Source organism: Protopterus annectens, chromosome 13.part0 (assembly GCF_019279795.1).
Source record: "Protopterus annectens isolate FY-2018-M chromosome 13.part0, PAN1.0, whole genome shotgun sequence".
Lineage (NCBI taxonomy): Eukaryota > Metazoa > Chordata > Ceratodontiformes > Protopteridae > Protopterus > Protopterus annectens.
The window spans coordinates 237,550,014-237,622,102 of NC_056747.1; positions in this window are offsets into that span (position 1 = coordinate 237,550,014).

Consider the following 72,089-nt stretch of genomic DNA (forward strand, 5'->3'; position numbering starts at 1 on the left):
CCAGTGTTGTGGAGATGACAGTTGGAAAGATGGGGTTTTATGATTATGAGTAATGAGGACCCATAAACTTTGTTACACAATAATTTACATGTGCATCACGTATGCCATCCGATTACCAGTACTGACTAGATAAAGCACTTAAACGTTCATTGAATTTCAGGAAATAAAATACTGGGACAAGGTATTGTTATAACAGCCATGCTCTACAATCAGTAGTCATGCAGCAAAATAATTTTCATTGTAATGGAATTCTACAAAAAGTGAGTAGCAAAAGCAGTGATAACCCAGTAAAAACAGTATTATGCACCCTACTTCTAAAGGAGGACATCCTTTCAAATATATGTGTGTGTTTTGATTTGTTTTAGGAGGGTAGGGTTTGTTTTATATAACTAGACTTTATGAATTACTTTGTTTAGCCTTTGTAACATTTATTGTCATGCATTTACCTTGTGATTTAGTTAAGCAGCACATGCCAAGTCCTTGTAACATTGAGTTTGTCTCTGTTCACACAGATCCCCACAGGACAGTCTGTAGAGACTGAATATAGAGAGAGGGTTGTCAGCCTGTCTTGAGAAGTAAGATTTTTAAGGCTCCTGATTTTTTAAGTTCTAAACTTCTAAGGTCTCTCAAGTTGAGCTATATGCCAAAAGGGATATTATATTTAATAATGGGTTAGATGAGACACAAGTAAAGAAGAATGAAGACTTGCGTGGATCAAGAGGAGATGCCTTTAGAAATCAAATGAACCAGATCAAACTGCGGTGACATGATAGTCAAAAGATAAAGATAAGGAATTATCAACAAAAAAGCCTAGATCTCTTATGACAGTGTCTGATTAGAGAAGTATGTCACTTATATGGTATGGGAAAAATTTTGTTTACCAAAATTTGAGACTACTGTCCTTGCACAAACTGTTAACATGGTCTAACCCATGCTGGAGCAATTGTTAGCCAGTGGAAGATCAAATAACAACTCTCAATTTACAGTCATCTGCATCCTTAGCTAACCATAGGTCAAGAGTACATGTCAAGTAGGACAGGATTCAACAATGAGACCTGCGGTAAACCACTGGTAACTTTTTTGCCTTCACAAGTGGCACCTACAATTCTAACCACATGGGTACTGTCAGACAAACAGTTAGCTATCCATCGTATAACATAAGAATTTATATTAAGATTTGCAAGTTTGTCAGTAATGCTTGTATGGGAATTAATGCCAAAGGTATTGGTCAGGTCTAGATTATTCTATAAAAGTAATGTCTTTCAGCTTTTCCCGGTTAGGGGTCGTCACAGCGGAACTCCGGTCTGCTCATGATAGGCAGTGGATTTTTACGGTGCCAAGTTGCCAGCCCAATGCCCACCCTTCAAAGAAGGCACACCCATTCATGCACGCACCTACCTGCATGTCTTTAAACGTCACTCAACCATATGGAGGACATGCAGACTCCACACAAAAGGCGCTCCAGCCGAGAATCGAACGGGAGAACCTTTTGCTATAAGGTGACAATGCTAACCGCTGCACCACAGCGGCAGAGGTCTAGATTATTCTGTATTTAGTATATAACCATTATCCAGTGCTTCAGCGACATTTTTAAAGAAACTGAGGTTAAAGAGGCAGGACTTTCTGCTGAAAAAGTATTCAAGAGTAACAAATTTTCAGTATCCAAATAAGTGAGGTCTGAGATAATATGTGCCATAACTTTACTTATTGAGACTAATGGAGTCTATACTTACCAGGGTCGGTCTTAACAAGCCTGCTATAACACATGGAGCTACCACCTGTGACAATAGTACCATAAGTTAAACTAGCAAGTCAGGTGCAAGACCTTTCATACTTGGACATTCAGTGACTTCTGCTCGCACATTTTCATTGGAGCATGTATGCAAGTTATTGCAGAAGCTGATACCTAGAACATCTGGACCTCTTTATGTATGCATTCATTTGATTTGTTTTTTTTTGTTAAATGGGTTAGTAGGCTGATCCTTAAAACAATTTTTAGGTATGAACTCGCAAGTACAAAATAGTAGTAAATAAATATATAAGAGTTGTACAAGAGCTAGTCAAAATTCCCATTTAGCAGGTTTAAGAAAATTAAATTTCTTCCTAATGAACAGAGTACAATACAGTAAAAGTAACATAAAAAGTCTAGTAACAGATATAAAAGATCAAAGTCATACCCAAATGTCAATTTATCCACACCCCTAACAACACTGCTCAGTCTCAGAAACACCCCTAACAACACTGTTCAATCTCAGCCTCCATGCAGTTTTTTTTAACAAACGAATGGAGAATAGCTACAGCCATTCCCCTGCATAAGGGAGAACCTTCCACAGATCCATACGTCTGACCAGCCTCATAATCAAAGCCATGGAAAGACTTATCATGGAATTAATCCATCATGACATAGGGAACCTCCAAACACAGGACTAGTCTCAGTTTGGATTTATCAGAGGTAGGTCATGCTTACTCAACCTGGTGGATTTGTTTAAAAGATCATCAAAGCAATGGATGAAGGAAAAATAGTACACATTGCATTGCATACCTGTACCTGGCAAAAGCTTTTGACACAATTTGCCACCTGGGCATAGTAGAAAAGCTAATTAAACTGGGAATAAACCCCTATGTCACCCTCTGGATAGCCAAATGGCTCACATATAGGATGCAGAGAAATCAAAATAGGGGAAGTTACCTCCACAAAAAGACCAGTCACTAATGGCCTCCCCTATGGGTTCTATGCTTCTCTCCTGTTTGGCGTCTACTTTTTTGAAGTAAAAGCTAACAGCATGAGGCTCTGGCTGACAAAGTCTGCAGCAAGGGTGGCTCGTGCTATAGGACTGCAGGATCGCAGCCCCCCCACCTGTAAAATGAATAATATAAATTCCCCATTCCCCCCACTGCAGAACATATAAAAATAAAATTAAAAATTTCCAGACTCTGCACATGCGTGCTTAGTTCCTGACTGCTGTGTTAGGCAGACCAGAACTCCACACATGCATGCGTGCTCATTCCTGAGCTCCAGACTGCTCTGTTAGGCAGTCCAGATAGGGAAGGCAGGAAACTGCCCTTCCAGCCCAGAGGTCTGTGCAGTGACGACCGCACAAACTGGAAGGTCACCGGACTGCATCGCCTACAGGCTGGAGGCTCCAGCCTCCTCACGTGTCATGGGGACCCAATAGCAGGAGGATCTAGCCTCCTCACCTCTCGCGGGAGACCCAACAGCATGTGCGGGCCATTCTGGAGGACAGAGACAGGTGATCGGGCTGCTGGATCACTACGGAGGACTTAGCTGGGCTGCTGCAGAGTACAGGATTGCATGGAGGACAGAGACAGGTAGGGTGTTTATGGAGGACAGAGTGTGTGTGTGTGTGTGTGTGTGTGTGTGTGTGTGTGTGTGTGTGTGTGTGTGTGTGTGTGTGTGTGTGTGATGCCCCAGGAGCTACATGACGGTGCATAGAGAATAAAGGCTTGAACCCTGTTCCTTGGACCCACGTGACAACAGCCTGAATTCCATACCCACCACCATTTCCAAAACATTTGCAGATTTTTGCCTCTGTGGTTTCTGTATTTTTGTTTCTTAGCACAGCCAGTAGTGCCATGGTAGCATTGTTGCCTGACAGCTACAGGTTGTCTGGTTTTATTCTTGGCTGGGGTGCCTCCTGTGTGGAGTCTGCATGTCCTCCCTGTGTTTATGTGGGTTTGCTCTGGTGTCCTCAATGGATATTTGTCCCTATTTTTTGGACTGTATTCCCCCATTATTGGCTTCATCCAGGTTTTTTGTGCCAAGGTTGAGAGCTATGGTGATAGCTGAACTCACTGAATATGATTGGGGGCTGTATACCCCCATTATTGGCTTTGTTCAGGTGTTTTGTGCTAAGATGTTGACAGCTATGGTGAGAACTGAATTCACTAAATGGTAGCCATTTAAATTTCAGTCTTCCATTCTTTCATAAAAATAGATGATTTGGCATAGTGGTATGTTGCTCTGACTGTTTTGCACAGGGTCCTGGGTTCAATACCTGGCAGTGAAATGTATGGTGGTAACACAGCATTTTATTCTAGCAACTTTAAAACATTATACAAGCAATGTTTAAAATGTGTCCCTGTTTTTTGGGCTTTTGCCCCCCCCCCCCCAAATAAATGTTAGCTTTTACCAGATTTCTTGTGCTGCAAAGTTCAGAGATATAGCTGAGTGTTGAGTAGATTTTACAAGGAGCTGAGAGCTGCAGGGGAACAAAAGTTTAGTGCTGCTTATGCCATGTCTGCTTGCATTGTTAATAGCACAGCAGGTAGTGTACTTGCTTTTGATGCAGAAGGCTGTGGGTTCTACTCCCACAGTAGGTAGATCCATTGCTGATACTGTACTCTGTTGTAAAGTGGATGGATGCTGCAGTCCTCTTTGGTGAAAATACCTAGTAACTGTGAACCTGTTATCAGTTTGCCATCCATTCCTTATTGTGATATTACTAGCTTATCATTTTTAATGCAACATAGGGAATTTATTCCTCAAGGGCAACACACACTTTATTTGCAGATGAAAAAATGACACATAAAGTTGTTTGCTAGCAGTAACCTCTTCATTAGTTAACAGATTTCTTTAATGTGGAATTATTTAGATGAATTTTACTGGTGGACTGTAGAAGTTTGAGTAGACTTTTATGATGGAAATGTTCTGAATTGGGCAGTTTTGTCATTACTGGTGCATGCATTTTGTTTCATTGTTTACTGGAAAAATGTTCAAAACAATAAATTTAAAATGCCCTCTAACAACTGTACTGTATTGTGCAAGGAATATAATTTAATACAGTCAGGAAGGTGTATCAAAGATCATGTGTATATTTCATGTTCAAGGGGCCTATGATTTGAAAACAGCCCAAAATTAATCTTTATCTGCCACAGGCAAAATGTATTTTCTTTGAATGTGGGTTTCAATGCTGTTTCAATGAATGTGAGTTTCAAGGGCAGAGAAGTTTTAATGCTAAGTCTGTTTTCATTGTGAGACTGCATTGCTTTGTTTAGCAGGTATCTATTAGGGTTTATGCTGTAAAATATAAAATAAAACTTTCAAATGAAATCCATATTATCACAGAAGTAAAGCAGTGTGCACATTACAGTGTTTATGGCAAAAGGGGCGAAATAACCAAGAAATGGGACATTGGAATGGCTGCAGGGGGGATGCTCCATTCAACCATGATTTTGTGAGGGGGCAGCAAACTCAGACAGCCCCGGCTAAACTATACCTCTCAACTGTCCAGAATTGTGCAGAATGAATAGATTTTTGCTTCTAATTTTTGGTTTGTTCCTCATAAAATTTGTGGTTTTCTGCCAAATCATTTAGGAATGGTCACTAAATAATGACAGACATTGAGTTTCAGACGTCATAACGTTCAGAAAAATGCATGCTAAAGCAAGACCTGTTATTCTATCAAGTGTCTTAAGTTTATACAAGAGCAATTTTTAGTACTATTTGTATGTTCCCCCAATATATTTGGCCTTGTCCAGATTTCCTGCATTAAGAGTTTGAGAGGTACGTGCAAATAAATCACTTTATAGAATTAGGAATATCCAAACCTCTCAACTGTCTCCAATTTAGGCTCAAAATGTTGCTCTCCCCCTAACAGTCCCTCTGCAAAATGGCAATTTTGGAAGAAAACGTGGAGGGTTTACAATTATAAATAACTGTAATGATCAGAGTTATAGATTACTTTTATTTCAGAAATGCATGTAGATGCTCTTATTTTGTCAGCTGCTCAAGTTAACTGTATTAATATTGTATTGTGTGGCAATTTTATATTTTTGCATAACATATTTGGTCTGTGTTTCATAAAATTGTGGTTTTCCAGCTAATTAGTAGCAAATCATTAAAGATTGAATTTAGAAAATAATGGCAGACATTTGAATTTCAGATATCATACCCTTCAAAAATTCATACTAATGTAAGACATACTACTATTCTATTATCTTTCTAACTTTATAAAAGCAATATTTAAACATTGTCTTTATTTTTGGGCCTGTGTCTCACTTATTTGTAAGGCTTTGTCCAGATTTCTTGCTCTAAGGTTGAGAGGTATGAGTGTCAGAGACATCACCGTCAGCCAGAGACATTTCAAACTGTGACCTACTTGTTGCACTCCACTCCCCATTGTAGTGGCTCTGGATGTGTCCAAGCAAGGCAAGGAGCAGTTATGCATTGTAAGTGTGCAGAGTATTCACCCATCCAAGGTAGACCACAAGTACGACCGTGGCTTTTCATCTGTCCTTGATTTTGCAGAATGTTCTGGTTTTCTGTCATATTTTTATACTGTTGATTTATGCTTCTTCTTATTCAGAAAATGCATGCTGTTGCAGTGCCCTGTTGCTTTGTGTTTAAATAGCAATGCTTTAATGACCATCAGGTAAGCTTGTCGGAGATTGTAAGATGCAAGTAAGCTTTAATAAGCATACTATTAAAGAATTACCAACATTGAAAGCCTATTCATTGTTGCCATGCAGAGAATATTTATATAACTAGATAACGTATAAGCCTTAGGTATTGAAATGCATATAACAGTATTTGTAATAAAGGACAGGATTACAGTATTTTCAGAAGCTCATTACATTTGTTGGAGACTTGCAGTTATCTTTGCAGACTTTACCCGTAAACTAAACAGAATGCCAATCTATCATGTGTGGTCCATAACTTATGCAGTAATCCTTTAAGCAATTTATCTTGAGCTTGTTTCTTGTTCGATGTTCATTTTTTACTTTGATCATGTGTTCTCCATGAAACAAGTAGATAGTTGTCAGGCAGCAGGTCTTTTTTGGATAAGAAACATTTTTACAAGTGGGGGTATCACAGAGATTGCTACTTTCAGCATGTTACTTTGTAATTTTATGAAGCTGAATATAAATTATAATTAGAACTGCAGTGCAAGGAGAAGTGGTTTGAGCTGAGTGCTGCTGTTTTTTTTTTTATACTTGATTTTGACTGGCATTCCAGTAATGTATTTAAAAAGCAATTTATTTTTTCATGCCTCACAACCTTTGTGTTTCCATCTAGATATTAAGTAAGTTGTCATGTAGCCAATGCATTGAAATATTTTTTTCTTCTACACTTCATTTTGTCTTGACTGGACTCTCGTAATGATGGTTTGGCACCCAGGGCAGAGTATTTAATTAAAGTCCCAGTTGTTGTGGTTTTGAGCATAGCTCTCACCCCTTTCTAGTTGGTCACACCCCTTCCCATTGGCCCCACCCATTCAGCTGTCTCCTGCAGCCCCCCTTTAATTTGAAGTCACCAGCCACCACTGGTCTGCAGATGACTGCAAGCTAGGAGTAGTCACTGAATCACCAAATGATTTAGTCATCCTGCAGGAAGGTTTGTCTCAAATAAATAGCTGGTGCCAAAATCATGGACTGAAGCTGAATACCAAAAAGAAATCATTTTTGCATCCTTTGGGAAGTCATTTACCACAGGGAACTACCACATTAACAGATCAACAACCAGGGCTAAATAGTGTCATTCCTTTGAAACCTGTTTTGAAGATGAGGAGACCTATTATCAATTAACATAGAGATGCATTTGAAGAAAGACAACTAAACTATTTGTGCTAGTGTAAAGTCAATACAGAAGTCTCATCTCCATCATTTAATGACACCCAATTTGCCTTCTTATGATTTACCATCATCATCACATACAGACACACCTTTATAAATGGCACCTATCAATCGTAAGGACTCACAGCCTTTGGGATAGTGTACGTATGCAATGAAGCCTAGTTGTTATTTACATATGGAAGATGGAAACCTTAATGATGAGCTGCTATATAAAGGAATGAGAGATTAATTCAGGGCGGCAATTGCTTTTTTATTGGACATCAATTTGACGTTGCCTGATGCTGATGTCAGGCCAGATTAACATCTGCTGTGGGGATTCAGCACAGATAACATGTGGACTAGTATGTAAAGCATATGAAATGTGCCCTGAAATTATGACAAGAATGCATATAAATTTATCCTTCCTGAGATCATTTCTTTGGAAACAAGTGCGTAATTCTGTATCAGTATTGATTATGAGCTAAATCTGGAATCCTGTCAGAGGCTGCATAAACTTAGACCTGATTGGACACTATTATCATGTACTGGTGGAACAACTCAGTCTTTACATGGGAACTTCTATGAAGTTATATGCGTGATTCAGGATTTGCTACAGCATATGTAAAGAATCCTATCAAAAGCCGTGTAGCCTCAGTTGAAGATTGGACATTCACACCAAGCGTCAAGTATGCATCACGCATTAATAGAACAACTCATCCTATATCTGGGAACTCCATCAAAGTCATATTCATAGCTTAGGATTGGCTACATAACAGTAAAGGTATCCTATCAGAAGCTATATAGTCTTAGATGAAGATTGGACAATTGTACTAATCATAAACTTAGACGTGATTGGATATTGTTATCACGTACTAGTGAAACAACTCAGTCTATACATGGGAACTTCTATGAAGTTACATGCGTGATTCAGGATTTGCCACAGCATATGTAAAGAATTCTATCAAAAGCCACTTAGCCTTAGTTGAAGAATGGATATTCGCACCAAGCATCAAGTAAGCATTACGCATTAATGGAACAACTCATCCTATACCTGGGAACTCCCTTGAAGTTATGTCCGTAGCTTAGGATTGGCTACATAACAGGGAAGGTATCCTATTAGAAGCTGTATAGTCTTAGATGAAGATTGAACAATTGTGCTAAGCGCCAAGAAAATAGGCTTACCATTCGCTGACGTTTCCAGTTCATCTGAATAGCATAAGTCAGGATGACGTTCTAATAATTGTTTCTGAATTTCAGGAACAAGCGAAATACTGAGCTTCAATTAAATTAAAATGTAGATTCTGTGGAGAATAATGAGAAGGAGCTAACTTATAAGGAGAATGCAGATAACATATAAATCTAAACATGACTCTCTTTTTGAAAATTATGTAAGCAGCAGAGATCTGCTTGCGATCTACTCTGGGGATGTATGTGAACTGATGCAAAGGGCTAGTATGATCATGACTTAAGTAATAAAAACTGGAGTCAATATATGATAATTTTTTTAAAACATTATTTGGATGATGCAAATGATTTAGTACTGACTAAAACTCAAACCATATGCTCCAACGGAGATTGGACTTTTAAACTAAGATTAGGAATTTCATTTGTTACTGCTTTCTCCTAATTTGAATAAAGTAATTCACTGTAATGAATTAATATTCTGTTCCCAGAAAGAATTAAAATTTTTAAAATAACAGTATTTGCGATGACACATCCTTGCTATAAGCATACAGTGTATTGGACCTTTCATTTGCTAATAAAATCCAGCACAAGTTTAGGTAATGAATTCAGACTTCTATGGAGGCGTGTCATAAACAGATGACTTAAAGATATTCTGATCACTCTCAAACTGGATGAAAGAGAATTGATTGGACATACCGAGGTTGCCAAGACTCTCATTGGTCAATTTATTGGAAAAGTTCTTTATTTAAAGTAAATTAAGCGTCCCACTTTTTAACGATCTGAAGAAAATTTTTTCGAAAGCGCTTATCGTCTGTTAATGAATAAGGGACTTTTATTCATACTTTTTAATCGTGGAAACATTAAAGTTCATTTCTTAAAGGATTTTTTGCATTGTTTGTTATGGACAGCGTCATTTAACTTTCTACCAACAATTGCTTGCAGCATTGACCTAGGTGTGCTTCCTGTCATTGTTTTTGCTGCTACCACATTAACAGTACACCCCTAAGGGTTGACCCTGTTGTTTGGGATTTGGGAACTTATGTGGACAGAGATCTAACTTTTGACCAACATGTGTCTGTTGTTGTAAGAATGTCCTTCTATATTGTACAGCTTATAAACAAAGGGATTGTTTCTAGATCTAGGGATGTCACTGTCCCCCTTTACTCAGCTGTCATTAGGCCAGTCGTTGACTATAATGCCCCTTTTGGTATGTATCTGTCCCGACACATGTGACAACTGGACTTATCACAGAGATACCTTAATAAAAGTGAAGTGGCTGAACAGGTAGCACACTCATATTTGGTGCAGAAGGCTGTGGGTTCTATTCCTACACCAGTGCCATCCTTTGGATGAGAAGCTAAACTGAGACTCCATCTGCTTGAGATGGTGGTAGCTCAGGTGGATGTAAAAGATTTCAAGGCATCAAAAGAATAGGGGAAATTCCCTGGCCAAATTCCTCCTAGTAGTTTAAATACCATCTCAGGCTTCCCCCTGAAAAGAGACTACTAGTCCAGTGGGACTAACCCAGTCAACAAAGGATAAATGAATAAAAAGGATACAAGGCCTAAACAACATGTCCTACATGGACTGACTCAGAGCCTTGTCACTACACTCGGTATCCCACAGACTGCTAAGAGGTGACCTGTATCTGGCATACAAGGCATCCTCTGACCTTTTACTGATGGATAAACTGGACATCAGCAAGTCAAATGGCATCAGAAATACTCAGTCTAGTGATCTAAACCTCTTTTCCAACATCAACACAATGGTTTGGAGGGGAGAGGTATATGTCCCAGAGGATACCACTGTTGTGGAACAGACTCCCCATCTGCATAAAACAAAGTTCACCCTGCCCATATTTAAGTACAACCTAGATCTATGGATGGAAAACAGAGAAGTTACCCCAGTACTGCCCCCCTGTGCTACTAATGGACAGAGGCAGCTTCTAAATCCTTTATCCCATGCATGGGTCCCCTCAAATTATCCATGATATGAGCCCAGTTATTCTAATTAGGGGTAAAATCGAATTCTCAATCACGGTATGGGTAAAGCCAATCTGTAACCAAATGGGATAGTTTATTTTGAGTGCAAAAAGTGAAACTGGCTAGATTTAAAATGGTCCACAATGGCAGGTAGCCTAGTACTGACCTATGAACCTTAGCCATATACAGAGAGAGAGAGAGAGTACAGTCTGAAGTTTAATATCATGACCAACTAATATATACTATAATACACTCCTGCTCCTATCAAAGGTAAGTTCTGCTTTAAAAGGGATAGAAAAAGATGGAGTGTATTATAGTATATATAAGTTGGTCATGATATTAAACATCAGACTGTACTCTCTCTCTCTCTCTGTATATGACTAAGGTTCATAGGTAAGTACTAGGCTATCTGCCATTGTGGACCATTTTAAATCTAGCCAGTTTCACTTTTTTTTACTCAAAATAAACTATCCCATTTGGTTATAGATTGTCTTTACCCATCCTGTGATTGAGAATTAGATTTTACCCCTAATTAGAATAACTGGGTTCATTTTTGACTGGGTTAGTCCCACTGGACTAGTGCTGGAGGGATAGTTTCCTGTCCCAGAGACTTGCCATGCTCTGGAACAAGATTCCAGTCTACATTAGGCAGAGCTCCTCGCTAACCCTCTTCAAGAGAAACCTTGACGAGTGGATGGGAAACAGAAAGTTTACCCCGGGGACCACTTCAATGGCTCTGCTGGACAGAGGCACAGGGAACTAATCTAAGGGTGTGGCGAAAGCCAACACATTCTGGCTAGGCTTATAAATGCCTTTGGGCAGATAGCCTAGTACTTAACTATGAACCTGTGACCCTAAAATGTAGTGTCAGGAATACTATAAGACAGATGGCTAATTGAAAAATAAGGCCTGTAAAAGTGATGTCTTAAGAACTAGCTGTGTGAATAAAAATGCTAACTAAAATGAATTATAAAACAAAATAAATAAATAAAATTACATGAATAAATAAGTAATAAAGCAGACATCATTTTCCTGACACTAAAGAGGGGAATGTCCATATAGAGGAATATATACATAGTAAGAGCTCACAGGAGGAATTTCATTATATTTGTCAACGGAATGCTGTAGTTGAAAAACAAAGGGAATGGACAGCAATACACAAATGGCTGAATTGTTTAAACATCAACCACATAGATAAAACCAAACAAAGGGCGACATCAACGTAAACTAATGTAAGTAAATTAAGAGTTTCAGGGAAAAAATGCTGACGCCAAGGCAGGAAAAGTTAGAGAGAGAGGTGTAATACTCAGTCACGGTCAAACTGGCATTTGGCTGCAGAAGTGAAATGCTCACTACTATTGTTAAATTCAGAGTACAATCTAGTATTTCTAAGAGAGAGTGGTAAAGCATCCCTGAGTTTAGCAGCAGTATGTTTGAGACATGACAACCAAGATACCTGGAAAGCGTAACGTTACCATCTCATTGATATTAAATCAAATGCAGGTGCTCACAGGGTCATAAACTGGAAGTAAAAGTTGGGCAATGCACTAAATTTACAACACATTGGTGATAGTGAGAATATTGCAGCGGTTAAATGTAGTAGATAAGGTAAGAAAGCAGCAGATTTTACTTAATTCTTATTATCTTTTACAATTTAAAAACAAGTAAGGGTGAAAAGTGAAAAAGGTATATTATATTTGCTTTGATACATATAGTCAGTTTTACAAGTTTTATAGGTATTTATTGATTGTTATACTTGTCTGATTTTAGCTGTGTTTCAATAAATATGGTTTGACTTCATTTATGGATAATATACTTTTCTTGACAGACAACTATGATGATTCTGGTATGAGCAAACCAGCGACTTTACAGGCAGCCTTGAACTGCAAAGAATTTTTTGAATCACTTTGGTAAGTGAGTATTGAAAAAGGGCTCCCTATTGAAATGTCTGTACTCAGTTTGCCAAGTCCTAAAACACAGAAAAAAGGACTGAAAATACAGAAGATGAGCGAATATCACGCATCAGTCTTTTCCTTTACACTTCTGTTTTTGCAGCGGGGCAAGCCTCTATATACGAGAGACAAATCAACGAAAAAGAAATTCCATGAACCTCATAGCATCAACCATTTTTGATCAAAAGAAAAAAACTGAACCTCATAGCATCAACCATTTTTGATCAAAAGAAAAAACAGAAAAAAGAAAAAAAAAACTGTACCCAACAAGTGCGTCATACACCCCCATACTACTTTTATATATATATATATATATATATATATATATATATATATATATATATATATATATACCAACTCTAATATCACACTTCAGTGGGGAAAGAGAAAATTCCAACTTTCTGCTATACCTCCCCCAAAGTAATGCCTGCATTCTGCAGTCAAGGTAGTATTCAAGCACTTATTCCAGCATTAACACATTCAATATTCTGAACGCTGAACTGCACACTTGATATATATATATATATATATATATATATAATATAGATAGATAGAGAGCGCATTTAACTAAGTACTAGGCAGTCAGTCTGCAGACTATTATAAGCTTAGCCAAAAATCCATGTTCACAAGTTCCCTCCAGCATGAAGATAACAAGGGCTGGATTAAAAAATAAGAGACAAGAAGGACTGGGGAAGAATTTGAGCCTGGCAATCCAATTTATTAGGTTTACCTTGAAGGTGGAAAGGAGCTCTTCTGTTTGACATGTAGTGGAAATTTGTCACAGAGGTAAGGGATAAGTTCTGATTTGAATCTGTCATGCTAGCATGCTTAAAAATACAGAATTTACGTCAGCAAATGCTACATTTTCATTCCTATGTAACAGCTGATCACTTGTAAGAGTGAAGGGATGATTTATATGGCTGTGTGTTCTTCCTTTGCACTTTATGTAGGCAAAATATCAAGGATGTTAAAAGTACGGAAGAACATTTTAGTGACATCAGCATCATCTGTGAAATTAATTCTTTATGTAAACTGATTGAGACATTGTGAGTCAAAATTCATGTTTGTCGGGTTGGAAAGGTTAGTGGAGTATCTGAATAATAAAATGAACAGGCAGGATTTGTTATCTAAAAAGGAGCAGCACTGGATTATTACCCTAAGTGCATTATTTTCTCCAGGATTAAATTAATATTTTTGAATTTGTATATTTTGTATCTATCCAAAAAGTGTTAACAGTAGATTAGTGACTATGGCCATACCACCCTAAATGCACTTAATCTTTTTTTCTGATCTCAGAAGCTAAGTAGGGTCATACCTGGTTAGTATCTGGAAGGAAGACTGCCTGGGATACTAGGAGACCTTAAGTGCATTGTTTTCATCAGGGTTACATAACTATTTTGAATGTGAATTTTGAGCCTGTGGTGCTTTAAATGATCACTAGATGTCAGCATTTATTGTTTCTCACTATGAAAATATGCAAAGCAGTTCTGTTAGCACACATTATATTTTCTGTTGACTCACCACCTTGTTTTGAATGCATACACTTGCTTCTGGGTGTTTCATTTTTTCAATGATCATGTGCCTTTTTAATTATATAAAAATGAAACTAAGGCAAATCTGGTACTTTGTAAGCAGCAAAGTTGCTGGCTGAAACGCCTTAAAATCAGGAAAAAGAAATACAAATTGTAGACAAGCTCAGATGACACTTATAAGTAATCAAGTACTTATCAGGACTATTTCATAGAAAAAATAATAAAAAGAAAATAGATAAATAATTTTGCCCTTAACCGAGCTTTATTACATCTTTCTCTATATAGATGGGCTGGCGTTTTTATACTGATGAAGGCTGTGTAGTACCTTAAACCGTTTTATCTTTTTTGGTACTTTGAAGTTAATAAAACTGTTGCTGCCTTAACTAAAATGCTGGAATATCATTCACAGTATGTTGTTCATTCATCTTGCTGCGGTTGGTGCTGGTGGTATTCTTTGATAAGCTGACAAAAAAAAAACAATAAGATCAAACTGGATGAGACAAACTTTTTTTTTTTTGTGGTTCTTTACTCCCACTGTTTTTGGCCATCATATTCCTCCCAGACAATTTGGTCCCCTTCACCATGGTAAGGGTCATCGGGGAAAGGCCATCATTTAGACAGCTCTCAGGGGTGGTTCACATTTTCCTCATTTTCCCCAAGACCCTAATTTCAATGCAGTAGAATAGGCACCAGGGAGAGGCAAGCAGTGGACATCCCATTGGTTTCACAAGGGGCTTTTCCTACAAGTATTCCAAGTGGCCATCTCTTCAGTCACCAGTCTCCACCGGGGATATTGCATTGCCTAGTGTTTTCCCATGAGTGCTCATAATCCTGCTCCCAGATATAGGGGACCAGGCCATGCCCCTTCACTTCTCCCAGCCTGGCTACCCCAGTGCCAGAGCCAGTCACTGAGCACCTGTGCCACAATGTGGGCTCTGTCTTTATGTGCCACAAAGTAAAACATATGAGGCAAACGTGTTGTCTGCCACAAAGCAAGACATATGAGATAAATGTATTGAATGAAACATCTTCTGTACCTGTGGGTAACATTATGAAAAAAAGGCAAGTTTGCAAGTCACCCCATAAGCCTTCTGTCAGTTGTTCTTTGTCCCCCATAACCCCCATTATCTGTATTTGCTAACTCCATTGTCAAACAACCATGGAAATATGGAGAAATATACTGCAGAGGTGAAATAATTAATCACCCTACTGAGATGCTGCACTGCAAAAAATGAATGGCATAATACTCCGGGATTTTTGCATTCGAGGAGTTGGGATTGCAGGTACTACATACTAGGAAATACCTGTCATCAGATCATAGTGCTTCTTCCTTAAACCCTGCCTCCTCCTTTTACCCTATTTGACCCAGACTGCAATGAATTTGGTGTCAAGCCTCTTCTAAGAAGCAGCTATTCAGGAGGTACCACTCAACTAGAAGGACTTATGGTATTATTCTTTTGGTGCTTAAGAAACCAAAAGTCCTTTGATTGACAGGCCTAGTGAGTATGAACCTGTTGCCAGTTTGCCAGCTTTTCCTTATTGCAATATTACCAGCACACCAATTTTTTTAATGTCGCATTGGCAATTTATTCAAGAACAGCAGGCACTGAATTTGTAGATGAAACACTGAAATGCAAAGTTGTTTGCTAGCAACAACCTTTTCATTAGTTATAGATCTCTTTAATGTGGAATTATTCAGATGACTTACTTCTGCCGAGATTGTCCATATTGACTGATATTGGTGGATTGTAATGACAGAAGTTTGGGTAGCCTTTTATGGTTGAAATGTTCTGAATGGGTACTTTTATCATTATTGCTTCATGCATTTTATTTTATTGCTTACTGAAAAAATGTTCAAAAGTACAAATTTAAAACACACTCTGTCTAACAAGCGGTGCTATAATATAATTAAATGCAATCAGGGAAGTGAATCAAGAACACATGCATGTATGCATGCATGGTCCTAAAAGTGTGTGCAAAGGCACCGTGGTTTGAAAACGGCCAGAAGGTAAACTTAATCCACCACTGGCCAGGTGCATTTTCTATGAGTGTGGGTTTCAATGTAGTTTCAATGAATATGAGTTTCAAGGGCAAAGAAGTTTACTGTTGTTCATGCTAAGTCTGTTTTCATTGTGAGACTGTATTGTTTTGTTTAGCAGATGGCTATCAGCGTTTGTGCTATAAAATTTGAAATAAAATTTCTAAATTTAATCCAAATATTTCTAATCATTGTAGAAGCAAAGAAGAAAAAAGTATGCACACTGACAGGTCTGAACAATGTTTATGGTAACTGGAGAGAAATAGCCAAATAATGTACACTAGAATAGCTATCAGGAGTGCTGGGGATCTGCTGGGAAGGTGCTGGGGGCCTGTGGAGGGCCTCAATCCATTACCCTGCCTAAGGTCCCATTTGACTATGATCCAGCTCTGATAGTAGCAGCTCAAAATCGACTACTGGGAGGCAAGACTCTCACATGCCTTGGTGACTGGCTTCCAACTGTTCCTTCCAAGAAGTCTCTAGAACAACATAATGAGTGCATGTTTAGGTTGTTTACTCCAATAACGATTATGGTAAATATTGCAGAATCACACTTTCTGCAGCTCAAGGCCAGTTTTAATTGACTGTACCCTAGATACAAACCCATATTGGGTCTTCTTGCCCCAGGACAGGTTACTTCCCTTGCAGAAATCTCATTCAGTACCTTTAGACATTTGTCTAGATTGCTACGTCTCATGGTAGCAACAACTGTTAAGCCACCCCGTATAGGACTGCACATGAGAGTACTACAGTATAAAGTGCATTTCCAGTGGTCCCAGAATACTGAAACTTTGTCTTTTCTCAGAAAGAAATCCAGCTCTTTCAGATCCCATCATCAGTGGTGGTTGGAACCTATCCATATAATGGCCAAAAGTTCCTCTCAGTTGCAGCCTCCTCAGTCATGATTCACCATGGATGTGTCTGCTCTGCCTTGGAGGGGGGATGGGCTACAATTTCCAGACCATTCAGGGTCTCTTATTATCTCATAAGTCTCATCTCCACATAAACATTTTGAAAATAAGTCTGTTTTGCTGACATTGATGGCTTTTTGAGACTATCTTCCTAAGGGGGCAATTATGATCTATTCACACACCATGGAAGTTGTCCAGCACATCAGCAGGGGGTGGGCTACATCTTACACACTTTGTCAGCAGACCATGAAAATATGGCAGTAGACTCTCAAGGCCCAGATCCGAAACTGCCTAATAATGTCCCATGAATGATTGATAAGCCTCTTGGTTGTCAGAAGGATTTATCTTTGTTAGGAAAAAATGTGTGACATTTGCAGATTTACAACACATATTAAGCCTCCCTATAATGTTTGCCTAATCTCTCCAATAACAGTCAGCTCAAGGATGCTTTCATTTACAAATGACCTCCTGGTCTTGTCTGTGCTCCCCCCTTTCCTCTGATAATAAGGTTCAGTCATAAACCCAAGCTTCTCAGGGCCAAAGATATCCTCATAGCCCCTTTCTGTCTCTGCTAAACGTGGTTCCCCCTTCTCCAACTTTACTTACTGGAGAAGGCACTAAACTTGTATCCTTTCAAAAAAAATATGTCTCATCAATCAGGCAAACCCCACCCAGACCTGCATTCTCTAAAGTTGACAGTATGGTTTCTCTATTTCCAAAGTTAGTTAGTAATCCTGACTTTTTGGATAAAATATTTTCTATCATCTCAAAGGCACTTCACTGAAAAGATCTGCAGAGATAATTGGGTTCACTTTTCCATCCAGGCTTCCATTAAAGGATTAGATCTCTTTTCTAGCACCTCTCCTGTTGGTCCTTAATTCCTTCTACAAAATAATTGTTACTGATCTAAGTTATTCTTCCATCAAAATTCATTTGGATTCTGTCTCTAATTTCCTTTCAAGAATAGATTTTCCCTGTCTTGTTTTCTTCAAAGTCTGCAAAAAGTTTTTGTGTGGCACTTTCTACATTGGGCCTATCCCATTCATAGTCCTGGTCCATAATGGAACACTTACTTTATACTAGAAAAGCTTTCTTTTCCTCCTTTTAAATGTGCTACCTCTGTAGACCTGAAGCACCTGTCCTGGAAGATCCTGTTTTTGGTGGCCATTACTTCAGCTAAAGGAATTTCTGAGTTTTAAGCTCTTTCTGTTAGACTTCCTTGCACAATACTCCACAGCAACAGGCTGATACTTAGAACAAATCCTTCCTTTATAACAAAAGCAGCTACAGAGCCTATCATAAACCAATCACTCAACTTGCGTATTTTCTTTTCACAGTATTCAACACTGGCAAGCACTTTCTTTTATCAATGTATGCCCACCGACAGCTTTGGTTCTATGTGGAGAGAGTTATGTCTTCCACAAACACAATCAATTATTTATTTCCTCTACAAAATTCAAGTCTAAGTTCACATTTTCTATGTGGTTAGCTGGTTATATTGAATTTTGTCCTTTCATACAGTTCCCATGGCTCATTCTTCTACAGTTGTTGCAAAACTTGTAATGCTGTTCCATAATGTTGTGCAGCTGCAGCTTGGCCTTCCCTTAACATCTTTGCAATGAAGAGAACATCATTTCTACAGCTACGTCTTTATATGAGGCCTTGTTTAGTATGCTGTGTGGATAGCCAAATCATGATTTAGCTTCTATCCTGTAGGTTATACAGAATGGACCTCTTCTTATCAGATACAAATGTTATGTACTTACCATAATAACACATCTGTCCTTATTTAAAATGGACTTCATCAGAACTGTCAAGAAATGTTAACCTTAAATATATATATAGCTTCTTGATTCTATACACTGGTCATATGCTCAATTAAAGTGAACACTACTTTCAATCAATAATTTCAATTCCAACTACAAAACAAAAAAATGAAACAATAATATAATAAAAACTATCTTAAAAAATTAATCATAATTAATAGTTAATAATAAAATGAAGGTAAAGTTGAGCAGCTTTATATTTTAAAATAGGTACAATAGAGATGCAGTCGTTAAGACCTTTACCATAGGCAGCATTCAAACAAAGCTGCCAATACAATTCTTACATACCCAAATAAGGACCCAATCCCCACCCCCAATATCTTGAGGAACAATTTCAACAATCACGAATAAAAACTTAGTAAAGCCAGAACATACTTGAGCATGTCTACACAAGGCATTATGTCTGTTGTCCCTACTAATAGCATAAGTGTGTTCATACACTCTCCTTCTAAATTGATGCTCCATTTTACCAGTATAACTACTACTACATGTTTGGCATACTGCAATATAGACAATCCCTTAGTGGAACAATTCCCCATACCTCAGTGTAATAGTCACAGGGGGTTCACCAATTAATTAATTACACGGTCTCTTCCAAAATAAAAGGGCAATGGTGACAGGCACCACACTTTTTAGTGCCCTTCTTACTATCACAAACAGAACATAGAATGTAAACTTGGTACTCGAATAGCTGTTTAAAATTACAACCCATCTGAAACACGAAAAGAGGCATGACAAGGCATTATATACATTCTTGTCCCCCTTAAAGATGTTCCAATTCTTATTCACAATCTCCTTAGCCCTTGCTTGGTTGTTAAAAGTAACCACCAAAGCATGTGTATATTTAACCTAGGTACCACATTCACATCCAGATGTATTTCAGAACCCTGTAAACCAATCTGGGGAGGGGTTTCATCAACCGATAGAGGTAGAAATCTAGTACCCTATAATTCTATTACTTCACTTACTATCTTAGTTAGAAATTCACTGGGATAACCCCTCTCCTGAAAAAAAAAATTGTGTAAGGGTCTCTGCCTCAACAGTGAAGTGGGAAAAATTTGAACACATACGGACTTCTCTTACCAATTGCCCTTTAAAGATGTTCCACTTGACGTATGAAGGATGACAACTCCAGTGGTCTAAGAAACTGTTAGAAAAAGTAGTTTTTCTGTATACCTTAGAACATAACCTCCCCCTTATGTGGTCTTTAAATGTAGTCACATCCAAATAACTAATCAAGTCCTTGTGAAATTGACCGGTAAACGATAAAGAATGATGTTAACTCATTAAGATACCCCAAAAAAAGTGTGTGACATTTATCATCACATTCCTTCCATAAAATAAATATGTCATCAAGGTATCTAAAATAACTTAACCATCATGATGCAAATGGGCAGGTCAAAATAAAATGTTTTTTAAGACTATAAAGAGCTAGATTTGCATATATTGGGGTACAACTAGCCCCCATAATCACACCGTTCACTTGCCTGTAATATTCCCCTTTAAAAGTGAACTAGTTGTCTCAAAACCACTTCCATGAGTTCAACTATGAAATTAACAGTTGTACCTTCCAATGAGATGAGTTCTATAACAACTTCAGAAAATAATTCCAAACCCAAAGAAGGAGGTGTAGAGGAAAAAAAGGTAAACTATATCAATAGTAGAAAAAGTACCGAAGGTGTAAGCAACATGTGTTGTAACCTTAACCAAGAAATCCCAAGAGTCTCTCAAAATATGCTGCACTGATTTAACACAATCCTTCAATATCCGGTCAATGTACATAGCCAGAGAGTGTGTCTTAGAATTATTAGCTGATACAATCAGCCTATATGGAGGACATGAAATGTCCTTGTGTGTCTTTGGAATGCCGAACATAGTGGGGATACAGGGGATTTGTTCAAAAGAAATCTGTAAGTATCCAAATCTATACTACCCTCCATAAGTGTGTCTTCTAAAAAAGATCAGTTTTCCTATATGCAATAAAAATCTCTTTCCTAGAAACAACACTGTATTCATCAGTGTCCTGTAAAAGGTTATAAATACTACGAACAGTCATCTTTATCCACTATAACAATCCCTCCAACCTTGTCCGGCTTCATAACTCTAATTGAAAATTGCTGCTAAGCTCTACCATTATAACATATCTTCCTTAGTAAGGTTAAATTTAAAGGAACCCTGGGTATCTCTCAAATTATAAATCTCCTTCTTGCAAGCTTTATCAAAAAATGCTATAATGCTGTTCAGTGGTGGATTATAAATACTCTTTTTCTTCAAAAGTTTCTTACAAGAAGAGTTAGTAAAATTATGTATAACGTAGTAGTATTCAAAGTTTCACATTTAAAAAAAATGCCTAACCTTGAGGTCTTGGTCATTCTTCAGATATTCTAGTTCATCAGAAACCTGACTAAAGCTCTATACAACCCCATATGTAGTCAACATCTATACATACCATTGCTTTAGATAGGATTCCGTTTATAAAAGCAGGTGAGGAATTCAGATTTATGAGGTTGTACGTACTTCTCCATATCCCCTCTGGATGTTCCAGTCTGTATAGGTCTGCCATTCAAACCATTTGTATCTAAATGGAGTTTAGCGACAGTAAACATTTTATTTCAGTATGTCATTATGACATTTTTAAGTAGACTAATGACTTTACCAAAACATGATTTAAACAGACTCAGACAGAATACCAGAGCTGAGAAAATTCATATCAGTGTAGTTCCTATATAAGCACATATACATACATGAAGAACGTTGTCATTACTAAAGGGAAGCTGTTTTACCACAGCCATCAGGACACCCATAAAATATAAATTAAAATCATATTCTTATTTTGTTGCCAAACAGATACAAGGCAATACCATCATATGGAGTCCTTCCAAGCACTGTCAGTAACCAGAGACGCAGCTGAAAGATTTGAAAAGTATAGATGTGGAAGTTGAACTTACCTTAACAGTAGATGTTCAAATGATCACTGCTGCAGTAGTCTTAGCTCTACAGGTTATATCCTGCCAAAGATATAACAGCCAGCCAGCTTCCAAAGCTTCAGGACACCTTTCATGCACCCAAACTGTCAGACAGCTTAAGCTAAGCTCACTAAACCAAGAGTTTGCATACAAAGCCCTTCAGAGCTTTCCTGGCAGCAGAGAGAGAGAGACGGTGGCTAAGCCCTGAAATGACAGTGCTAGGAATAACAAAAAATAAATGTCCACACCCTGGCATAAGAAACACACCAAAAAACAAGAGGCAGTGAGGGAGGGAGAGGTTACTGCAGCAGTGATCATTCAAACATCTATTGTTATGTTAAGTTCAACATACACAACTGTACTATGTTCATGATACTGATCACTGCTGCAGTAGCCTTATCTATATGGGCAGATTGCCATGGCTAACTGGATTTGGGAGATGGAAAGAGAAGAGTCCAGAAGCCCCCGGAGAATGTTCCTAGCAAAGCTTGATTTGGATCTAGAGAAGGAATCAAGCTTATAGTGCTTTGTAAAAGTATCTACACAAGACCAAGTAGCAGCTTCTAGAATATTTCTAGAACCCAGTCCTTTCCAAAAATCTATAGATGAAGTCAAGACCCTGGTAGATTGAGATTTGGCCCTGTCTGGGATAGTTTTGTTATGGTGAGTATGACAAAAGGTAATAGCCTTAGACAACCATTTGGAAATAATGTGTTTTGACACAGGTTGTCCTGTCTTCTTACCTTCACAAGAAATGAACAATTAATCCGAAGATCTCTCAAGACAGTACTTGAGTTGTCTGTGAACATCCAGGGCATGGAGTATCCTTTCTCCCTCATTTTTAGGTTCAGGAAAGAAAAAAGGGAGCTGGATAGTTTGGCTTAAAGTAAACTCGGATACCACTTTAGGCATAAAAGAAGGATTACTTCAAAATGAAACCCTGTCCCTATGGAAAATGAGATAGGGTTGGCTCACCATAAGAGCTAGCAATTCAGATAACCTTCTTGCAGAGGTCAGAGCAATCAGTAAAATTTTGCATGTTAAGAATCTCAAGTGACCATATTATCTATGCAAAACCCCTTTCAAAAATTTTTTGACATGAGGCTGCATTGAAAGGGAGGATCTATGGGCAGACATGCTGAAATGGGTGATAAACTAACCTTAATAGAGGAATAAGAAAGGCCATAGGATAGTAACTCACACAAATATTGTAAAATCAGAGAACAACTATCCCTGAATGGGAAATGGTTATTTTACTGGCACCAAACAGAAAACCTTTTCCATTTGCTAATATATTATTTTTCAGTAGCAGGCTTTCTTCCTCCATTAGTACTTTTGCTGTCCCCAGTAAATAGGAACCTAAAAGGAATTATGAACCTATCATCCAGGCAATCAACTGAAGATGACTGAAGTCGGGGTGTATTAAACACCCCTGTCCTTGTATGGCTAGATCCATTCTGTGAGAGCACTTGTCGTAATTGTCTCTGGCCATTTTGAAAAGAAGGGAGAAGCACGGTTGCTTGGGCTGGAAAGGAGTCACTACAATGATCTTAGGGAATTTCTACTGAAACTTCAGAAGTACCCTAGTTATTAGTGGAAAGGGTGGAAAAGCATACAGGAACATTCCTGTCCAAGGAAAACAAAAGGTATCTGTCATCCAGACCTTTTTGTATGGAGTCCTATAACAGAATCTTGCCATTTGATTGCTCAGAAAGGAGGTCTACATCCGGAAATCCCCACAGATGGATCAAATCTTGGAAGACCCGATCTAGTTTACATTTATGAGGACCTGCTCTGATCCTGCTCAACTTGTCTTATTTGCTGAAGCTGTTCAAAGCTGCAGTGAGAAGCCATCTGCCATTTGCTCTGCTGTGAAATTGGAGAAAGATAAGTGCTTATTTTCAACTTTCTGCACTTCCGCTTACTGTATGTGTGTGTAATCTATGCAACTGTTTTTTTTTTTTGTCCCACTCACCCTCCCAGCTATTGTGGTGGTCTTAAGTCTTGGTGGCTTTGAGTTGCCCACCTCTAGCATAAAGTTGATACTGGACACTCCCCCCAGTCACGTTATATCAGCTCATTCTACTGTTTATAGTGAGAACTTAGTAAAGGCCCACCCCTTTAGCTTCTGAACCTTGAATTATCTCATTATCTTCTGTCTCTTCACTTTCTACTTAAAAACAAACTGTACCTCTTCCTACTTCATTTTGCTGCTTGTGCTTAGGAATTCAACTGCATTTAGTTTGCCATATTTATTACTGCTTGTTGGTAACCTCACTAAAGTGATAACAGTATTCTACTGAATCGCTGCTTTATTTGTGCTGTCTGTTTTTGTTGTAATTTGTGAGCTACTGTTTCAAAGCAATCTACTGATTAACTATATTTCATTGCTATCTTCTGCAATTCATTACTGATTAACTGCATTTTTTTGCTGTTTTGACTGTATTTTTTCATACTGCAAGTTGTATTATTTTGACTATAAGTGATTAATCTGTGCTTCATTGTGATTTTTTTCTTACTAAGTTCTTAACCTTAAAATTGAGTACCATAGTCTAGATACAGGTCTGCAGCATCCAGAGCTTCAGCTGAATGTTTTTAACCCTTTTTGAGATATTACAGCTACAACTAGCACTTGTGTTATCATCTAGTAGTACTACTCATAGACCTTCCTCCCTTTACACTCTTAGCTCTTTCAGTTTCTGACAAATATGGATGGACAATTTCCTACATTTTCTCCTGCCAGTCTGGTCAATATGGGCATCCTGAGACAGTGTATCAACTGCCTCATGTACACAGACACACTGATGTCCCACTCACCGGGTTGAACAAGGAGAAAATTACAGTCAGCTGCCTGTCGGGTTCCAGGATCCACCACATAACACATGCACTCAAGTCACTCCACAACAAGTACAAATATGACTCTGTCATTGTCCATGTTGGAGTGAATGACTTGAGACGTACCTCCCTGGACTACATGAAAAGAGACATGGAAGAACTCTCAGATCATGTGGCCCAGGCAGGTATGACCCTAGCCCTGAGTAGCATCCTGCCTTCGCCCAGAATGATACCACAATATAAGGACAAAATGATTGACTTCAACAATTGGCTATGCTTCTGGTGTCATTCAAAGGGGATCCAGTATCTGTCTGCCTGAGATGACATGATCGACAGACCACGATGCTTTGCCAGAGATGGTCTGCGCCTGTCACCCCTGGGATTCAGGTTACTGGCTAAGGCTCTTGCCACCCCTACAGTGCCTTTTTTAGGCAAAGTTCAAAGGACAAAACCAGCACCATAACAGGTACAAGCATGCAAAATCTGAAGGTAATGCTACTCAATGCTAGAAGTCTAAACCTCAAAATGCACTCTCTCGAGGCACTCCTAAAAATGGAGAACATCAATATCTGTGCAGTAACTGAGACCTGGTTCAAGGCTCCAGAGAGCACCCCTGCAATACCAGGCTACAAGTCTTACCACACTTTTCGGCCACCAAACCAGGACCGAAACACTAAAGGTGGAGGAGTGTCAATATTCACCAAGGATATTCATACCACCAGGCTAGTTGCCCAAGACAATGCGTCTGAAATTCTGCAGGTGCAACTAACACAAAGTAAGACTGCAATCCAAATTGTAGCTTGCTACAGATCCCCCAACATAACCCAAGATTCTCACTACACCTTTCTAAACATACTGGAAAATATTAAGATAGAACCAAACACCCTAATACTGGGTCATTTTAACTACCCTGCCATTAACTGGGAAAACTACTCATGTACCAACACCTTTGCCCAATGGCTCTTGGAATTCATAAATTCCAACTCCCTGGATCAACTAATCCACAGTCTCACCAGGGGCTCCAATATCCTAGACCTGGTCATTACCAACATGGGCAATCGATGCTCCAAACCTACGGTCACCCCCTCGTTAGTCAGGTCTGACCATAAGTTAATCACCCTTAACATCCACATCCCACCCCCACCCCCCAGTAAGGAAACCTCCATAAAAAACTTCTCCAAAGCCAACTTCATGCTACTCAAGTCAGAAGTGACAAACTTCATGACACCCATGCAGATGGGAACTGAAAGTTCAACTGCTGAATCCTACACTAAGGCACTGTACAAGCACATCCACTCATGCATGAATTGTGCCATCCCAAATAGAACCAAGATGCTCTCATCCAAAAAAAGGAAGCCAATCTGGTGGTCCCCTGCCATAAGCAAACTTTACAACAAAAGGAAGAAACTATTGCAGAAAAGAGGAAAATCCCAGGATGCAAAAAACTCCCTTACCAGCCAAAACTCCCTTACCAGCCTCAGTAAGAAACTGAGATCCCTCATAAAATCCTCCAAAGCTAGTTACAAAAATAAAATTGCCAAAGATTCCAAAGACCACCACAAGGCATTCTATAACTATGTCAAGAATCTAAATGGCAATGCTCAGATCTGCTCTGAGCTAAAACAGAATGGCATTAAATATACTGATCCCAAGGGTATTGCCAATATCCTGGTAGATTGATTCAGTGCCAACTTCACCCCCCTCTCACCTCCTAAATGGCCCACCTCAATAACGGAAGATTGCCAAATTCTGGTAATAATGGCCACACAGGTAGAAAAACGCACTCTCCAAAGCTAGGAATACAGCATCCATGGGACCAGATGACATCCCGGGCTGTGTACTACATGAACTACAATATGAACTGGCACCTCAACTAAGTGTCATGTTTAATCATAGCCTCACCTCAGGTTTCATGCCCACTGAGTGGCGCAGAGCTACAATTATCCCACTCCACAAGGGGGGATCCACCTTGGATCCCAGAAACTACCATTCCATCAGTCTGACGAGCCTTATCTGCAAGGCCATGGAGTGTATTATCATGGAATTTATAAACAAAGATATTGGCAACCTTCAAACACTGGACCCCACCCAGTTTGGGTTCATAAAGGGCCGATCTTGTCTCCTGAACCTGATTGACTTCTTCGAATCAGTCTCCAGAGCCATGGACAAAGGTAAGGTGGTCCACACAGCCTATCTAGACCTTGCAAAGGCCTTTGGCGCCATCATCCACTCTGGAATCATAGATAAACTTACTAAGCTGGGCATTAATCCCTACATCACCCAATGGGTTGCTAACTGGCTTACTGATAGAACCCACCAGGGGCGGCTCGTGGCATAGGGCTGCCGGACTGCAGCCCCCTCAAAAATAAAAAAGCAAGAAAAACAAATGAAAAATAAAAAAAAATATTTTGCGCATGCGCATAGACCGAGTCCCGACTTATCTGTCTATGCGCATGCTCAAACAACCGGCCGTCCCCATAGAGGGACACAAGGAGACGTATGTGCACTTTTACAGTGCACAGACCCGCCAGGAGTATAGGACGCGTCCGGACTGCAAGAGGAGCAGCAGGGACTCGGGACAGAGCCTTAGGGATCTCGTCGGCGTCGGGAAGGAGCATTGGGATCTCGCGGGTCTTCAGTATTGCGCGGGAAGGAAGGATGTATGTACGGACGTTCTGGATGTAGTTTGTGTATGGTGCTTGTGCTTTACTGGAGTGTGTGTGTGTGTGTGTGTGTGTGAAAATGCCCCAGGTGCTTATGGTGGTGTGGTAGGGAATGCCTCAGGCTTGAACCCTGTACCCTGTATGCAGGTGTTAAAGACTTGAGTTCCCTACCCACCACCATTTGTAAAAAAATTTCAGATTTTTACCTCATATTCGATCTGATCTGTTCCTCATAATATCTGTGGTTTGTAAATGTTGCAATGCTTGATATTTGATGGTGTAGTAGTAGCATTGTTGCCTCACAGCTGTAGGTTCTTGGGTTTGATTCTTGGCTGGGGTTCCTTCTTTGTGGGGTCTGTATCTTCTCCCTGTGTTTGTGTGGGTTTGCTTTTGTGCCCTCCCATGTTACAAAGACATGTCTGCATTATTTCTTCCTGGGCCTCTGCTGAAAATTGTTTATTTGTTCCAAGTCAGACTGTCCTGATTAAAAAATGTTAAATAAAATTGATAGGCATTTGAATTTCAGACTTAAGGGTTTCTGAATGTTTAATTCCTTGCGTATTTGATGGTGCAGTGGTAGTATTGTTGCCTCACAGCTATAGGTTTTCTGGTTTGATTCTTGGTTGGGGTGGCTTCTGTGTGGAGTCTGCATCTCCTCCATGTGTTTGTGTGGATTTGCTCTGGTGCCCTGCCATTTTACAAAGACGTGTCTGCAGTTTTAATCCCTGCTGAAAATTGTTTTTGTTCTGTCCGCAGTAAAATTGACAGGCATTTGAATTTCAGACTTCAGGTTTCTGAATGTTTAATTCCTTGCAGATTTGATGGTGCAGTGGTAGTATTGTTGCCTCACAGCTATAGGTTTTCTGGTTTGATTCTTGGTTGGGGTGGCTTCTGTGTGGAGTCTGCATCTCCTCTCTGTGTTTGTGTGGATTTGCTCTGATGCCCTGCCATTTTACAAAGACGTGTCTGCAGTATTAATCCCTCGTCTCTGCTGAAAATTGTTTTTGTTCTGTCCAGTAAAATTGACAGGCATTTGAATTTCAGACTTCAGGTTTCTGAATGTTTAATTCCTTGCAGATTTGATGGTGCAGTGGTAGTAATGTTGCCTCACAGCTATAGGTTTTCTGGTTTGATTCTTGGTTGGGGTGGCTTCTGTGTGGAGTCTGCATCTCCTCTCTGTGTTTGTGTGGATTTGCTCTGATGCCCTGCCATTTTACAAAGACGTGTCTGCAGTATTAATCCCTGCGTCTCTGCTGAAAATTGTTTTTGTTCTGTCCGCAGTAAAATTGACCGGCATTTGAATTTCAAACTTCATGTTCTTCAGAATACATAGTAGCACAACCTTTTTTTCTAGCAATTTTCTAAGTTTATAAGATGAATATTTTAAATTTGTCCCTATTTTTGGGACTGTATTCCCCCATTATTGGCTTCGTCCAGGTTTTGTGCTAAGGTTGACAGCTATGGCAAGAACTGAATTCACTAAATATGGACTGTAGAATTGTGCATATTTACTGATAAAGGTGCACTGTAGAATTGTGCATATTTACTGATAATGGTGGACTGTAGAATTGTGCATATTTACTAATAATGGTGGACTGTGGAATTGTGCATATTTACTAATAATGGTGGACTGTGGAATTGTGCATATTTACTAATAATGGTGGACTGTAGAATTGTGTATATTTACTAATAATGGTGGACTGTGGAAGTCTGAGTAGACTTTTTATGATAAATGTTCTCAACTGGGCAGTTTTGCCATTATGGGTGCATATGTTTTGTTTCATTGCTTACTGGAAAAATGTTCAAAACAAATTTAAAACACCCTCTAACAAGTGTATTGTATTGTACAAGGAATATAATTTTTAGTACAATGAGGAAGGTGTATCAAAGAGCACATGTATGTTTCATATGCAAGGGGCCTATGATTCGAAAACAGCCCAAAATTAATCTTTATCTGCCACTGGCAAAATGTATTTTCTTTGAATGTGGGTTTCAATGCTGTTTCAATGAATGTGAGTTTCAAGGGCAGAGAAGTTTTAATGCTAAGTTTTCATTGTGAGACTGCATTGCTTTGTTTAACAGATGACTTAATGTTTGTGCTGTAAAATACAAAATAAAACTTTCAAATGAAGTCCAATCATTGAAGTAAAGCAGTATGCACATTAGTGTTTATGGTAAATGGAGTGAAATAGCCAAGTAATGGTTAATTGGAATGGCTGCAGAGGCTCCAGTTCAACCATTATTTCGTCAGGGGGGGGAAGGGCAGCAAACTCAGACAGGCCCAGCTGAACTATACCTCCCAACTGTCCAGATTTTCAAAGAATGAATAGATTTTTGCTTCTTATTTTTGGTTTGTTGTTCATAAAATTTGTAGTTTTAATTCCTAAATGATTTGCCAGAAGTCACTAAATAATAAGTTTCAGACTTCATAACCTTCATAAAAATGCATGTTAAAGTAAGAGCCGTTCTATCAACTGTCTCAATTTATACAAGAGCAATTTTAGTACTGTTTATATGTGCCCCCAATATATTTGGCCTTGTTCAGATTTACTGCATTAACAGGTTGAGAGGTACATGCAAATAAATTGCTTTATAGAATTAGGCATAGCCAACCTCTCAACTGTCCCCAATTTTTGGCTCAAAATGTTGCTCTTCCCCTAATAATCCCTCCATAAAATAGCAATTTTGGAAGAAAACATGGAGGGTTTACAATTAAGAAATAACTGTAATAATCAAAGTTATAGATTACTTGAAATGCATGTAGATTCTTTTATTTTGTCAGCTGCTCAAGGTAGCAGTACTAATATTAAAGTGTCCCTTCTTTGACAGGTAGAAGCTGTATTGTGTGTCTATTTTATATTTTTGCATCACATTTTTGGTCCATTTTTCATAAAATTGTGTTTTTGGCAAATTAGTGACAAATCACTAAAGACTGAAGTTAGAAAATGACAGACATTTGAGTTTCAGATTTTATACCCTTCAGAAAATTCATACTAATGCAAGACCTATTCTATTATCTTTCTAAGTTTATTAGAGCAATATTTAAAATTGTCCTTATTGTTGTGCCTTTGTCCCACTTCTGTGTATGGCTTTGTCCAGATTTCTTGCTCTTGAAGTTGAGAGGTATGACAAATGTGTCAGGGCCATCACAGTCAGCCAGAGAGATTTCAAATTGTGACATGCTTGTTGCACCCACTCCCCATGTAGTGACTCTGGATGTGTCCAAGCAAGGCAAGGAGTAGTTGTATCCACCTTGGATGGGGAGGACACACTGCATAAGTACTACAGTGGCTTTTCATCTGTCCTTGATTTTGCAGAATGGTCTGGTTTCTGTCATATTTTTGTACTGTTGATTTATGCTTATTACTCAAAGCGCCTGTTGCTCTGTGTTTAAGTAGCAATGCTTTAATGACCATAAGGTAAGCTTGTCTGACATCGTAAGATGCAAGTAAGCTTTAATAAGCATACTGTTAAAGAATTGCCAACATTGAAAGCCTTTCTGTTGTTGCCATGCAGAGAATACTTGACTAGATAATGTATAAGCCTTGGGTATTAAAGGACAGGATTCCATTATTTTAAAAAGCTCATTACACTTGTTGGAGACTTCCAGTCATCTCTACAGGCTTTACCCGTAAACTAAACAGAATGCCAATCATGTGTGGTCCATAACCTGTACAGTAATCCTTTAAGCAATGTATCTTGAGCTTGTTTCTTGTTTGCTTTTCATTTTTTTACTTTTATCATGTTTTCCCCATGAAACAAGTTGTCAGGCAGCAGGTCTTTTTGGATAAGAAACATTTTTACAAGTGGGGCATCACATAGATTTCTACTTTCAGCATGTTGCTTGGTACTTTAATAAAGCTGAATATATTATAATTAGAACTGCAGTGCAAGGAGAAGTGGTTTGAGTTGAGTGCTTCTGGTTTTTCTTATACTTGATTTTGACTGGCATTCCAATAATGTATTTAAAAAGTAATTTATTTTTTCATGCCTCACAACCTTTTGTTTCCATCTAGATATTAAGTAAGCTGTCATGCAGCCAATGCATTGAAATATTTTTATTCTTCTACACTTATTTTTGTCTTGATTGGACTTTCATAATGATGGTTTGCCACCCAGGGCAGCGTATTTAAAGTTAGTTTTTTTGTGGTTTTGTGCATAGCTCCTCCCCTTTATGGTTGACCACACCCCTTCCCTTTGACCCCGCCCATTCAGCGTCTCCTGCAGCCCCCCTGTGATTTGAAGTCACCAGCCGCCACTGGAACCCACACTGTAAAAGTAGCCAACTCCAAATCCAGCCCCAGACAAGTGACAAGTGGAGTACCTCAGGGTTCAGTCCTGGGACCACTCTTGTTTGGCATCTACTTCTCTGAAGTACATTCCAACACTAAGGGACTCTGACTAACAAAGTTCGCAGATGACTGCAAACTGGGAGCCATTATTGAATTCCCAAATGATGTGGATACTCTACAAAAGGGCCTTACAGACACAGATGCTTGGTACCAGAGCCATGAGCTCAAGCTCAATGCCAAGAAATGTATAGTTATTCCCTTTGGGAAAAAACATGTACTCGTGAATTACCATATAGGTGGCAGTACACTAAACACCGAAAGTGTGATAAGAGACTTAGGGACACAGGTGGACAGTGGTTTCACCTTCGATAACTACATCGCCACAACAGTCAGGAATTCCTTCTATGTGGCACACCTCATTACTAAGGGCTTTTCATCCAGAAAAAAGGAGGTCATTGTCCCACTGTACTCATCCCTCATTAGACCCATTATAGAATACAACGCCCCGTTTGGTATGTACCTCTTAAGACATCTGCAACAACTGGAAAGGCCGCAGAAATACCTCACTAAAAGAATCATAGGCCTAAAGCAGATGCCCTACGCTGACCACCTTAAAAAACTCCAGCTATATACTGTCACATACCATCTACTCAGAGGCGATCTCTGCTTAACATACAAGACCATGTCAAACCCAGAATTGTTGGACATGCAACACTTAAAGAAATCCCAGTCCCTCAGAGCCACATGCTCCAGGGATCTAAACCTTGGCATCACAATAAACAAAACATGCTAGAGGGATAGGTTCCTGACCCACAGACTCCCCAGACTCTGAAATAGATTGCCCATACATGTCAAGCAGAGTGCCTCTTTGGCCCTCTTCAAAAGGAACCTTGATGATTGGATGGGAGAAAGGAAATTCACCCCGGGGATCACATCAGTTGCCCTGCTAGACAGGGGTCCAGGGAAGTAAATAGTGTGGGAAGAAATAGCCAGGGAATTGTTATGGCTAGGCTTGTATAGGCCCTAGGACTGATAGCCTAGTACCAACCTATGAACAGACAACCCTCTACTACTACCATCTAAAAACATAATTTGTGAGAGATGCAAATACATTAAGCACCTAGTGTCATTGCTCTCTCCCCCAGAAACCAGTATATCTGGCACTGAGAAGGTTGGCAATACCACACCTCAAACACCACCCACACCTACACAACACACTCCCACATATGTGGAGGCCCTCAATAAAAGCATACCCAAACAAAAGAGACCTCTGAAGCATAAACACACGCAAGCTCCACTGCCCACCACACCACACACAGTCTACACACCTGTGTCTCACAGCCACTAAGGCCTAAACATAAACCCAACATATTAGTCATAGGACACTCCATTATGAGAAACATGGATGTGCCCTTCACCAGGCTGGATAAGGAAAAAGTCACAGTTAGTTGTTTGTTGGGTGCCAGAATCTGCCATATCACCAATGCACTCAAGTCTCTTAACAGGTACTGTTATGACTCTGTCATAGTCCAGGTTGGAGTGAATGACTTGAGACGTACCTCCCTGGATTATATGAAGAGAGACATGATCGGGCTTGCTGAGTATGTGTCCCAGGCAGGTATGTCCCTAGCCTTAATCAGCATTCTGCCATCACCCAGTATGATGCCTAAATACAAACAGAAAATGATTGATTTTAACAACTGGATTAGTTTGTGGTGTCATTTAAAGGGGATCCTGTAGCTGACAGCCCGGGATGACATGACTGACAAGCCACGATGCTTTGCCAGAGATGGTCTTTATTTGTCTCCCTTGGGCTTCAGTCTCCTGGCTAAGATTCTTGCCTCCCCATAGTGCCTTTTTTAGACAATGCCATGAGGTCAAAACTACCAACATGAAAATTTCATCAAAATGTAAATTTAAGGTTATACTAAATGCTAGGAGTCTAAACATAAAACTGCACTCATTGCAAGCATTCTTTACCCTGGAAGAAGGTGACATTTGTGCAGTCACATAAACCTGGTTCAAAGCTGTGAAGAGCAGCCCAGCCATACCAGGTTACTCATTCTATCATTCATTCAGATCCCAACCCGTGGCCAGCAAAACAAAAGGAGGTGAAGTTGCAATATATATAAAAGACATACACACCTCTAGGCTGGTCAAACAGTATGATGCACAAGAAATATTCCAGGTGCAGTTAATTGACAAGACCCCTATTCAAATCATAGCTAGCTATAGGCCTCCAACTTTGACTCAGGATACCCACTCCACCTATCTGGACCTCTTCGAATCTATCAAGATTTAACCCTTTACCGTGATTCTGGGCAACTTTAACTATCCAACCATATACTGGAAGAAATACTCATGCCAAAACACAAATGCCCAGAGATTCCTTGATTTTGTCAATGCAAATGCCTTGGACCAGTTGGCTGACACCCCACAAGAGGTGAAAATATCTTGGACTTTGTATTAACCAACATGAGTTACCACTGCAGCATCCCTACAGTGTCATCATCCCTGGTAAGATCCAACCACAAAGCAGTCACTTTTGAAGTCACCATCTCCCCCGACCCCCAGCTAGGGTCAAACAAAAAATCTTCTCTAAAGTTGATTACAACCTCCTGAGGGAAGGTATAAACAGCTTTGCAGCCCCCACCCCCTCCATAGGAACCGGCACATATGCCCAAACTTACACCAAAGTACTATATGAGCATTTATATAGCTGCATGGAATCAGGAATACCAGACAGGATGAAATCATCCTCCTTAAGGAAGAGCAAACCTGTCTGGTGGACATCTACAATAAATGAACTTTTTACACTTCATGCATTTTGTTCAATTCATTGAATGCTTAGTATTCAGCCAGCAATTTACCTTTAAGAGAAATGCATTTAGAACATGTCCCTACGATTAAAATCACAGCTAATTGATTTATTGACTAATTTCATTGAATTATCTTGGGCTATGCCTCCCTATAAATAAGTGGTTGAATTTCATATTAAACTGTCTGAAGAAGCGTATAGTAATATACGTGAAAGCGCTAACCGTTTTGTCTGTTATAACAAATAAAAAAGTTTTTTTAAGTAACGTGGAGAGTCGGAAGTTTCGTTTTCTACAATTATTCTCCTGGATTTAACTACTGGCTCTTTAGCAGCTCAGAGATCCGTATTTTACATTTCTTTTGTTCTGTACCTTTTGGGATCTCCACTGCACACGTTCGAATCAAAATGGAACTTGAACTGGATTACAACCCGGAACCGAGGCGTTTTAACAACGAACAGCAATGGACTGCAATTACTTCTTGTAAGTCTAACCCTTTATTGGCTCTGGATTTGAACATTCCAGTTATAAATACAACAGACACTATTATTGACAATATTGAACTCTTTAATTCTAATATGAAAGTACTTGAAAATGAGCTGTACAAGTTACAAAGACTAATATGGCAACGTAAACACCTAGAGGCGTGTCTGCATTACAAACTGATCCCGAGAGGGATGCGCATTCTAGTAATGCCAACCTACGGTGAAACGCACCCTATACTTTTAAAAAAATGGCAAGATATCAATATAGAAGCGAGTTTTAAACATATGCAGCTCTTAATAGAATACTTTGAGCCACTCGAGAGAGATCTAATATCTAAAGTAAATGACATTAACTCAGAGCTCAAAAAGAATTTTCTTGATCCTTTTTGTGTAACTAAACTTGAAAATTTGTATAATCAAGTTAATAATTATGCTACGAAGCTTCAACAAATTAAGCTTAAAAAGCTTCAGCGAGATTTTAGAGATTTCTCTACAAGCTGTGTTTTTGTTTGGCCAAGGAGACCAGACAATCAATCCGCAGGAGATTATTCTGCTTTGAACCAAGCGCCCTTGGATCGCACGCTGACAGCTCCCATAGTACCTCCTCCTATTGGTCCACAGACGAATGCATCTGATGGTGACAAAGATACGTCAGTTGAAAACTTTACTACGCCGCCAGAGACTTTCGCTTCAGTAACTGCTACAGGAGCAATGTCCACGCCGCTTCCAAACCAGGAAGCAAACAAAGCAGCCAAATTGCTTCAATATAACACCGGAGCTATTAGTAAAAGACGTGAGGACAATGCTCCTTTTTTACCCTTACCGATAAGAAAGTCGTCGTTTGTGAAAGGAAGAAGGAACAGCTGGGAAAGCAGAAAGAGAAAGCTATCGGGCGAAATGAATACATATCAAACCAGAAGAATGAGACAGTAAGAGCACTTTATTTTAATTTATCCAGTCACAATTTGAACACCAGTGACATTGAATTGTTAAATAAAGGCCTCTCATTTATTCCCTCCCGGGGAAGCCAATTATCAGACATTTTAATTGACTTACGTCTCTTTGCACGTTCAGTTTGTTTGAAATTGCTTTTTACTAAAGATGATAGTATTGTTGCTAACACTGCAGCCAGCATTCCTACTTATAAGAAGAAGAGTTCGTTTACACCTATTATACCAGCGCATATAGACTCTTTTATTAAGTTATGTGAAACTGAGTTCTATGAATATTTTTATAATGGTACAAAGAAATGTATGTTTTATAATATGACAAGTGATAATATGAAATCACTATCTAATTTTAGTAATGATCATTCATTAATTTTTAGGCCTGTAGATAAAGGTGGCGGCATAGCCGTATTTGATGCTGTTGATTATAATACACTTATGAATGACATGTTGAAAGCTGACACTACGTATTTTTTGATTGATAATATGAAATTGAATCAAATTATTAAAACTGTTCAAATGGACTTATATGATCTGCTTATGTGCTATCAAATACCAAATAGTTTATATGAACATTTTTCCATTGATAACCCAGTAGTTCCTATAATCAAAGGACTACCGAAATTACACAAGGGAGTCTTACCCCCACCAATGAGACCGATAGTGTCAGGAGCTAAATGGATTACAGAGAACATATCTAACTACTTGGAAGCAACTTTGAGACCGGTAGTGGAAGCCATCCCCACAATTCTCAAAGATACATACCAGCTTATTGAATATCTACAATCTTTGAATATTGAATTTAATCAAAATAAACATCTTTTAATTACAATGGATGTACAAAGTCTTTTTACATCAATTCCTAATGACATAGGAATAGATGCTATACGCGATTTACTACAACATAATCAGGCTATGAGTGGAAATACCAATATTTTAGTTTGCCAACTATTAGATTTAGTACTTAACAACAATGTGTTTGCATTTGGGGGTCAGCTTTTTTTGCAAACTTGTGGTGTTGCCATGGGGACCCCCTGTGCAAACACATATGCTAACTTAGTTGTGCATCATTGGGAGACCAATTTTGTCTTCCAACACACTTTATTTCATAAAGTTCTGATTTATAAAAGATTTGTAGACGATATACTAATAGTGTGGGATGGCTCAGCTGAAGATTTTTTAATTTTAAAGACTATTTAGAGACTACTACTACGTTCCTTAGGTTTTCAGTTGAAACTTCACATTCTTCTGTAAACTTTTTGGATGTTAGCCTAAATATAAGGAGAGGTAAGTTAATAACTACATTGTTTAAAAAAGAATGCTGGAGAAATACAATTTTAAAATATGACAGCATGCATCCGCGCCATATATTTAAAGGCATATTAAAAAGCCAATTTATTAGGATAAGCAAGATTTGCATGGATAAAAAAGACTTAGATATAGAAGTTGATAAAATGGTAGCAATGTTTTTAGAAAGAGGGTATGACCTGGATTTGATAATGAAAGTTAGAAACGAGGTTTTACCCTTTGAAAGTTTGATACAACTTGAAACTAAAAGTAATCATGGCTCTTCTTCCCTCAAAAATGATAGGTATAACTATAATGACCAAGTATCCTTCATTACGACTTATACCAATGACTTTATGAATATTAAGAAAATATTAACTAAAAATTGGAAGATTTTATTATTGGATGAGCCTACAAAGAAGTTAGTAGGCAATAGTCCACACATTGTTTATAGGAGTAATAGGAATCTAAAATCTTTATTATATGACAGAACACCTAAATTAATGCGAAATCAACAGCTTTCAAATGATTTTTTTGGAACGCACCCCTGTCAACATTGTAATTATTGTAAATTTATTACTAAACATCAAACTTTTTTACATTCTGAGTTTAATTATAGTTTTAAACCGAGATTTAGAGCCACATGCGACACTACAGGGTTAATTTATTTGGCTACATGTGAATGCTGCAATGCGTTCTATGTAGGGCTTACCAAACGGAAACTCAAGAATAGAATATACAACCATCAATATGATATAAAAAAGAAAAATGAGTTAAATGCCCTAGCCAAGCATGTAATGTGTAATCCATCACACTTTTTTGTTTTTAGGGTGCTGCAGATAGTGGAGATTACGGACAGGGGAGGTGACTATTTAAATTTACTTGAGTTGACTGAATTACGCTGGATTCTTAAACTTAGAGGTCATTGTTATCCAGGTTTAAATAGTTATATTACTATAAAACCTTTCCTTAATAATCGAAGATAATAGGGTGATGTGGAAGCCAATTTAGATTTTTTTTTTTTTTTTTTTTTTTTTTTATATATATATTTATATCTTTATATATTAGGCTATAAATTCACTTTTATTTATTAATTAAAATATTTGAAATATTCCAAGGTTATAGTATATGTTAGGTCTTAGTTTCTACTGGAAGGTACTATGTTTTCTGTTTTTAAGATAGATTTATAGACAGTTAATCTTAAAGTTGCTTGCAAATATTTAGATATAGAATTAAATGTTTTACATTTACAATGAAATTAGATGCCACTGATGCCTTGGATTTTACATTATTAAGAAATGATAAGAATTTAAGGTCTTTTTGAGTGAGTACACATACATTATTAAGTGTTCAAGATATTATATAAATTTACTTTTATATTTCTATATTTTTATATATCATATACTCTTTGAAAGTTGTTTATATATTTATATATTTATATGTTTATATCAATTTATTTGTTTATTTATACATATTTATATATTTAAATTTATATTTATATATTTATAATATTAAAAGTTCATTATTTATTGTATTTGATTTTTAAAAATTTTTAAAAAATTTCTTAAAAGTTTTTTAATGTTAAAGCATTAAGAATGATCTTTAGAAAAGTCCTTGGTGAATAATTAACTATGATAAATATGATTTTATATAAGTATCTTATAGTAAAAGAGTATGCATTTGGTTCTAAACTATTGTTTTAGAAAAAACTGTTTACACTTCATGCATTTTGTTCAGTTCATTGAATGCTTAGTATTCAGCCAGCAATTTACCTTTAAGAGAAATGCATTTAGAACATGTCCCTACGATTAAAATCACAGCTAATTGATTTATTGATTAATTTCATTGAATTGTCTTGGGCTATGCCTCCCTATAAATAAGTGGTTGAATTTCATATTAAACTGTCTGAAGAAGCGTATAGTAATATACGTGAAAGCGCTAACCGTTTTGTCTGTTATAACAAATAAAAAAGTTTTTTTAAGTAACGTGGAGAGTCGGAAGTTTCGTTTTCTACAATAAATGAACTTTATAATAAAAGGAAAAAAATTGCTGTCCAGGACCAAGAAGGAGCAGGTGTCAAATTGGAAGCAATCTCCCCTTAGCCTGAACAAGCAAATAAGAGCACTAGTGAAATGCTCCAAAGCAAACTTCAAGTCCAAACTGGCCACTTCTACTAAAGACATTCATAAGGCTTTCTTCACATATGTCTGCAATCTCAAGGGAAGCACCCAGATCTGCTCATAACTGGTGGTCAAGGACACCACATACACAACCCCTGTAGATATAGCCAACCTGCTGGCAGACAGGTTCAGTTAAAATTTAACTCATCTGTTCCCCATCAGTAAAACAGGATATCCCCAGTACCTGCCCCCTCTCCTTATCTCTAGGGAGCAAGTCATCACTGCCCTCTCAAAAGCAAAAAATACAGTCTCCATGGGACCTGATAACATCCCAGGCTGCATCCTACATGAACTCAGGCAGGAACATGCAGCACCATTAGGCACTTTATTCAATCAAAACCTGAGTACCTTCTTCGTTAGAGCGAAGTGGAGGACAGCTACTGTCATCCCTTTGCACAAAGGTGGAGCATGCACTGATCAAGGAAATTATAGACCCATCAGCCTAACTAGCCTAATCTGTAAGGCCATGGAGCAGATTATCATGGACCTCATTAACAAGGACATTGGCAACCTCGAGACACTTCATCCCACACAATTTGGTTTTGTCAAGAGGAGGTCATGCCTGTTTAATTTGGTCGACTTCTTTGAGACAGTCACCAAGGCCATAGACAGGATAAAGATGGAGAACACCTACCTTGACCTGCCCAAGGCCTTTGATACTATTCCTCACTCGGGTATAATAGATAAACTCTCTCAACTAGGCATCGATCCATATGTTACCAGATGGGTAGCAAACTGGCTCACTGATAGAACCTTCCTAGTCAAAATAGGGGAAGCCACCTCAAGTAGTAGACCCATAACAAGCGGTGTACCCCAGAGATCAGTCTCGGGGCCTCTGCTGTTTGGGATATACTTCTCAGATGTACAGGCCAAATGTAGTGGGCTATGGCTGACCAAGTTTGCAGATGACTGCAAGCTTGGTGCTGTCATCAATTCACCTAGTGATGTGGATATCCTTCAGGAGGGTCTCACCCAAACAAATGACTGGTGCCAGAAACATGGCCTCAAACTGAATGCCAAAAAGTGCATCATCATCATCCCTTTTGGGGAGAATGACATCCTCACAAATTATCCCATTGATAATAAGGCACTAAGCATGCAATCAGTCGTGAGGGACTTGGGAACCCAGGTTGATAGCAAACTGACTTTTGACCACCATATTGCCTCCGTTGTATGGAGAGCTTTCTGCATAGCCCACCTCATTAGAAAGGGTATCTCATCCAGGGACAAGGTGGTCATAATATCCCTGTATTCTTCCCTTATAATACTGATTATTGAATACAGTGCCCCTTTCAGCATGTATCTCACAAAGCACATGTTGCAGTTGGAGAGACCACAGAGATTCCTCACCCAGAAAATCCAGGGCCTCAAACATCTACCCTACACAGATAGGCTAAAAGCCCTGTCCTTCAAATCAGTCTCCTACAGACTCCTCAGAGGTGACCTCTGTCTGGCATATAAAACAATCTCAGACCCCATCCTGATGGGACTGCTGCATATCTTCAAGTCAAGCTCCACTTGAGTAACCCACATGCAAGACCTCAACCTGGCCTGTGACATCAATAGGACTTGTTGGCAGGATAAATTTGTGTCCCAAAGACTCCCCCTTTTGTGGAATCGACTCCCGCTCCATGTAAAGCAGAGTACCTCATTAAACCTTTTTAAGCACATCCTGGATAACTGGATGGAGAACAGAAAATACACCCCTGGGATTCCACCTATGTCCCTGCTGAACAGTGGCATAGGGTGCTGACTTGTTGGAACATATGCTAAATTATTGGCTAGGCTTGTAAGGGCCACAGGCCCAATAGCCTAGTAACTTTCTATGATCCTGTGATCCTACCACACAGTTTTACTCTGAAGGAATGTATGATGCCTGTAGAGTAAGATTGTGCTGTGAAGCTATATCAGAAGCTAACATGGCTAGTCTGCAAATGGGGTACAACCTGGTTTCCCTTGCTTATCGATGTACCACATGGCTGTAATATTGTCTGTAATCTCTTGAAGAGGTCCCGTGGACCAAAGATGGTTCAGGGAGTTGAGTGCCTTGATCAGGGCAAGCATTTCCTTTATGTTTATGTGCTTCTGTTGGTCCTTGGTGTCCCACAACCCCTGCTCTTTTATCCCTCACAAAACTGCTTCCCATGCAAAGTCTGAAGTGTCTGCAGTAACTGATTGCTTTGGAACAGGGAGGGAGAAGGTGAGACCTGGATTTATGGATATCTGTTATCTCAACCAAAAGTTTTCTCTTCTAACAAACTCCAGCACTGGGATTTGAAAAGATAAAGGGTATTGATGCTGGAACCAAACAGATTTCAGATATCACTGTGTCTTCCTCATGTGGAGTTTTGCCAGGGGTATTATGAGAATCATAGATGCCATGAGACCCAAAATCCTGAGATATTCCCACGCAGTGAGTTAAGTCTGAGTGGAAAACCTTAGAAAGAGATATGAATAAATATCTGTAGTTTTCTCTGTGTAAGAAAAGCTGTTTGAACTGAGTGGCTAGTTGACATCTGAGGAGCACAATCCCATGCGAAGGAGTCAATAAAGACTTTGAGTGCTGTCTTGGAATCCCAGCTTGTGTAAGAGATCTCTCACCCAAGAAAGAGATTCCTGACACTTTGAAAACATTGGCAATTCTAGCAATAGCCTCAGGAAAGAGAAAGTCACACCGGGAGAATCAGAACGTGAGCTCTCGTCTGAGTCTGAATCCGAAATCTGAGGATAAAACCTTGTATCCATCCCTGCATTTTCCTATTCAGATTCAGAATCCTGAGTGGGAGGATGGCATAATGGTTAAGGTGTTTACCTGGCAAACACAAGGTGCAGAATTTGACTCTCATGTGGGATAATTGGCTAGGCTTAAAATAGCCCACAAGGGGCAATTAGCCTAGTACTAACCTATGAATCACTTCAGGAAAAGAGGAATCTCTCTTTCTTTTACCAGAAACTACTTTACAAGAAGGATCAATAGCCTGAATTATACCCTGTGGCTGACCCAGCAAACTATTCATATACAAAGAAATTTGAAGAAGAATAGCTACATGCTTGGTTTTATGTTTTTTTTTTGTTTTTGAAAGGAAAAATGAACCATGTTACTAATGGTAACAGCTGCTTCCCCAGGGATGAGCACAGCATTCTAACACAACACTGAAATATGTGTCTCTCCCTTATCCACTGAGGGGACCCCAACAGCTGCAGAGGATGTGACTAACCCTGGTCCATAGTGGTCTGTAGGTGCTACACCAGAGGGATCAGGGGTAAAAGATGAGGGGTCTGAGGTACAAAAATTGGCCACAGCAGAGTCACCCACCTGCAGCTGAGGCAAATGGCTAGCCTGCTGTGGTAGAAAAGGCTGTTTGCTTAACTTTTTCTTTTTGTAGCTGGAAGTAAGACTGACCATGGAACAGGTAGTCTGTTCCATGGTCGAGCTGAAAATGCTGTGTCTTTTCCAGGGAAGATAAGCAGCAATAGCTGGTAAACACTACCAGACCACAAAAGCTACTTTTTTGAAAGAAAAAACACAGTAAGAAACTGTGTAAGTAAAATGTCAACCCCACAAAAGAAAAATAAACACAGTTTCTCAACAGAAAAAATGTTTTAGTTAACTTTACATTGCTTTTAAATTTAAAAAAAAAATAGTGCTCCTTTTAAAAGTATGTTACAGTCTCATGACAGTCCATTAAAACATAACACTCCTAGCTTTAAGATAACTTTCCTGAAGAGTAAAGTAATAAAACATCAACAAAATTAAGAAAATGGAAGTTTGTTTCCCAAAAGCGAAATTATCTGCTCAGCAAAGAAAAGCACAAGCTGACCGTAAATTCTTGAAAGTGTTAGAGGAGTGTACTGTTCGGCAACAGTAAAGCTCTGAAGGGCTTCACACCCAAACTTGTCCTTTAGTCAGCTCAGCTTGAGCTGCCTGACAGTTTGGGCATTTGGAAGGTGCCATGAAGCTTTAGAAGCTGGCTGGCTGTTATATCCTTGGCGGGATATAACCACATATATTTAAGGCTACTGCAGCAGTGATCAGTATGACAAACATCAGTGCAGTACCCTCCCTTCATGGTTGAATGCTTACCTAGTCATCAAGATTTCATCTATTTACCTGCATCTTCTCAGTTTGTTATAAATAAATTATGATCTGATAGACTGTCTTATATTAAAGTTTCCTAAAGTTTCCACTTGCAATACACAGCTATCATTTCTGAAAACTTTTGTTATGTTAAAAATCTTTTCATGTCATTTGCAAACCGGCATGTCCCTTACCTCAAATTACGGGCCAAATAACAATAAGACAAATGAGTTACACCATGCCTGAGGATCTTTCAGCAGGGGTGACATAAGAGAGGGAGGGATAACATTAGATTAACTACATAAAATCTTCTGCTGTTCATTACTAGTTAACGTAGTATTGTTTTGGGAACCTCTGTAAGTCTGAAATTAAGAAGCCCAAAGAAATGAAATTCTTTAATCTTCAAGCTGCAGACATCTAATTTTCAATAACATAGAGACTTCTGAAACAAGCTTAATACAATCCCCCAATGATGACTTGCAGTATTCCCCGCATGATAACCTAATAATGAATGGAGAGTTCTTCTCTGAAATCTTTAAACTCTCCAGATCTTGAGAGAGCTCATTTTATGATGTGTCATTACAGGCACTGATCAGTCTGCTGCATTCTCCCTCATCACCATGGACTTGCCAACTGCTGACCATCATTTCTCCATTCTCATCATGAGTTCCTCCTAGGACATGTTACTTGATTAAGGAATTTTGGACCCCTCTCCATTCATAAGAATTCCAGTTCCTAGGATGTTGACAGCTTTGAGTCTCTGTTCCTTAGAACTGCAGTTTCGGTGATTGTGTTTCCCATGTCATGGTTCTTCAATAGATGCTGCAGGTAAGAATCAGATGTATCAGTATTAATGAAGTTAATTAAACTGATCCCCCCCACCCCCACCTGCTGTACCAACACTATTGAATATATTGTGTGGGCTACACAGGAAGTAGTAGTGTAGACAAAAAAAGGAAGCTGAAGAAGTGTTCCTACAGCTTCTATAATATGCTTTTGGGACAATATCTGCACTTCCCATTTTTCAAGTATGTGCAACATAATATAAACTTTATTTACATCACGTGGCTCTGCAACCTATGAGAGATTCAGGAAAAATGCCAAAATGTTTTCCCACGTCAAGGTCTCTACATAAATACACAGATTATCTGTTTACAAATGAGCTGTCTCCATCGCTGAAGCATTTGCTGGAATTTCAAATGCACTGACAATATTTCCTTGGACAGGTCAGAAAAATCAAAAGAATGAGTAATTGGCTGATCTAGTCTTCTGAGATTCAATATTTCCTCCTTGAGAAAGGATGAAGACTTTACCACCCCCACTGTGTCCACTTTGCACTTTTTTGTTCAAAGTGATTACTCACCAACTCCTATCCCCATTTTACCAGTTTACCTATCTCAAAATTCACCATTCCTACAAACAACCTCTTCTGATCATCAGTTATCCTATCCATTTAGGATCACTCCATGAAGAAATAACTTACCAACCAACATCCTGCCATGTTCCTTTCAATTCCTACTCCCAGCCAGACAATAGTGGTTATCTGTATTTCATTTTTGCCATCTCTGAATTTAATGCTCATATCTTTCTTTTTCTCTATGCCAGCAATACAAGCTATAGTCGGGAAAGCCTGTGGTTGTCAAGCCACCCACATAGACTCATTATAAAGCTTGTCGGGGGATTAGAATTTCATTATAAAGCTCATTAGAGGTTGTAACATTAAAATTTTTGAACTGTTTGTTTATGTTTATTTATGTGACAAATAAATAATAAAAATTATGTTGTATTTCTTAAACTAGTAAGCACAATGGTCCCAAGACTCTTTTGAAATGCAATAAAGCCTATTGGCATGCAAATCTAGATACAGAATAGTACAGGTTTGCAACAAATCAGATACAGATTAGTACAACTTCAGAGTAGGTTAAAAACAAAAGACTCATGAAATATAATAGTAAAACTAACGAGGCATATGAAAGTGACAGTATTCCAGTTTCTCTTCTGTTTGGAGGGTGCTAGTGCCACTGGATTTCAGAGGCACAGAGAAGCCACTGGGACAAAAGAGGGAGAAATTGAGACAGGGAGGTACTTGTGAAGAATAAGGGAATGGAGGACAGTATACCCCACAAAGCATACATGGTAACATAAATATTTACATAGCCACATTTTGATAAATGAACAAACAAATATTAAAGAGCACAAATATTTGGCACATCCAAGTCCTTCTGAAAAGGCATTTTATACATTTTGATGGTGATGACTTGTCAACAGAGTGATACCAGTTTTTATTTGGAGGAAAAAACTCTAAAAACATTTGGACGTAAAAATGGATGAAGACAGAAAAGGGAGTGAAAAGAAAAGGTAAAAGAATGGTTCAAGGGTAGAATCCATATAGTCCTTGTAATGGCTCCAGACTTTGCTTGTAGCAACATGTTGTGGATGCAGATAGATAAAACACAGCTAGAAGCTTATACATAAATTTCTGAACTGTGTAAAACATTCAGTTTTGTTAGCATGTTTAAGTTAGGCACTTGTTTTTAATCTAAGAATTAAATAAGTTTCTTTGCAATTTTAGAATCTGTGAACTGCCTGTAAGGACTACTTGTAGAATATTCTCAAAAAAGTTTTAATTACGTATGCAAATAATGCTGGTAAAATCTCCACGTTTAGACATTTTTTTCATTATTTAACTGAGGAGCTGCCAGTTCAAGTTAACCAAGTGTAAATATTGGGAAGTAAAGTCCCACCATACTAAGTTCTATAAAATATTTTTTCTTTCATGCATTTCTAGGAATATATATATATATATATATATATATATATATATATATATATATATATATAGGTTCACTTTATAACATCGAAATACTGAAATGTCGAATTTCAGTATCTCGAAGCTATAAAGTCGAATGTTCAAAATAGCGAACGTTCATAATCGCGAATTTGACGTATGTTGAAAATATGTCGAATTTGCGGTTATGAAGTTGCGCTATGTAATGTCCGGGTTTGTGTTTTGTTGGTGCACGGTGCCGTGTTTGGATGTAGGTGTTATGTCAGGTAAGTGAGTGTTTTGTAAGGGTTTTGAGTGGGAGTTAGCGTGTGTGTGAGGGATTGGAGAACATGCGTGTGTGAGTGAGCTTTTGTGTTGTGTTTGTGCGATCTCGGAGTTAGTATATATAAGTAGGGGGGTGTGGGGGGTGCAGGGGGGCTTGCCCTCCTGCTTATGTGTGTGTGAGTTGTGTATATGTGCTGTTTTTTTGTTTATGTTGTGATGTGGGTGTTTTGTTGTATGTTTAGTGTAGTGTGTGCGGTGTTTTCGGTTATGTGGTTTTGCGGTTTTTGTTTGTCTGTCGGTGTTTTATGGATTCGGTTTTATAGTCTCAAGATACTGAAATTCGATATTTCAGCATTTTGAGGTTATAAAGTGAATCCATATATATATATATATATATATATATTATAAAATAGGGAGTATGGCACTTCATTGAACCTGATAAATCTAGTGATGTTTGATTGCAGATGCATTTCACTGAATGTGCAAATGACTGAGCTGTCTTTCATAGAATATAAACATAGTATAAAGTAAGTGTGAGTTTGGGTTTTTAATGCCAAAACATTTAGATATAGCTAAAATGTCGGCATTTGGGTGGGACTGTGCATATGTGACATTTTGTGGGTTAGTGTCAGAGTAAAGGATAGGAAAGGAGATAAATTTATTGTTGCGTGTGTCTGCTGTTGTATGTGGTGTGTGTCTTTGAGTCTCTTGTGTAGTGGTAGTGTTATACAAGGGTTTTTTCTAAGGTAAGGTGTAGGGTTGGGGTTAAGGGCAGGGGAGAGAATTAGGGTTAGGATTATCATGCAGCTACATCCCCCCCACCACCTTGCTTAAGTGTGTTAACCCTAATTCTACCCACACCCCTAACCAGAAACCTACATATTACCTTAGTAAAACAGCTTTCCTTAACAATACATCTAAACAAGACACTGATACATACATTACATACTCCAGAATACAAACACAACAGGAAATTAGCCCTTAATCTAACGTTAATGCACCAACACTTACACACATACAGTCACCCCTAATGCCGAAACGTTTAGTTTATCAGAAATGTAGGCATTGACATACTCACCCACTTAGTGCATTCACAAGCACATCCCCTGTGGAAATGCAATGTTCAATGTTGTCATATTCTTGAAACATGGAGAATAACCATAGTCAGGCCATTATACCAAGGCAGCCCCAAGACAGACCCCAGAAACTATAGACCTATTAGTCTCATAAGTATCATATGTAAATTTATGAAGCCCATAACTGCTTTGCTGATAAAAAATGACAAGTCATCTACAAACCCTAGACCCCTCCTGATATGGATTTGTAAAATGTAGGTCATGTCTACTAAACCTAGGCAATTTCTTCAGAAGGGTAACTAATGCCCTAGATAATGATCGAACAGCCCATACTGCTAACCTTGACCTTGTTAGGGTCTTTGATACCATCCCCACACACACTGGTATCACAGATACTTTCCCAACTTAACATAAAGCCATAAGTAGCCCACTGAATAGCCAATTCACTTACTGAGAGGATCAACACTTCTAAGACTGGAGGTACTTCCTCAAACCAAAGGAGCATCAACAGCAAAAAAAAAAAATTCTGCAGAGTTAAACACCAGAAAATGAAATGTCTGCCAGGTCTAGGTAAAGAGTTATTATATTTCCTATACATTGTAGCTCTTTCCTGACTCTGCCACAGAAACTGTAGCAAGGAGATATCCTAGCTATATTTGCTAACATATCCAGCAGGCATGTTAATTGCAGTTGCTTAAGTTGTTACTGACAATTACACCAACTTACAAAGGACTGACGGCCACCCCTGTCACTGTGCCCTAGCTATGACTTTGCTTGAAGATTACTGTGACTCAGATTTAATGAAGTACTCCGAGGCTGTGCAAATCTTGGATTTAGTATTCTTTTCCATCATTTCTACTTGCAATTCTGCAGCCCCAAGGATCATGTTACAGTCCTCAGTCTTTCAAGGGTTGCCCATCATTAATATCCAAAAAAGAAAGTTCAGCTCCTTTTTCAGAACCCAGATAAGTAAGGTGACTGTTTACTAGACTTGTAAGGTGGCCAGTCTATTATATGTCTTTATATGTCTATGCAGTTCAAGGAAGCCTTGGTTGAAATCAGCAGCACTAATTCCATGGGTCTCCAAAACATCCCGCAAAGCTTCCTTTTTGCTATAAGATATAATCTAGTAACCCTCCTTTTACAAATTATTAAATAAAAGCCTCTCCACAGGCTTTGCCTCAAGACTATACAAGACAGACCACAATAGTCCCTATAGAAAGTACATATCTATCACACAACCAATATTCTGTGTAAGGTTATACAAGAGATCATTATAAAAGTAAACAAGTAATGGTTTAAGACAAGGGTAGGGCTACTAAGTCTGGTTATCTTTCTGAAGATGTTGTTGCTGCCTCAGCTGAAAGGTTAAATGTATACACAGACAGTCTGTCTTGATCTTGCAAAAGCCTCTGACATCATTTGTGAAAAAGGAATTATAAATAAAATCAATGAGCTAAGGTCAGTACATACATAGTCACTGGCCTGGCAACATACTCTCCAGCAGAATCCAAAGGTTGGAGGTCAGGTCTCTTCAGTTCATGAACTTACCAGTTGGTGCTGAAGGCTCATTTATTGGTCCACGTCTGCTCAGAATCATCTTTTTAGATGCACAGGTTGACAGCAATAACGTGTGACTCACTAAGTTTGCTAATGGTTGCAGACTGTTTAGTAGTTTTCGCTAACCCTCAGGCAAAATAGCAAAATACTTCTCAAGAAATGAGAGGGCTACAACTCATTCCTGTTGCAATGGTAATTAACACCCTCCTCAATGCTGTACTGCAGTGCTACAAGTGGAAAAATTAATCCAATCACCTGCAGTGGGAATAGAATTCATAGCTTTTTGAACTTCCATCACCAAATTCAGGTAGGCTACCTGTTGAACCTCTGACACTGACTTTAAATCTTTTTACTTACCCAGAATTATCTGCCTATTACAGACTGATCTTATACCTTCACTTTTTAGGTAATAAAATTCAAAAGTTGGTTGCAGTATATTGGAAACTATCCTAATCAAAGATGACCTTTCTTAGACCTTCAAAAGAGGTTTTAAAAGATGCCATAAAAACAAGATGGCCTTGGTTAAGATTATGCTTGATATCCTTCTAGTTGATGGCAGAGTAATGTATTTTGTCCTGTCCTATCAACACCACTGGCATCCTGGTCCTGAGCATCTTAATTTTATTTCCATAACTACCTTTTCAGAATTACAGGCTAGATGGCATTTTGGGCTTGAAGCTGAATCCAGGTAATACTAGGGTTTGATATTTTATTCATTCAGCTCACTAAAGGTGCAGATCAGTTGCTTTCTGTAGACCCATCCTCAGGAGTAAATGACTTCATGTAGTTCAAACAAGGAAACTAAAAAAGTCTATGAGTTGCTCTTGATTTTAACCCATTATTTAATGAATGACTGCAGCAGCTGTAAAATATTTTGCCTGCACATCTTACAGTACTAACCTATGTTCTGACCAACTGGCAAATGGATTGTTATAATGCCTTGCATCTAGGGCTTGCCAGGGCTGCACCATTTGGAGCAAGTGGACAAGTATTCTGAGCATTTTTAATGATGCCCTAAGACTGGTCCATATCCCTCCTGGGTTGTGGAGTCTGCACTGTCTGCTAGTTAAGAGATGCACAGCTTTCAGTGGTACAAATTCTTCCAAACAGTGCACTTCATAACCTGGGTTACACATATCTGAGGAACTTGTGTTTCTTTTTTTCTATCTCAGCAGTTTTGATACTCTAGTAGAAAGCTTCTGGAGTTTCCAAAGGTTCTCTTTGGGCCTCCTAAATGCCAGCCTTCTTCATTTGCAGCAGCAAACATTCAGAATTCCCTGCCTCACTTTATTAAAACTGCTAGGAGCTACCACATTTAAAAATCTTATAAGCATTTATATTTGAAAAGATAACTGATTGCGCAGATACTAAAAATAATTGGCACTTGGTGTGCTATGGATGTGTGCGATTTGTGTATTCAGTAGTGTTTTTAATCATACCAATCCAAATAAAGTTATTGTTCTAAGTAATTATAGCCATATACAATGTGTACTCAGCTATATTCTAAGAAAATGAATTCTGGACATCAACCAGCCATTTGGTGTAAAGAGAAGACATGGAAACTGCAATTCCAGAGCAGATATTAGTTACCAAGGGCTAAGTTAGGTAAAAACAGAAACCTATGAAATCTATTGTTATATATTCATAACTCAAGGACAAAGGTTACATGGGGTAAAATGGGATCATGCATTCAGAATTTCAAAAAATTACACTGAATGTTTGTGGGAGGGGGTTAAACTTCACACACACATGCACAAATCTGTCATGTTATAATTGACTGCTTTCTACTGTCACATCTGGGGGGAGGGGGGCTGGTAGTCCTAGCACAGGAAATAAACTAACACATCTGCTGACCCGAGACCAGCATTGAGCAGACATGCCACCAGACGAGATTAGGTAGTCAAGAAGTAGTCCAGACCATAAAAACTAAATAAAAGAAGAGAACTTGTGCAAAACTTTATTCTAAGTACATTTTCAGTTATGACAATTTGCTATTTTCTCCTAGAAAAGAAGCAGTCTTCTGAAACCACATAGGCATTTTCTTATTCGTCTGTAATTTGTCTGGCCGCTAATAATCAGACATAAAAATTTCCTCTTTATTTGAAAGCAGCTGGATTATTTTCACAATAATGCTTCAGTTATATTTAAGCCTTTTGATAAAGACTGCATTTTAAAAAATTAAACTGATCCCCCTCCTTATATCTGTGTGATCCTATGCCCCATTTACAAGAAGTGCATTGAATCTTTGAGAGTGCAGCACAGTACAATGTACCGTGGCATGATTGGCAACGTATCTTTCATACGTACGGCTCGATTGCTGATATGTACTGAGCAGCAGGTGTTATTCTCAGGAAGTACAGCTCGAACCTAGTTTATGTCATGCTAACCTTTTGTAATACAGTGGCATGACTATTCACCATCTCAAGGGGTTTATGGAATCTCAGATGTGTTTCTTCCTAATTGAAGTATCTGCTATATTCTGTTCTTGTTGCAGCTGATGCTGATTTTCTCCGTCTTTCTTCTTTTCCCAGGCCTTGCATCATATTGCTTCTGACACGCTTCACATTTTTCAGCTTCTAAAACATCAGTACTTCCAGTTATCAAGTTTTGATTCTGTCATGTATTTGACTTTGTAAAAAAATATATATTTCACTGTTTCTTTCTGTAAAGAGGGATCATGTGAGCTCGAAATTCAGAACCTTGCAGCCTTAATACATAATTAAAAACCTGAAAATTTGCTCTGTTTAGCTGAGCTCTGATTAACCCTTAAGTTTCAGAACTGGTATGTGCACATCTTACTGTATTTTGGAAGAGTGTTTTTTTTTTTTAATTAATTAATTTATTTATACTTTCTTGATGGGATTAATCCCAATAGTCCAATGGTCTCTTTTCAGGGAGTCCTGTGGTGGTAGTCATACTGACTTGGGTAAATTTGATCTTAATTTCTGTTAGTAGTCAAGTTAAGAAGCATAAAAGCAAATTGCTTAAGAAAAAGGATACAAAAGGGGTAACGGCTGAACTGTATTATTTTTCTTTGAATGCTAATAGTGCTGTTAACGAAATATGGCATTTTGTGATTTTTGACTGATATGAATCTGTTACGGCAGATATTATTTGTTTTTCGATGTTCATCTGACAGTTCAGACAGAGTAAGCAGCAGTATGTTTTGAGGTTGGGATATTTTTGGAGTGCATGTTTGGACATTTGCTCGGATATTGCTGTGTTGACTTCTTTGAGGGTCACATTTTTGGATGTTATAGTTATTTTTCCTGGAAATACATTTTTGGTAGATTTTTGTATACATTGTAAAGCTTTTTGTTTCCTTGTTTTAAATGCTAGTACTAATGCAACTAAATGCATTCAGTTGTTCAATGTTTATTCAAGTGTTTCTCTTCCTGTAATGCTAGTGGTTGCCCTTAACTGCTGAATAACAAAACACAGGCCAGGGGTAATAATATCAAAGTGTGTTGTACTTTTTTGAAGAATTTTTGATTTTAGTTAGGGGTAGATAGGGGACATACTTATAGCGGAGGTAGAATGACAAAGTACATGGGTGGGTTTTTCAAACTATACTGCAATGTAGGCCCTGTTCAAGTCTGATGCTGATGTTCTGCAGGTATTGAAAGGTATAAGGAGAACAAAAGGGATGTACACCTTTTTGCAGGTGATGCTTACCTTGAGACAACAGTCATTTTTTGATTACATGAATATGAAAGACTTTTCTGTCTTGATCTGAATGGTGGGTGGCATAGAAGGAGAAATAAAGACTTTTTTTTATTGGAAAGGGAATGGTTAAAGCATAATAAATGTGTGCATAGGTATGGTGCGAGCAGTTTGATATGGCTATTGAGAATAATAGTATGGGCTGTTACGGTGTGCAACAATTGATTTTTTGCATGGACAAATTTTGTACTAAGATATGTTATGCAGACAATATTTTGCGAAAGGAACTCAAGAGGAAGTTAATTCTTTTTTTGCATTTACTGTTTAGAGGGAAGAACAGGAGATGTGGGAAGTGTCTGATGGTCTAGTAAAGACGGTATATTAAGATGAACAGAGGAGTACATGCATAGCTTGTGTAGTCCTGCTGACAATTTTGTGTCTGCAGTTTGTCAAGTGCCTCGTTTTAGTACTGCTGTGGGTCCACTGTTGGAAAGTCTTTTTACTATAGGAGAGTTGAATAAGGCTTTATGTAAGGGATAAGTACACTCTGTACCCAGGGAGGATGGTTTGAGTTATGACTTTATTAAGACTATGCTTGATCAAGAAAAGCAGCATTTTTTACAGAGCTTGAATTAATTGTTTCTGTCTGGTTCAATTCCCAAGTTGGTTTTTAAGGGGTTAGTGAAACTGATTTTGGAAAAAGAAGGGTGACAGAAGCACTTTAGACTTCTAAAGCCCTACTGATTTTGGAAATGTTGATTATAGAATTTTAATGGGCTTGTTTATAAATAGGATGATGAAAGGCCTGAATCAGTTGTTTGGGGGCAGGTCTATATGGTCTCTTGTAGGAATGCTGACAGCAATAATTATTTTAGTAAAGAAAACTGTCTGAAGGATTCAAAACAACAAACAAGAGGGGTCGTATGTGATAATTGGAAAACTTTTGTATGTGGAATATATTATAAAAGTATGCATGTTTTAGTAAGGCTGTTGTCTTTTATAGCAAGTGTATTCTGTAACTTGGGTCTATCCTTTAGCCAATGGTTAGAATGGATGAGGCTTTAAACCTTGAAGGAGATAAACCATAATGTCCACTGAGTCCCTTCCTTTTTTGTTTAGTGATTAATGCAGTCACATTGCAGGTTATCAAAGCTATGTCCAAGGCCATGATTTCTTTCCTCAAGTAGTATACCCATATTTTGAATATGCAGATGATTTAGTTTTTGAGAGAAAACATAAGTGTTGAATTGGGCTGGTTTATGATTCTGTGTTGGCCATATTATAGAAAGTCAGTGTATCTGTTAATAAGGATAAACGGTCTAGTTTTGGTTGTTTTGGAGTGCTATTCCTTTCTCTGTGGCTTTTGATAAGGTTTTTTTATCAATAGATGACCTATTTTGATGCTTTAGAGGTAAATGTACATATATGGAAATATTTTTTGGCTCACCTTCTGTGAAAAGGTTTATTTACTGCATTCAATTTTTTTTTTTTTTTGGTAATTTGCAATACTTACACAGTGCTTTCCTGCTTCCTGCTGCTTGGGAATAAAGTTAACTGAACTTTATGTTTTCAGCAATTTGGTAATCTTGTTTAAATTCAACAAAAACACTGATACAATGATGGAATGGAAAAATCTCTGATATATAACACAACAATCCACCGTCAGAGAACCACAATACTCTTTAATGCAGCAACAGCAAAGTTTTCGGTTTACTAACCTTCTTCAGTGCTTAAACAACGTTAAATGTTGTTTAAGCACTGAAGAAGGTTGGTAAACCGAAAGCTTTCTCTGACGGTGGATTGTTGTGTTATATAATCTTGTTTAAATCCCATGAAGAGAGGTGTTCTATATAATATTGTACAGCAAGTAGAGTTGAGGCTTTCCCATCCATGTGTGTGTGTGTGTGTGTGTGTGTGTGTGTGTGTGTGTGTGTGTGTGTGTGTGTGTGTGTGTGTGTGTCTGTGTGTGTGTGTGTGTGTGTGTGTTATTTAATTTTATATTGCTTTTGTGTGTTTGTTTGTGTGTTTTGTGTGACACTTCTCAGACTGTACTTCATATGTATTTAACAGAAATTTGTGGTCCTTTTTCTTCTGATGGGGGTAAGAAACTGGAGAGACCTTCATGCACTGGAGAGTAGTTGGAGAGGAAACTGTCTTTAGATTCCTTTCCTAAAGAAAGGAAAATTTGATATTTAGAAATTTTGGGAAATTTGTTTTTAATAGATACAAGGATACATATATATGACTTTTTAAAACAGAAATAGCTAGTAGGAAGAAAAAGGTTTCAGGGATAGGTGGACTGCGCAATTTTTGCTGGAGACTTTCTTAAGTTTACGCAACTATTAAGGAGAGGTGAAATATAAATGTTATGCAGAACAATGTTGATCCCGTTGTACCTAGGAAGAGTCTTTGGGCCTGATTCATGAACACCTACACTAAGTGTACATGATCTGTACTCAAGAACATCCCTAACACATTTTTTTGTGCTGTGTATTCACTCTGAAAGATTATAATAAGTGTACACTTAGTCCACACTTTGTGGTAACCTTTATGAATCCCCCTCAATATTTAAGGCTGTAGGAAAACTAAAATTAAGAAAGTGGGAGTTATGCTTCTGCTGTTTATTCACTCAGGATGGTGTACACTTAGTGTAAGCTTCATGAATCCAGCCCCTTGTCTCATGCCTTGTTGGACTGCCCTAGGCTCTTGCAAATTTGAGATAAATGTTCCTTTTTTGGAAGACACTGCCTGTTGGAGCAGTGACTTATTAAATGATTGTATAAAGACATTTTGCTGCTTTGGGGGTACAATCAGTGAATTCTCTTGAAAAAAAAATCTTGTATTTTTTTATGGAAAGGACAGTGTATTGTATATTCAGATTTTGAATTTGAATGCTTTATTTAAGAAAATTCATTTTTGGCTGTGGGTGAAAGGGTAGGATGATTGATTTTTTCATGTAATGCAATGTTTGTTATTTTTGCTTACCTTTATTTAGTTTTTCCTTTTTGTTTCTTGCCTTTACTGAAGTCTCTTAGAATTTTGTCATTTTTTTTAAATAAAGACCATACCCGTTTCTATAAATATTCTGGCTCTTTTACATCTACCTGTGCTACTACCAACTCAGGCAGCTTAGGCCTCAGATTAATATTTCATCTGAAGGACTTTTTTAATACTCTCAGTTTCATGTAACATTTTTACCACTAGAGACTAGTTCTTATCAAGAGTGACACTTTTTAGGGGCAGTTCTGCCTGGCCATCTGGGACTTGCCATTGCACCATTACTGGTGTTTGATTTCTGAAAACCCTGTCTTCGATTTGGAATAATCAGAGGGAACACCTTTACTAACATTTGGGCCCTGACTGGTATTTGGAGGCTATGTAATATTAGCTGGGGATTACCATGCAAATATCACCATGTCTTAGTATGCAGAGATGACATTTGCGTCATATACCTCATGTCTGCACCATGTTTGGTACTGCTTAACGTCTTGCATCTCTCTCTCTCTGCCTACAGCCAAGGGACAGACAAACACTAACAAATTCACAACTCCTTCAACCAAACAAAGATAGCAGTCCAGGGTAAAAGAGACCTCCTTTTCCAAGATCGGCCCTCCAGTGCTTGACCTCCAGCCAGATGCCTTTTGAATAGACATCTGGCTGCTCCAGTGACTGCCAAAGGTCCAGCCATTTGAAGACAGCATAGAAGGACATATGTTAAAATGGCTGCAATCAGTCACGTTAAGTCTAAAGGGGATTAAGGAGATGTGGCAGTAAATGGAAGAATCTTAGCAGCTTCTACAACACAGAATGGCTGGGTGGGTGGGTCCTACTGAACACAGATTACCGATCTGGTTGATATAGCAGCACGTGCTGGAGGAAACTACTCTAAATACTACTAAGCTGGAAGTGAGTATAATATGATAAGTATGTCTTTCACAGACAGGTCATGTTCATATTAGCTTCTCATGCTTGGCCTTGATTATTTATTTAACTTTTGTTTACTGGGTAACTGTACATATTTTTTGCCTCATATTTTTGGCCTGTTTCTTATAAAACTGTGATTTTCTGGCAAATCATTTGCAAATCATTGAGGTCTGAATTCAGAAAATAAGGACAGACATTTAAAATTCAGACTTCATAACCTTCAGAAAATTCATGCTAATACAAAACATGTTCTTCTATCAACTTTCTAAGTTTGTAAGAGCAATATTTAAAAATTTTCCCTATTTTTGGGCCTTTGTCCCCCCATTTTTTTATGGCTTTATCCAGATTTCTTGCTGTAAGAGGTTGAGAGGTATGGTTAGTTCCATTTGTTGATCAGGATAGTCTGGGTGGGCCAGGGACACCTTTTCAATAGAGTCCTGAGGAGAAAAGCTCCACAGCTAGAAACACTTTTAAGAAAGCACTGACCTGCCGTGTTAAAACTGACTTTACACGCATGCATTAATTGTGCGCTTTACTTTTTTTCTTTCTTGTCTAAATCCGGATAGAATAATCTGCACTGAGAATAACTGCCATAATGTGCAAGTGGCAGCTTCCTTCCACTGCTGCACATGCTCTGTTTAAGCAACCCTCAGTCCTTTCTGTCGTGAAGTATAGTCAAGATAGCATTCAGAAATGGGAGTAAAGGTAAATACTTCTGAGTATGTAGTAGGCTAAGTCTCTTAAATGGGCAACAGACAGCTGAAGGTACAAACCTGTACAGGTGAAATGGCAGATAATGAGAAAAATAAAAGAAAATGATGATATTTAAAAAAACGGGCAGTCTCCAAAATAAATAAATAAATAAATAAATAAAAAGCCTCACATTACAATCTTTAGGCTGCCTGAGGTTAATGAAGACTGGGAATTAAGTTCTAGAAGATACCTATCAAGTTTAACATCCAGAGTTAGTGATAAAGCAAAAAATAAATACATAAATAAATAATAATTATTGAAAAGCCCAGACGTAGGGACACTTTCTGAATGCAGGTACAATTAACTTTGAACTTCTGAAAGTAGTTTCCAGTGTTAGGAGGGCTTGAGCACAAGTACGAGAACGCATTCTGGGACCCCCCCCCCAAAAAAAAAAAATCTGTACAGTTGTGAGCTATGTAATTATCCTGTAAAAGTAAGAGGGTAAGCCATGCGCTTGCAAATGAATGGTATGATCCTAAGTCCAAACCTAGACCTTTATTATACTGTTTCACATCAGTAAACTAAAAAAAAATCAAACTTTCTGAGAAAGTTGTGTACAGTGGCTGAGATTCATAGTATGAAGCAGCCATACTGTAGAAAGAGAACTGATTGCCAAGCTGAGAAATGTGAGTTTCACAAATAGAACTGTTCATCTGCCAGCTGGTGTACGGCTCAATATTAAAAAAAAAACACAAATAAAAAAACAGTGTTCTTTTCCATTTGTCTCTACTGAGTGATCAAAAGAGGATGACACTTGTAGGACTGTACAGTACACATGAAGAATGCATGGCAGCATGATTCTATGGCACTGCACACCCTGCAAATACATGATATCCACACTTTGGTGCAGATGAGTGAAACATTTTAATAAAGCGCACATCCTGCACCATATGCTTTAGTAGTAGCGTAAGTATTAAAGGATGATGCCAGAACTATTTAAGCAGAGCCCACAGCAGGATCACCCATGTGTCCAGCATTAACAATGCTAAAAATTTTAGGGAGATTATGTAACATTTTAAACAGAGAACACAGTAGAGCATCCTCTAAACCCTCTACTGCTAAAGTGTACAAAGCGCTACTGGAGAGATATATAGTAATACTGAGCATGCTCAGTAAGGCAGCCCTGTGCAGCTTCTTCACATATAGAGCACAAGCTTCTTTAGTAGTTACACAGTTATCCTAAGGGCACACAGCAGTACAGAAGTGTGCACCCTACAGCAAGCTGGCACCCCCATGCCACAAACAGCAATAGAGTGTCATGTGTACAGAGAATGGCTGTAAGCAATGTGCTTTATTTTTGCCAAGTAAACAGGAATGAGCAATGCAGCTCCGAAACATAAACTGCATTGAACGCATTACTATCTCATGCATGTTAACATTCTTTTGCATTTCATTTTGAGTTTGTACTCTGGCTTACATTTCAGAAGTAGAGAGTCCTGACATTTTACTGGCCCTAATTAGACAAAGATGCTGTCTTCACAACCCACTGGTTCAGATCAGAACGTTTATGGTGCTGCCGTTTTACAATAGTAATAACAGTTCTGTAAAGGAATACTGGCCAGCTGGCAGCCCTTTTGCCTGCCTTATCCAGATATAAATTGTTTAAGACAGAGGGCTGTCTATATAATGTGCTGTGTCTGCCATCTAGTGGTTTTGCCATACAACTGCAATACAAAGCTTCTTGATCAGGGTTTGCTTAGCATTATGGCTATGTGGGAATATATTTTTCTGTTAAGGATGTGCAAAGTGTATTGTTATTAAAGGTAAAACCATGGAAAACAGTAACATATATACAATATTATTGAGAGCATACTCTTTCATCTATGCAGAATGGTGAATTTTTTTAAGCTCTGTGTGCTTTCATTTCATTACAATAATAACTTCCCCTCCTCCCACTTACTGTTCACACAAGCAGCACAGTTAACTTATGCTAGAGATGTTCCTATATAAATCTAATTTTCTGTCTCCACATGACACAGATTTTTCAATGAATTCCAAGTGTACAGATAAACTGTTCACTTAACTAACTCCTAAGCTATTTGCCAAATCCAGGTAGCAGATTCCAGAAGAGTTGCTCTCCATCTAAGTCTGCCCTGATTCCAAAAGATTTTCTCTCAGTGTAAGTGACCTATTTTGGTGAAAGGCCTGTCTATAAAAAGGCTTACACAGGTAGCTAGATTCCAAAAACACCTGCTGTCAGTGCAAGTGGTCACTTGCACTGCAATTGGAACCTTCAATGAATAAAACCTACTTTAATAATTTTGTTTGAAAAAATGTTTCGTTTTAGTCAGCAGGTTCTATATGTGTATTAGTTTTCTGGTCAAAACAGCACAGTAGGATAAAATATTTATTTTATTTGGTCTTTGCTTTCTCCACTGTTGTCAAACTGTGGAGTTAGTATACAAAAGTAAGAGGATGAGGGAGATGAAACTATCACATGGGGCCACACAGGCATACCCCTGCAAAAAACGTGTCTTTATGTGAATTCCTTTATTTTCAGCTAAACCATTTTACATGTAAAACTCAGTCTTGGTCATTCGCCTATGACAGAGTGACTTGTGTTAAACAAGAAGGCTAATATATGAACAGCATTCTGCATACATATTTATATATGATATATAAATATGCACACACACATATATATTATATAAGGTATGCATGTGTTTCTATGTGCAAACAAGTAAGCAATGGAAATATAGTTCCATGCTGTGTTGGTGAACATCAACATGATGTTGATGCAGTAATTTATATTATCTAGTCATTAGAAGCCGTTTGCTTGTCAGAAATGTTTGAAGGAACAGCAGGGAAAAAACATCAGTGCCTGAACAAAAAAGTAAAACGTATTGTACTGTTTCTGTTTCTGTCACTGCCCAAGATTTTCATGGTATCTCGAGTCAAGTGAGGGACAGGGGCTCAAAGAAATTGAAAGGTGGGCACCCCTGAGCCCCTGGCCTAGTGATGCATTTCACTTAAGGGTGGTCTTGGCTAACAGCTTTATCAGATAACAGGTAGAAAAATGAAGACAAAATTCTGTGATGTGCTAGTATTAATTTATTGTCTAAAATGCATAATTCCACCTTCCAGTACCTGTAGCTCTCTCATTACTACTAGTTGCTTTCATGACTTAAATTTATTATGAAAAAATCATACTTCTGCATCCAATATCTGCAATGCTAAAATCTTTTTTTTTTTTTTTTTTGCTTTTATGAGTTAGATACAAACAGTCACTAATTCCATTTGTCTTTTCGTCAAGAGTTGTTTTTTTCTCTGTCTTTCTACAGTTCTGTTTCTCTTCACAGCTGTGGCTTTGTGAATCCAAGGACTCTGTCTCTGCTACACACTCCAAGGTCTCTTGTAGCATTTATCAGTATGGCTGATGTGATGCATTTGAACATCCCTAACAAAAATCACAGATATCTGAAAAGGCAGATTTGAGCTATAATTATCATATCAGAAGAATCTTAAAACCATTTTCAGACATGCAAAGTTGCCCCATATAAAACTGAAATGGTTCATCTTTACACACTAATAGCTTATTTTAAACTATCACTGTTGGGGGGGGGGGGGTATACAATAATCCCTTCAGCCAATTAGAGTTCCTCATTAAAGCTTCTAGGAGGAATGCAATTTCCCTACAACATCCCTGCTGGAAGAATGCCAGCTATGTGGGTGACCAACACTGCACAGATTGGCAATGACTTTAATTTAAAAATGAAAGTATAAAACATTTTATGTAATAGTCACCACATATTATATCTTCTAAAGAGACACATTTTTATGGCATACCCCAGTTCAGTCTGCATAATGTCTCTATATGCATTCATTATATATATAACTAAATACTTTTTTTTTCCTTTTTGCAAATAAATGCTTAATTCCTCTAAACTGTGACACTAACTTGATTAACAGTTAACAGTGTTTCCTTTCATATGACTTAAGAAATATTCTGGTCATGTGAGTCTGAAAAGCCTGGAGTCAAAATCTGCTCACCAGAACTGACAGAGCAGCTACGGCTCTGGAAGGTTTCCGGTTTCAAGATAACCAAAGAGCTCAGGGTAATTGTCAGCTCTGTAGAATTGAACAACTGGAACAGAAGACTCTAAGAGCTCTGAGGACATTAGAGGAGGAGTAGTAAATGGGGTGAAGGAGGATATTTTGGTACCAAGACCAGAAGGAATCGGTACCGAAGGTGGGCCTGAAAGCCCTCTAGCCCATGGAATCTTATCCCTAGCTGAGCATAAGTGCTGAGGGTGTAGTCCCTGGATATATTATCAGCTATTGCTTGGTCATAGCAGTTATGAGACAGTCACCCAGATAGGGAAACACATGGATTCCTTGTAGTGGCAAGTGAGCCACTGCTGCTGCCATGCATTTGGTGAACACCCTGGGGGCTGTGGTGAGTCCAAAGGGCAATACTCTGAATTGGTAGTGACTGGCTCCCATTCGAAAGCAGAGGAACTTTCTGGAGCATTTGTCCATTTTTATATGGTAATACACATCCTGAAGTTCTGATGAGCACATCCAGTCATCTTTCTTAAGAAAGAGAAAAATGGACTGTACCATGACCATCCAGAACTTCATTTGTCAAACCAATTTGTTCAGTACACTTGGATCCAAAATTGCTCAGCAGTCCCCTGTCTTCTTTGGCACTAAAAATAATCTTGAGTAAGTTCCAGATCCTTCTTGGTCTGGCGGGACTTGTTGGATGACCCTTTTGTCCAGCAGTTTTTGGATTTATTGTACTGCTGCATTCCTCTGATTGGGAGGAACTGTGACACCCCACCAATGGACCAGTAATCAAGGAGCCTCAATCCTTACCACTGGCACCAGTGGGGGATGTACACTGGGAGGATGACAAGTTCACACACAGTATGCCTAGATCAGCTCTGTGCATCAATTGCAATTTCCCTTAAGAGCACACACTGACCACAGTCAGTCCGGGGATGGTTTCCCCCTCTTTCTCCAGATCCCCAGTAAGACTTCCCACTGGCTCAGCTATAGAGTTGAGATCTTGGCTGAGTGACCAAACCAAGACCTCTAGCACTCTCTCTGTCCAACCAATGCTTCATATCCCTGCCCAAGTAGCTGAAACAAACACACACACACACACACACACACACACACACACACACACACTTTGAGGTTTGATTTAAACACACACACACACACACACACACACACACACACACACACACACACACACACACACACACACACACACACACACACACACACACACACACTCACACCTAGAAAAGGCTGGCACAGGTTTACTAACTATGCCCTCTTCTGCCCAGACTATAAGGTAGTTATGACTGCTACCAGTCACTGATTTTCAGCTACTTTAAGGCTCTTAACAAAGGGTGTCCAATCTTACTGTTTAATGCTACTATCACTATAAAGGGTAGTTGGACCAAGAGCAAGGCTGTCAGGAGTGGCCTACACAGTGTCACGATAAATATGCAAGTACTCTCAGAACTTAAATATCTCTACACAGATCAGCCACAATGAAATGTCACGTCAATACTAAATATATATTTACAGTGACATTAGAGTTCAAAATCATAGGAAATATGTAAAACAACATTGCAGGACAATCTCAAATAAATAAAGAAAAATATCTAAGCTAAGCTTTGCTATGTTCCTAACTATATCTAACAGAATTACTATACTTTTCCCTAGAAACTTACTTCATCAGAGCAAGGCAGGTGTGTGGTAAATGAGTCTTGTCAGATCTAAGATGAAGTACAGAATGCTGTGTCTCTCTCAGAGACTTCTAAAACTAATATCTCAAATATTACTGCTGGACTAGCTTGCAGAATGACATCATTTCTTGTCAACTGACTTCTAGTCCCAAGACCCAAAACAACCATTGATAGCAACTGCTAGCATTTAGCATTTACCTTTAAAAATGCATGGACAAGGGCTTTTCCACAGATCTTTGGCTGAGAATGGAAGTCATAAAACAATAAAACACTTCCAAGACAATACAGAAAGCTTATCAGCACAGATATTGTGCCTTGCTGCCATAAAGTAATTTAATTTCAGCTGTTTTTCTGAAATTTACTAGATGGAGGTTAACCTCCTGTATCCCAGTTTCCACTGTTAAAATATATACATTTACACAGTTACAATAGTGCATGTACATTTCTGTTCTTTTACAGTAGGGCACACTGTGGATCCATTTTAAACACAAGCATTTTGCAAACCCTTTTCAACATACATGTCTGTACAAACAAGTTTGATATACACATAACATACAGTTCTAATAGAGTTGCAACACAAGCATCTTACACAAATCATTTCAATATTCACCGATGACATATAATTATTTACAAAATTCCAGATAGCTGTGCTGGCAGTATCGCCTTTCATGACTGGAACATTGCGGATTTTCATCTGAAATGGGTGATGTTGAGAAAATGGAATGGTATAACATCTGAATATGATCTGTTGCACCCAGGAATCTGTTTTTATGTCTCGCCAGCATTTAGGTGCAAGGATAAGCGTTCCCCGACTGCCTCCATAGGAAGACAATCAGGCCTGTCTTCAGGAGCTCTGAAAGGGCTTGCTTGGGAAAGTCGTTTAAAAGGATTTATAGCATTTACTGTCTGTTTTTCCTCTGTTTTCTGCAAAAAAAAAAAAAATCTTGTTTTCCCGCCTTACTGAACTAGAATAGTCCAGTCTTCAGAGTTTGCTGATCTCTGGGCTTTGGCTTGGTTCCTGTGCTATTCCATATCCTTATTTGGATAAAGGGAAGCTTCTTTGTTCACCAGTGGGAGTGGGGAGCACTGAGCAGCCTATTTGTCCCTAGAGCAGTGGTTCCAGCCAGAAACTTGTAGTCTATTGGCCATTTTGGGTCAGTTCCTAGCTCTTTTCAACCCCCTGCTATAAAGCCCGCTTTAGCGTGCTTTTGCGTGATTTACGGCGGAGTTGCCCATAGAGCACCATCGGGCAGCACCGGTAAATCAAGGTTAAACTATTTCTGGCTCCGTAAAGTCTGCTCTTCAATTTTTCCCTTAGAACTTCTCTACTTGCAATCTAAACAGTCTATTCTCTATCTCAAAAGCTCAGCACTTGCTCCTAAAGCATTTTTATATAGGTAAAGTACTTGTATACTAAACAAAGTACTACATTAGCCTAGAATCCCCTTGAGTACCAATTTCCCTATAGGTCCCTTCTGACTCAGTTACACAGCAAACTTTTTCACTTTTTCTAGCATGTCGAAGGGTCAGTTGCTAGCGTCCTCTCCTGTTCAGCTGGTGAATCTGGGCATCTTGAGGCAATGTTACAATTGCCTCATGTACACAGACAACCCACTCCTTCTCCCACAAAACACAAATACATGTGAGAGATGCAACTATATAGCCAAACTGGAGGCTGAGCTCTCTCAACTCAGGACTGGCAAGACCAGACAGGAGGAGAAGGAAACCACGCACACCACAAACCCAGTTTCACATAGAACTATCACAACTGCAAAACAAACACATAAACACACAAAGACATACTCGGAGGCACTGATCAAAAATCTACCAAAACTACAGAGGCCTCCAAAGCAGACACCCAAGCAACTGCCACCTCAAGACATAAGACATGCAACACTTAGTTCTCAAAGTCAGTGTGCTAAACAGTCACAGCCCTTAAGGCCAAACACAATGCCAGACACACTTGTTATAGGTGACTCCATAGTCAGACACACTGACGTCCCACTCACCAGACTGAACAAGGAAAAGATCACAGTAAGCTGCCTGTCAGGCGCTAGAATCCGCCACATAACACAAGCACTCAGGTCACTCCACAGCAAGTACAAGTATGACTCGGTCATTGTCCATGCCGGTGTGAACGACCTGAGACGTACCTCCCTGGACTACATGAAAAGAGACATAGAGGAGCTCTCAGATTATGTAGCCCAGGCCGGTATGACCCTGACCCTGAGCAGTATCCTACCCTCACCAAGAATGATGCCACAATACAGAGACAAAATGATCAGCTTTAATAATTGGCTTAATTACTGGTGTCATTCTAAGGGGATCCAATGTCTGTCTGCCTGGGATGACATGCTTGACAAGCCACGCTGCTTTGCAAGGGACGGCTTGCACCTGTCACCCCTGGGCTTCCGGATATTGGCAAAGGCTCTTGCCACCCCATAGTGCCTTTTTTAGGCAAGGCTCAAATGATAAACCTACCACCGTAGAAAACAAAAATGGAGAAAAACTAAGGGTAATACTGCTCAATGCCAGAAGTCTAAACCTCAAGATGCACGCCCTCGAAGCCCTCCTCAGTATGGAGAACATCGATGTCTGTGCTGTGACTGAAACCTGGTTCAAGGCTCCTGAGAGCACCCCAGCACTATCAGGTTATACCTCATATCATGCGTTCCGGCCCCAAAATCCGGACCGAACCACAAAAGGAGTGGGAGTATCCATATTCATAAAGGATACCCACACCTCCAGGTTAGTGGCAATGCACGAAGCATCGGAGACCATCCAGGTGCAATTAACCATAGGTAAAACTGCCCTACAATTTGTAACATGCTACAGACCACCTTCTCAAACTCAGGAAACCCACACAGCCTTCCTGAAGACACTGGAGAGTATGAATGTCTCTCCAAACACCATCATATTGGGTGACTTCAACTACCCAAACATAGACTGGGAACATTACTCAAGCCCCAACACCCTAGCCCAAAGGTTCCTTGAGTTCATAAACTCAAATGCTATGAAACAACTAGTCACCATTCCCACAAGAGGAGAAAATATACTAGACCTGATCATCACAAACATGGGGACAAAATGCTCCACACCGAAGTATATCCCTCATTGGTGAGATCAGACCATAAATTAATCTCACTGGAGATCCACATCCCGCCCCACCCCCAGCAAAAAGACCACAGTGAAGAACTTCTCAAAAGCAAACTTCACACTTCTTAAGACTGGAGTGGTATCCTTTAAGGCCCCGAGCCAGTGGAAACCACAACCCACGCTGCTGAAACCCTTACAAATGCCTTCTACGAGCACCTCCAGGAATGTATGGATCAAGCAATCCCTAATAAAATCAAGACCCTTTCCACCAAAGGCAGGCGCCGGTCTGGTGGACTCCAGCCATAAACAAACTCTACAACAAGAGGAGAAAGCTACTACATGACAGAGCAAAATCCCTAAATGGGAAGGCATCTCTGATCAATACTAGCAAAAAACTACGATCACTCATAAAATCATCCAAGGCCAACTTTGAGAGAAAAATAGCTAATGACACAAAAGACAATCATAAAGCCTTCTTTAGCTATGTTAGAAACCTGGGTGGAAACTCCCAGATATGCTCAGAATTAGTCCAAAATGATAAAAAAATCACTGAACCCACAGACATTGCCAACATACTGGCAGACAGGTTCAGTCCAAATTTCTCCCCTCCCTCCCCCCCAATAGGAGAAATATCTATCCCACCAGAGTCTAGCCTCCCAAACATCTCAGATGCCCAGGTGAGAGCTGCTCTCTCTAAAGCAAAAAACACAGCATCAATGGGACCAGACGGTGTCCCCGGCTGTGTGCTACACGAACTCAATGAGGAACTAAACCCACACATAAGGCTGCTGTTTAATCTTAGCCTTACTACAGGATACGTACCCAAAGAATGGCGTACGGCAACTGTGGTGACACTCCACAAAGGCGGTGCTTCTACGGACCCTGGAAATTACCGCCCCATAAGCTTGACGAGCCTTGTCTGCAAAGCTATGGAGAGGATCATAATGGAACTCATAAATAAAGACATTGGGGACCTACAGACACTGGATCCTACCCAATTTGGCTTTGTCAAGGGCAGATCCTGCCTCTTGAACTTGGTCAACTTTTTCGAAACAGTCACTAAGGCCATTGATGAGGGTAAGGCAGTTCACACAGCCTACCTTGACCTAGCAAAAGCGTTCGACACAATACCCCACTCGGGCATCATAGAAAAGCTCACCAGCTTAGATGTAAACCCATATGTCACAAGATGGGTTGCAAACTGACTCAAGGACAGAACACACAGGGTTAGAGTTGCTGGTGCCATGTCAGACTCTAAGCCGGTCACGAGCGGTGTCCCACAGGGCTCAGTCCTGGGCCCCTCTTGTTCGGCATTTATTTTTCTGAAGTGCAGGCAAACATAGGGGATTGTGGCTGACAAAATTTGCAGATGACTGCAAACTGGGCACCATAATTGACACTCCATCAGACACAGACATCCTCCAGAAAGGTCTCATAGAAATGGATAACTGGTGCCAGAGCCATGGCCTTAAGCTAAATGCCAAAAAATGTATAGTCATACCCTTTGGGAAAAATAAGGTAACCCCTAATTACCACATAGGTGGTAATCCATTAAACACAGAAGAAGTTATCAGGGACCTGGGGACCCAAGTTGACAGTAACCTCTCTTTTGACACTCACATTGCCAAAGTGGTTAGGAAGACCTTCTACATTGCCCACCTGATCATGAAGGGATTCACATCCAGATCAGGAGAGGTCATTGTACCCCTGTACTCTTCACTTATCAGACCAATGACTGAGTACAACGCCCCATTCGGAATGTACCTTACCCGACACCTGCAGCAGTTGGAAAGACCCCAAAAGTTCCTCACCAAAAGGATAAAGGGGCTCAAACATATGTTATACGATGCCCGACTGAAGAAACTCCAGCTCTATTCAGTCGCATACCGTCTGCTCAGAGGTGATCTGTGCCTGACATACAAGGCCATGTCCAACCCGGAATTAATGGACATGCTCCACCTCAAAAAATCCAAATCCACCAGAGCAACGAGAGCAAGAGACTTAAACCTCAACACGGATATAAATAGGACGTGCTGGAGGGACAGATTCATCACCCAGAGACTCCCTACACTATGGAACAGAATCCCAGTCCATGTGAGGCAGAGCCCCTCACTGACTCTGTTCAAGAGAAATCTTGACGAGTGGATGGGAGATCGTAGGTTTACCCCGGGAATCATCTCTGTATCACTGCTGGACAGAGGCACAGCAAACTAATGGGTATAGTATTCTCATCCTAAGGGGTGGTGAAAGCCACACGCACACTCTGGCTAGGCTTATAAATGCCCTAGGGCAGATAGCCTAGTATGAACCTATGAACCTATGAAGCCTTGGTTTTGTGGATTACCTCTGCCTCGAGGGTGGCATCTCCCATTCTGGTTCCCCCCTCTGCCCTGGAGGATCTGCTTCCACATGTGTCCTGGAAAGGCCCTTGGGATTTTTTGAACCACATTTTGCCACCACTCCTCTTGGTTCCTGGAAAAGGACCATTGGGGGTGGAAAAATGTACACCAACAGCAGAAAGGGTCTTACCATCTTTCTCACATCTGGACAAGGTTTCTTTCACTTTGGGGCCAAATAAGGATGTTCTGTCAAAAGGAGCATTGACGAAAGAAGACTTGAATGGTTTCACAAAATTACAAAGGCACATCCAGTTATGTTTCCTAATGGCTATGCCTGTACCTGCTGCTCTAGATGCCCTACAACCTTCCACACTGTCCAGAGGGTTGTGTTGGTCCAGTGGATGTGACACCAGCATGGTATGTTAGAGGTCATAGGTTTCAGTCCCAAATGACAGCAAATATTATTCTTTCACTTCTGTTATTCTAACAATGCCTGTGCAGAGAGCTTTCTCTGTATTTGTGTGTGTGCCTTTGTAATTTGCCCTTGATCACCATGCTGGGTGGTTCCTACATGACAAGGCTCTTAAGGGAAAACTCAGCACCTATCTGTCCAGAGGTTCTTGTTGGTCCAGTATCAGTGTGTGAGTGAAATTTAACTTTCCAGACTTAGATATTGTAAGCCATCTTAAAAGTGTAAAAAAATGTCTGTGAAATAGAAATAGTGCTTGGAGGGGTGGAAATAATGGCTAGATAAAGCTTTCTTGAAATGAACATTTCACCCTACTGGCTTTCTCCTTTGGGATCAAACTTGGCCACTAAGGAGTACACCTTGACAAAACGTCCACCCCTGCATGTCATTGTCCTGTTATTAAATAAGTAATATTTGAATATCTATCATTTGACTACAGAACATTTGATACTGCTAACCATGTAAAACTTAGTGTCTTCATTTTCTTCTTGGAATTTGCTTATTTTAAACCTTCTGCATTTTTGCAAATACTTTTATTTTTTATGACTTAATTACTCGTCAAATATGTATACACCACGCAGTTTTGAACATAAAGGTTTGCACAACAACTCATTCATATGACATTGTAATGGACATGTGCTGTAATATTGAATAAGCAATGTCTGATGATTCTACTTTGTGTACTGATCATGCTTGTAAGTCAAATGAACTCAGGAGAAAGTGTGGGAAACTCACAAGGTAATCGTATGGGCTAAAAAGGTGTGAGCAAGTGATACTACATTAACAATGGGGGGAGGTGTTAACAGTTTCTGAGGTATGAGGTCCTGTTCTTCATCAAAAAGCTCTTCATAGGTTCATAGACTAGTACTAGGTTTACTGCCGTTTTGGCCCATTTTAAGCATAGCCAATTAACCCATGTGAGAATCAAACCTTGCACCTTGTGTCATAAGGAAAATATCTTAACCATTATGCCAACCTCCCTCTCTTGATTAGAAGAGCACACCAGCATGTGGCTAATTTATTGGACATGAACCATGCTGATGATTGAAATATGAATAATTCTGAGTGGTACATTAGCAGTGGAAATACCAAAATGATCCTTGGCCTTTGTTACATATTTCAGCCTTCAGCCATCAATTCTTTAATCCTAGTGGAGACACACTGTGCAATTTTTTACTCCTTGTGGGAGACACACTGTAGTTTCATCATAGTTGGATACAGTATAAAGGTACGTTTCTTGCTACTGCATTTAGTTGAACGCCTGCTGCTGATTTAGGAATGTTGTAGTCAGTTTATGATGAAATGCCTCAAAATGTGAGGCAGTAATGAAATGAAAGGCAACTGTTTCCACTATAAACTGAGCCTAAACACTTCTATGTTCAGCCATTGAATGCATCTTGCATCAAACAGCTCTTCCATGAATTTTAAACATCGAACATTACTTATACTGAACAGGCATATCTCCGAAAATAAAATCATCGAACGGTTATAGTTGGCCAACATAACAGAACCAAAATGATTCAGTGAACAGCAGACACTACTTATGTGGGGGACTGTGCATCATTTGATACACATGAATAGCATACATACTTGAGATATGAAGACTGATCAATACAACCATCATTAACTATCTGCTTCCAATAAAGCATCTGTGAAAATCTTAAAAAGCAAAACATCACTTAAAAATGCATCCATGTTTAAAAATAAGGTTTCAGAGAAACCAATTAATTCATATTTTTTATGGAACCAGTAAGAACAATTAGAAAATGACAGGTAACCAATAAATACCTGAGAATATCGTACATACTTCAAAATATGTCAATGAAAAAACATTCTATTCTATTTATATTTCCTTACATTAAACTAATCCATCTAAGCTCTATAAATGCACTATATTTAGTTTAATGTAAGAAAATATATATTCATGTGTGTTGATTGATTGCCGTTTTCAAAGTGGGATTAGATATGGACTGACAGCAGATAGGGGATACGTTTTTTTGAAACCTTATTGTGAAGCACATATACATTCTAGAATTAAATCTTGTTGCTTTTAACTGTTTATAGATGCTTTGTTGATAACAAGTAGTGGATATATTGATCGGCTTTGTTAGAGGTGTAGTCTAATGTATGAGCACTGTAGAAGTGTTTTGATTGGCTATTTAGTTTGTTTCTTAGAGTTCCCATTTGTTGTTTTTTTTTAATTATTTGATTGGATGTTATGTATACCATGAAGGAATTTTATTGGTACTATTGCAGGAAGGTAGTGGATATGCATTGCTTTGTATTCTGGGGTGAATGTACTAATTATTTATTTAACTGATTAAACTATTTAATGGAACAATCTAAAAAGAAAAAGGGGACTGAAGTAGTTATACCAAACTCATTGAGTTTCAGTGAATTGCGCTACCGTAAGTAGGCAGATGTCATGGACTGAAAAAAGTGATTTCTCTATAACTTTAGTCATGTGAGATGATCATGATGTATGCATTTCATGCATGTGAATTATCTTGCTACTTGGTGCTTTTAAATTATCATATTAGCGTTACTGAAACTAGGTATGAGACCTTGATTATATGAAATGATCTCTCGAACTGTATTTTAAAATATGAACATTGATCTCGATTAGTCATTCATGATCCTTTGTAGTTTCTATTTGTTAGTTTTTTAGGTGACCTGATTGGTGACTATGTATTTCACAAAATATACTTATTGGTCCTAATGTAAGGGGCTGGGTGATATGGATTGTAACTTATAACAATCTGAATACACATTTTTAAGAATACTTATGTGATTTAATTCATTGATATTTTGCTAAAGAATTTTCATTGGTTGTTTTGTATGAACTGGATGGTATTTAAATGTATATTTTATTGATATGTTTTTAAGATCTGAAGAAGCGTCAGTA